The sequence below is a fragment of the Styela clava genome, chromosome 1, assembly GCF_964204865.1.
Source record: "Styela clava chromosome 1, kaStyClav1.hap1.2, whole genome shotgun sequence".
Classification (NCBI taxonomy): Eukaryota; Metazoa; Chordata; class Ascidiacea; order Stolidobranchia; family Styelidae; genus Styela; species Styela clava.
The window spans coordinates 12,387,617-12,459,705 of NC_135250.1; the positions used below are offsets into that span (position 1 = coordinate 12,387,617).

Below are 72,089 nucleotides of genomic sequence, written 5' to 3' on the forward strand. Positions count from 1 at the left end.
TTGCGGCGTCTGCAAAATTTCTGGACATCATTTTGACGACGCCTATTTCTTTCGCCGATGCAGAGCGAACATTCAGCACGCTGAAGCGTATTAAAACGTATCTCAGAAACACAATGAAGCAAGATAGATTAAATTCCTTGGCTGTTTTATCCATTCACAGAGACGTTATTTCTGGGATGCATGACTTTAATCAGCGCGTTATTGAGCATTTTGCTTCCAAGAAACCGCGGCGTGTTGCATATATGTTCAAGCAGTAGAAGTCTAGCAGCATATATATCAGGGATGGCGAACCACTGACCCGCGGGTCACAAAGTGACCCACCGCGTTTTATTCGTGACCCAGCAAGGCACGAATAAAATAAAAATAAAATACTAACATATCTGCGATTATAATTGATAAAACCGGCCTTAAATTAATCTAACAATAAGTAAACTATTATAATGTAGGCTACCGTCAGTTGGGCAGTCAGGGCTGCGATTGCTCAAATTTAAATTGTTAATTCCTGGCCTGTATGGTAATTTTCAAAATCCCTAATCTTAGACGCATGTCTGCACCGCTGTGTACCTTTATTCGGCGCTCCGGGAGGATGTGTACCAAGATGACGCATAACCGGAAACCTAACCTGATACATATACCATGTTCAGGTTGTGCGTCATCTTGGTACACATACTTTGGGAGCATCCTTTATTCAGCTATTGGCTCAGACATCGTTTATGACATAAGAATGCAATTGATATTCGTATCTCGCAACGTCTTGTCTCTTCAGGAAGTGCATTTGCAGACTGTTTTAGGGGTTATGCGAGAACAATGACGTTAAACAATGTCATTTGCGAGAACTAGAAGCTACTTTGCATTTTATTAGTTTCTCGCCTACAATGCCGTTTAGAAAACAAAATTTTTCAGACTTGAAATAAAAACCTAGGAATAACAATGGGGCAGTGTAAAAGTGCCTTAATGTGGTATAAAGCTGATCGAAAAGTATAACACTATCAGAGTGAAATTCCCTCTAAACTCTTTGAAGGGAATTCACCGTAAATAATTTGCGCATCATCCTAAACGTATTTGGTAATTCATATGCGTGTTTACGTACTCTAATTTCATAAAATCGAGTGCCATAAAAATCCCTGATAGAAGACATGCTAATAAGATATGTTTCAAAAGTTTCTTATTGATACAAACATTGATCAAATATCTGTGACCCACTATCTTCTGTTCCGCGATGAAAATATAATTTTTTGACCCATTCTCTGAAAAAGGTTCGCCATCCCTGATATATATCTATGAGTGAGCGACGCATGTCCTTATCTTTGCATTAACTTTCCTTTCTTCATGGTAACGTTTTAAACCTTATTTTAGGTTTTGTCTGCTTTCCCGAAGTTTCTGTTAATATGTCATTGTATTTATCTGGGTAAATATTGCCTTTCCTTTTGAAAGAGGTTTCAAAATAAACTATGTCTATATTTATTAATCCCTTGACTTGGACCGGTTTTAAAGACACTTTCTTATCGTTAAAAATTGCTGTTACCGATGGAATGGTTTTTATACTCACAAAATGATGGGAGAACTTACAGCGCTCATCCTGTCCCCGTAGATGGGGGTGACTTGGTCCCGCAGTAGCTTGCCCCGGTTGTCAAAATGACCACGCGCCGCTACTGGCTTCAGCCAATACTTCCTTGCAGTATATTGCACCGTGGACATACTTACACGTCAGCAATTACTTTACCTCCTTCTATTCATCTTCACCATCAGACTATATTTGAAATAATAAAAGAACGATACTCAAATAGATGGACACGATAGCCGGTGCTCCTTAAGTATGCGTAACAAGATGGCGGACACCGGAACGTAGTATATGTACCACGTTGGGGTTAGGCCATAATATCAGGTACAAATACTACGAGAGTATCTTGGCTAGTCCCCTAACTTGAAATAAAACAAAATGAGGAAAATTGGAATAAAATTATGGCCTAACCCTAACCTGATACACATAATTCGTCCCGGTGCCCGCCATATTGGTTTACATACTTCGGGAGTATCGAAGTCGAATACTTAGTCATATATTAGGTGCAAACGTTATGTGGTCGCCGAGTTCGCCATATTTCATTTTACTTGTATTGTATTATTTATCGACTGACGATTTGCTTGCTCGTTTTTATTATTTTTCTCCGCGGGACCGCACTCGCTGATTTCTATTCTCTACCCAGGTTTCTACCACCACTATTTTTATGTTTCTTGGCCTGCTGTCATGCCCTCCCTTTTTTACCACGACCACCTGTATCGTGTGCTGATCCTGCCCTGGTGTATCAGAATCTAGCTTATTCAATAACGTCACGCATGACAACCCACGACTAGGCTAACTAACTCTCAAAAATTACAATACACATACTGGATTGTTTTAAAGGAAGTGTTGTTATAGCTGAATAGAAGTCGTTCATCTGAAACCATCGTTTGCGTTTGCTTTACACTTTTACAGTATTCGTGGAAATAAAATGATATCTCATTTTAGCTCTTGATCATTTTAGTTTTTTCGATAAAAATGCGTAATTGCGAAAAGATGCGTAAGATAATTTGAGAAGTGAATCCGCGAACCAAATTTCTTACTTTCAGTCAGCTTTTTCATCCTTCACAAACAGATTCAAGTTATTATTTGAGTATTTTATTTCAACCGGCCAATATCGAGGTATATGTCGTTTGACTGATTCGAATCTGCCAATTAGTCTAATTCTAAACACTGAGCCCATTGAAAAATGGTCTATGGAAATTACTAAAGTGCAGATATTTCTGTGGTGCCCATTTTAATTATTGCCAGAAGCACCTGATTCTATTACTTAATGCAGTGGTTCCCAATCATTTACGGTAACACGTCCTAGCAGCCACAGCCTGTCGGTACTGGACTATATATGTTTCTTTCTTCTGACAGCAAGTCTTCATTACGTTTCATTCCGCTGCTCTTGACCTATAAATAATAGACTACAATCTAATTTACAAACGTTATTGCGATTATTTTGCAACTTTGTGATTCTTCCTAAACTATGCCAGCAAAAATTAATCAACTGAAAGTAGGCTACCGTACGATTTGGGCACAGATAGCAAACGTCAGCTTCAATAACAGATGCATCGTATGACATGGAAATTACGAGATTGCAAAAAATCTTAGCCCTCTGCTTCAGGCAAATACTTGCTTCACCTATGTTTGAATATTGTGACAAAAAACAAACATGGGGGGAAAATGTTAGAAGTCTTTCACGTTCATTATTATTCTGGTAATTGTAAATAAAATTGCAAGCTGGTTCATATTTTACACAATGCCATAAGTTTATAAATTATATATTTCCGTAGTATGTGAACTGGGTTAAGCCATACCTTCATTCAGATTTTCCTTATTTTAGTTATATTTTGAAATCGGGCTGCTTGTGTTGGCCAAGTAAAAATACTCCTTAATATGCTGCCTGCTGGGTTGGTCGTAAACTTTAGCAACCCTCAACATTACTATATCCATTTATTGGGCCCTCTACATTGCAAAAATTATTTACACGTCTATATCTACGATACTGGAATCATTTGTTTTTATCACCACACAATTTTGTTGTTTCATTCATCACATTTACTTGTCGGTATTTTATCGGCTGCAATATATTTCAATCATATTCAAAGTGGTGGAGTTTTTAATTATCGAGAAATCTGGCAGATTTTACATCAAAGGAAGTTAATAGCGCAAAATATCACCGCCCAACACGTTATAGGCTTCTTGTAGAATGTAGATCCTCATCATAAGTACTAAGTCGCTTATACCCTACATATCATATTGACACACTCTGTTGTATTGCTCAACATATATGTACAAAACTGCGTGTCGAAATTGGTTGGTATAAATTGTCACGTTTCTGGTTTAAACATGGAGATCGTCGCCAAAGTGACCCTAGAAAGAAAATTTTTTATAGAAATGATCACTTGCACAAGTGTACATGCAGAATGAGATATACTTATGGTGGTGTCTCTCTTTTGTCAAATATAAATTTTATTGGGTCTCCTCAAGCACGACTCTCTCGTCAAATTTTTATTTTATCTGATTCTTCCCAAGCACGAAAAACGAATCCCCCCTTTATGGTTTTTAACTTGCTATATTCCGTCATGCTAGTCAGCAATTTCTTTGGTGTATCTACGTTCACCCATGCATGAAGTTACAAAGTAAAACTGACTACGCTCACTCATGCATGGCATTACAAAGTAAAACTGACCATGCTCACTTATGCATGACGTTACAAAGTAAACTGACTTAGTGCACTCATGCATGACGTTAGAAGGTAAAACTGACCACGCCCACTCATGCATGACGTTAAAAATGTGAACTGACTTCGCTCACTCATACATGACGTTACAAAGTGAAACTGACTAAGCTCACTCATGCATGAATGACGTTACAAAGTAAAACTGAATACGCTCACCGATGCATGAAGTTTTATATTAAAACTGAGTATGTTACAAGGTAAAACTGACTACGCTCACTCATGCATGATGTTAGAAAGTATAACTGACTATGCTCACCCACGCATGAAGCTACAAAGTACGCTCACCCCATGCATGAAGTTCCAAAGTAAAACTGACTACTCTCACTCATGCATGAAGTTACAAAATGCGTGAAGTTACAAAGTAAAACCGACTATTCTCACTCATGCATGAAGTTACAAAGTAAAACTGACCACGCTCACCCATGCATGAAGTTACCAAGTAAAACTGACTATGCTCACTCATGCATGAAGTTACAAAGTAAAACTGAATATGCTCACTCATGCATGAAGTTCCAAAGTAAAACTGACTACGCTCTCCCATGCACGAAGTTACAAAGTAAAACTGACTACGTTCTCCCATGCATGAAGTTCCAAAGTAAAACTGACTACGCCCTCCCAAGCATGAAGTTACAAAGTAAAACTGACTATGCTCACTCATGCATGAAGTTACAAAGTGAAACTGACTATGCTCACTCATGCATGAAGTTTCTAAGTAAAACTGATTCGCTGACCCATGCATGAAGTTACTAAGTAAAACTGACTATGCTCACCCATGCATGAAGTTACTAAGTAAAACTGACTATGCTCACCCATGCATGAAGTTACAAAGTAAAACTGACTATGCTCACTCATGCATGAATTTACAGAGTAAAACTGACTATGCTCTCTCATGCAGGAGGTTACTGAGTAAAACTGATTCGCTGACCCATGCATAAAGTTTCAAAGTAAAATGACTATATTCTCAATCATGCATGAAGTTACAAAGTAAAAAAGGACTATGCTCACTCATGCATGAAGTTACAAAGTAAAACTGACTATGCTCACTCATGCATGAAGTTACAAAGTAAAACTGACTACGCTCGCCCATGCAAGAAGTTACAAAGTAAAACTGACTACGCTCACCCATGCATGAAGTTACAAAGTAAAACTGCCTATGCTCACCCATGCATAAAGTTACAAAGTAAAACTGACTATGCTCACTCATGCATGAAGTTACAAAGTAAAACTGACTACGCTCGCCCATGCAAGAAGTTACAAAGTAAAACTGTCTACGCTCACTCATGCATGAAGTTACAAAGTAAACTGACTTGCTCACTTATGCATGAAGTTACAAAGTAAAACTAATTGAACCTAATACGCTTACTTACTCATGCATGACGTTACAAAGTAAAACTGACTACGCTGACTCACGCATGTCGCTATAAAGTAAAACTGACTATGCTCACTCATGCATGAAGTTACAAAGTAGAACCGACTACGCTCACCCATGCATGAAGTTCCAAAGTAAAACTAACTACGCCCTCCCATGCATGACGTTACAAAGTAAACCTGACTATGCTCACTCATGCATGAAGTTACAAAGTGAAACTGACTATGCTCACTCATGCATGAAGTTACTAAGTAAAACTGACTATGCTCACCCATGCATGAAGTTACAAAGTAAAACTGACAATGCTCACTCATGCATGAAGTTACAAAGTAGAACCGGCTACGCTCACCCATGAATGACATAACATTGTAAAACTGACTACGCTCAGCTATTCATGACGTTACAAAGTAAAAATGACTATGCTCACCCATGCACTCATGCATGACGTTACAAAGTAAAACTGACTACGCTCACTATATGTTACAAAGTAAAATTGACGGAATCTGACTACATTCATCTATGCATGAAGTGATGTTCACTCATGCATGAAGTTACATAGTAAAACTCTCACCCATTCATGAAGTTGCAAAACTGCTATGCATGAAGTTGCAAAGTAAAACTAACTATGCTCACCCACGTTTCAAAGTAACACCGACTATGCTCACCACCCATGCATGAAGTTGCAAAGTAAAATTCACCCATTTTCTTGGAGACCTTTCAATGCATTTCTTTTTGTAGTCTTTCGGGAACCCTCATCAATTGCGAACTTATAATATTTGTCTAATACAGACAATTGCTGGGTAGATTTATATAATTCAATAGCCCGACTAGATCTGCCATTTCGATACGGAATAGAAAACAGTCAAAATCGGTATTTTATCAAACAGATCTATTTTTTCATTTATTATATATATGCAAAATACAACTAAAATATTGCAAAGTAAGTGCAGTAGTCACATATTTAATGAAATAATAAGTAATATATATTCATTGCAAATAGTAACATTGTATTTTTTAATAATTAAAATAAAAATGTATTTTCTAAATTGTCAAAATAAAATACCGATCTTCCATGTGGACCCAAGAGGTGTCGGTTTTTCCACTCGTTAGGACTTGTTGATGGGGTCCTATCGCGCTCCAGAAAAATCTGAAACGCCCTATGCCCATATTTAAATTCCAAACGAATTAACTAATTTGGGAAACAAAACTTTACCAATATTTAAAAAACCCAGTCATTAATGCATTATATTATACCTTATCATGATTGTCTTCACAGATATTGTTCGGCTTCTTCTATTTCTTGGTAAGTAATCTTCTGAAAAAAATATCATTTAATAAAATATTCAATAAAATCGGATTTATAAATAAAGTTCACCTAATTGAACTTCTTATCATAAAAAATATCTAAGCCTAAAAAAATTAGTAAAAATATTTACATGTAATTTGTAGATTTTCCTTGTATCCGTCTTTTCTTAATTTTTCCAGTCCCTTCATAGTTCTGTGCCTGAGAAGCTAGAATACCATTAAAAATATCTAAACCTAATAAAAACTCTATTATTCCTAATGGCGGGAATGGGTCTAAATCTATCTATACCAAATAAAATATTGAAAACAAAACAAAAAACATGGCAAGCCCTGTTAATACTTTTCTTCTTCTGTCGGTGTCACAATATCTTGTTTCCTGTTGAAAATATCTCTAAAATAGAAGAGAAAATAAAGATTATGACAAATAAGATAGGCAAATATGGATACAGCATATTATCAAAAAAAGCTTTATTAATAAATATTCAATAATAATAATAACATATTTACCGGTATTTTAGATTTGTCTCAGGTTCCGTCTTTTTTTAATTTCTTCAGTGCCTTCAACATTCTGTGCCTGAGAAGCTAAGATAATATTAACAATATCTAAGCCTAATAAAATTGGTAAAAATATTTACATGTATTTTGTAGATTTTCCTTGTATCCGTCTTTTCTTAATTTTTCCAGTCCCTTCATAGTTCTGTGCCTGAGAAGCTAGAATAACATTGAAATATCTAAGCCTAATAAAAACCCTATTTTTCCTAATGGCGGGAATGGGTCTAAATCTATCTATAACAAATAAAATGTTTATAGTGAAAAAGCCATGGCGATCCATGTTAATACTTTTCTTCTTTTGTCGGTGTCACAATATCTTGTTTCCTGTTGAAAATATCTCTAAAATAGAAGAGAAAATAATGATTATGACAAATAAGATAGAAAAATATAGATACAGCATATTATCAAAAAAAGCTTTATTAATAAAAATTCAATAATAATAATAACATATTTACCGGTATTTTAGATTTGTCTCTGGTTCCGTCTTTTTTCAATTTCTTCAGTGCCTTCAAAATTCTGTGCCTGAGAAGCTAAGATAATATTAACAATGTCTAAGCCTAATAAAATTAGTAAAAATAATTGCATGTAATTTGCAGATTTTCCTTGTATCCGTCTTTTCTTAATTTTTCCAGTCCCTTCATAGTTCTGTGCCTGAGAAGCTAGAATACCATTAAAAATATCTAAGCCTAATAAAAACTCTATTATTCCTAATGGCGGGAATGGGTCTAAATCTATCTATACCAAATAAAATATTGAAAACAAAACAAAAAACATGGCAAGCCCTGTTAATACTTTTCTTCTTCTGTCGGTGTCACAATATCTTGTTTCCTGTTGAAAATATATCTAAAATAGAAGAGAAAATAATGTTTATGACAAATTAGATAGGCAAGTATGGATACAGCATATTATCAAAAAAATCTTCATTAATAAATATTCAATAATAATAATAACATATTTACCGGTATTTTAGATTTGTCTCTGGTTCCGTCTTTTTCCAATTTCTTCAGTGCCTTCAAAATTCTGTGCCTGAGAAGCAAAGATAATATTAACAATATCTAAGCCTAATAAAATTAGTAAAAATAATTACATGTAATTTGTAGATTTTCCTTGTATCCGTCTTTTCTTAATTTTTCCAGTCCCTTCATAGTTTTGTGCCTGAGAAGCTAGAATAACATTAATAATATCTAAGCCTAATAAAAACCCTATTTTTCCTAATGGCGGGAATGGGTCTAAATCTATCTATAACAAATAAAATGTTTATAGTAAAAAAGCCATGGCGATCCCTGTTAATACTTTTCTTTTTTTGTCGTTGTCACAATATCTTGTTTCCTGTTGAAAATATCTCTAAAATAGAAGAGAAAATAATGATTATGACAAATAAGATAGGCAAATATGGATACAGCATATTACTAAAAAAGCTTTAATAATAAATATTCAATATTAATAATAATAATAATAACATATTTACCGATATTTTAGATTTGTCTCAGGTTCCGTCTTTTTTCAATTTCTTCAGTGCCTTCAAAATTCTGGGCCTGAGAAGCTAAGATAATATTAACAATATCTTAAGCCTAATAAAATTAGTAAAAATATTTACATGTAATTTGTAGATTTTCCTTGTATCCGTCTTTTCTTAATTTTTCCAGTCCCTTCATAGTTCTGTGCCTGAGAAGCTAGAATACCATTAAAAATATCTAAGCCTAATAAAAACTCTATTATTCCTAATGGCGGGAATGGGTCTAAATCTATCTATACCAAATAAAATATTGAAAACAGAACAAAAAACATGGCAAGCCTTGTTAATACTTTTCTTCTTCTGTCGGTGTCACAATATCTTGTTTCCTGTTGAAAATATAACTAAAATAGAAGAGAAAATAATGATTATGACAAATAAGATAGGCAAGTATGGATACAGCATATTATCAAAAAAAGCTTTATTAATAAATATTCAATAATAATAATAACATATTTACCGGTATTTTAGATTTGTCTCTGGTTCCGTCTTTTTCCAATTTCTTCAGTGCCTTCAAACTTCTGTGCCTGAGAAGCTAAGATAATATTAACAATATCTAAGCCTAATAAAATTAGTAAAAATAATTACATGTAATTTGTAGATTTTCCTTGTATCCGTCTTTTCTTAATTTTTCCAGTCCCTTCATAGTTCTGTGCCTGACAAGCTAGAATAACATTAATAATATCTAAGCCTAATATAAACCCTATTTTTCCTAATGGCGGGAATGGGTCTAAATCTATCTATAACAAATAAAATGTTTATAGTAAAAAAAGCCATGGCGATCCCTGTTAATACTTTTCTTTTTTTTGTCGTTGTCACAATATCTTGTTTCCTGTTGAAAATATCTCTAAAATAGAAGAGAAAATAATGATTATGACAAATAAGGTAGGCAAATATGGATACAGCATATTACTAAAAAAGCTTTAATAATAAATATCCAATATTAATAATAATAATAATAACATATTTACCGGTATTTTAGATTTGTCTCAGGTTCCGTCTTTTTTCAATTTCTTCAGTGCCTTCAAAATTCTGTGCCTGAGAAGCTAAGATAATATCAACAATATCTAAGCCTACTGAAATTAGTAAAAATATTTACATGTAATTTGTAGATTTTCCTTGTATCCGTCTTTTCTTAATTTTTCCAGTCCCTTCATAGTTCTGTGCCTGAGAAGCTAGAATACCATTAAAAATATCTAAGCCTAATAAAAACTCTATTATTCCTAATGGCGGGAATGGGTCTAAATCTATCTATACCAAATAAAATATTGAAAACAAAACAAAAAACATGGCAAGCCTTGTTAATACTTTTCTTCTTCTGTCGGTGTCACAATATCTTGTTTCCTGTTGAAAATATCTCTAAAATAGAAGAGAAAATAATGATTATGACAAATAAGATAGGCAAATATGGATACAGCATATTATCAAAAAAAGCTTTATTAAAAATATTTAATAATAACAATAACATATTTACCGGTATTTTAGATTTGTCTCTGGTTCCGTTTTTTTTCAATTTCTTCAGTGCCTTCAAAATTCTGTGCCTGGGAAACTAAGATAATATTAACAATATCTAAGCCTAATAAAATTGGTAAAAAATATTTACATGTAATTTGTAGATTTTCCTTGTATCCGTCTTTTCTTAATTTTTCCAGTCCCTTCATAGTTCTGTGCCTGAGAAGCTAGAATAACATTAAAAATATCTAAGCCTAATAAAAACCCTATTTATCCTAATGGCGGGAATGGGTCTAAATCTATCTATAACAAATAAAATGTTAACAGTGGAAAAACCATGGCGATCCTGTTAATACTTTTCTTCTTTTGTCGGTGTCACAATATCTTGTTTCCTGTTGAAAATATCTCTAAAATAGAAGAGAAAATAATGATTATGACAAAGAAGATAGGCAAATATGGATACAGCATATTATCAATCAATAATAATAATACCATATTTACCGGTATTTTAGATTTGTCTCTGGTTCCGTCTTTTTTCAATTTTTTCAGTGCCTCCAAAATTCTGTGCCTGAGAAGCTAAGATAATATTAACAATATCTAAGCCTAATAAAATTAGTAAAAATATTTACATGTAATTTGTAGATTTTCCTTGTATCCGTCTTTTCTTAATTTTTCCAGTCCCTTCATAGTTCTGTGCCTGAGAAGCTAGAATACCATTAAAAATATCTAAGCCTAATAAAAACTCTATTATTCCTAATGGCGGGAATGGGTCTAAATCTATCTATACCAAATAAAATATTGAAAACAAAACAAAAAACATGGCAAGCCTTGTTAATACTTTTCTTCTTCTGTCGGTGTCACAATATCTTGATTCCTGTTGAAAATATCTCTAAAATAGAAGAGAAAATAATGATTAGGACAAATAAGATAGGCAAATATGGATACAGCATATTATCAAAAAAAGCTTTATTAATAAATATTCAATAATAACAATACCATATTTACCGGTATTTTAGATTTGTCTCTGGTTCCGTATTTTTTCAATTTCTTCAGTGCCCTCAAAGTTCTGTGCCTGAGAAGCTAAGATAATATTAACAATATCTAAGCCTAATAAAATTGGTAAAAATATTTACATATAATTTGTAGATTTTCCTTGTATCCGTCTTTTCTTAATTTTTCCAGTCCCTTCATAGTTCTGTGCCTGAGAAGCTAGAATAACATTAAAAATATCTACGCCTAATAAAAACCCTATTTTCCCTAATGGCTGGAATGGGTCTAAATCTATCTATAACAAATAAAATGTTAATAGTAAAAAAAGCCATGGCGATCCCTGTTAATACTTTTCTTTTTTTGTCGTTGTCACAATATCTTGTTTCCTGTTGAAAATATCTCTAAAATAGAAGAGAAAATAATGATTATGACAAATAAGATAGGCAAATATGGATACAGCATATTACTAAAAAAGCTTTAATATTAAATATTCAATATTAATAATAATAATAATAACATATTTACCGGTATTTTAGATTTGTCTCAGGTTCCGTCTTTTTTCAATTTCCTCAGTGCCTTCAAAATTCTGTGCCTGAGAAGCTAAGATAATATTAACAATATCTAAGCCTAATAAAATTAGTAAAAATATTTACATGTAATTTGTAGATTTTCCTTGTATCCGTCTTTTCTTAATTTTTCCAGTCCCTTCAGAGTTCTGTGCCTGAGAAGCTAGAATACCATTAAAAATATCTAAGCCTAATAAAAACTCTATTATTCGTAATGGCGGGAATGGGTCTAAATCTATCTATACCGAATAAAATATTGAAAACAAAACAAAAAACATGGCAAGCCTTGTTAATACTTTTCTTCTTCTGTCGGTGTCACAATATCTTGTTTCCTGTTAAAAATATATATCTCTAAAATAGAAGAGAAAATAATGATTATGACAAATAAGATAGGCAAATATGGATACAGCATATTATCAAAAAAAGCTTTAATAATAAATATTCAATAATAACAATAACATATTTACCGGTATTTTAGATTTGTCTCTGGTTCCGTTTTTTTTTCAATTTCTTCAGTGCCTTCAAAATTCTGTGCCTGAGAAGCTAAGATAATATTAACAATATCTAAGCCTAATAAAATTGGTAAAAAATATTTACATGTAATTTGTAGATTTTCCTTGTATCCGTCTTTTCTTAATTTTTCCAGTTCCTTCATAGTTCTGTGCCTGAGAAGCTAGAATAACATTAAAAATATCTAAGCCTAATAAAAACCCTATTTTTCCTAATGGCGGGAATGGGTCTAAATCTATCTATAACAAATAAAATGTTAACAGTGAAAAAGCCATGGCGATCCTGTTAATACTTTTCTTCTTTTGTCGGTGTCACAATATCTTGTTTCCTGTTGAAAATATCTCTAAAATAGAAGAGAAAATAATGATTATGACAAAGAAGATAGGCAAATATGGATACAGCATATTACCAAAAAAAGCTTTATTAATAAATATTCAATAATAATAATAACATATTTACCGGTATTTTAGATTTGTCTCTGGTTCCGTCTTTTTTCAATTTTTTGAGTGCCTCCAAAATTCTGTGCCTGAGAAGCTAAGATATTATTAACAATATCTAAGCCTAATAAAATTAGTAAAAATATTTACATGTAATTTGTAGATTGTCCTTGTATCCGTCTTTTCTTAATTTTTCCAGTCCCTTCATAGTTCTGTGCCTGAGAAGCTAGAATACCATTAAAAATATCTAAGCCTAATAAAAACTCTATTATTCCTAATGGCGGGAATGGGTCTAAACCTATCTATACCAAATAAAATATTGAAAACAAAACAAAAAACATGGCAAGCCTTGTTAATACTTTTCTTCTTCTGTCGGTGTCACAATATCTTGTTTCTTGTTGAAAATATCTCTAAACTAGAAGAGAAAATAATGATTATGACAAATAAGATAGGCAAATATGGATACAGCATATTACTAAAAAAGCTTTAATATTAAATATTCAATATTAATAATAATAATAATAACATATTTACCGGTATTTTAGATTTGTCTCAGGTTCCGTCTTTTTTCAATTTCTTCAGTGCCTTCAAAATTCTGTGCCTGAGAAGCTAAGATAGTATTAACAATATCTAAGCCTAATAAAATTAGTAAAAATATTTACATGTAATTTGTAGATTTTCCTTGTATCCGTCTTTTCTTAATTTTTCCAGTCCCTTCATAGTTCTGTGCCTGAGAAGCTAGAATACCATTAAAAATATCTAAGCCTAATAAAAACTCTATTATTCGTAATGGCGGGAATGGGTCTAAATCTATCTATACCAAATAAAATATTGAAAACAAAACAAAAAACATGGCAAGCCTTGTTAATACTTTTCTTCTTCTGTCGGTGTCACAATATCTTGTTTCCTGTTAAAAATATCTCTAAAATAGAAGAGAAAATAATGATTATGACAAATAAGATAGGCAAATATGGATACAGCATATTATCAAAAAAAGCTTTATTAATGAATATTCAATAATAACAATAACATATTTACCGGTATTTTAGATTTGTCTCTGGTTCCGTTTTTTATTAATTTCTTCAGTGCCTTCAAAATTCTGTGCCTGAGAAGCTAAGATAATATTAACAATATCTAAGCCTAATAAAATTGGTAAAAAATATTTACATGTAATTTGTAGATTTTCCTTGTATCCGTCTTTTCTTAATTTTTCCAGTTCCTTCATAGTTCTGTGCCTGAGAAGCTAGAATAACATTAAAAAAATATCTAAGCCTAATAAAAACCCTATTTTTCCTAATGGCGGGAATGGGTCTAAATCTATCTATAACAAATAAAATGTTAACAGTGAAAAAGCCATGGCGATCCTGTTAATACTTTTCTTCTTTTGTCGGTGTCACAATATCTTGTTTCCTGTTGAAAATATCTCTAAAATAGAAGAGAAAATAATGATTATGACAAAGAAGATAGGCAAATATGGATACAGCATATTACCAAAAAAAAGCTTTATTAATAAATATTCAATAATAATAATAACATATTTACCGGTATTTTAGATTTGTCTCTGGTTCCGTCTTTTTTCAATTTTTTCAGTGCCTCCAAAATTCTGTGCCTGAGAAGCTAAGATAATATTAACAATATCTAAGCCTAATAAAATTAGTAAAAATATTTACATGTAATTTGTAGATTTTCCTTGTATCCGTCTTTTCTTAATTTTTCCAGTCCCTTCATAGTTCTGTGCCTGAGAAGCTAGAATACCATTAAAAATATCTAAGACTAATAAAAACTCTATTATTCCTAATGGCGGGAATGGGTCTAAATCTATCTATACCAAATAAAATATTGAAAACAAAACAAAAAACATGGCAAGCCTTGTTAATACTTTTCTTCTTCTGTCGGTGTCACAATATCTTGTTTCCTGTTGAAAATATCTCTAAAATAGAAGAGAAAATAATGATTATGACAAATAAGATAGGCAAATATGGATACAGCATATTATCAAAAAAAGCTTTATTAATAAATATTCAATAATAACAATAACATATTTACCGGTATTTTAGATTTGTCTCTGGTTCCGTTTTTTTTCAATTTCTTCAGTGCCTTCAAAATTCTGTGCCTGAGAAGCTAAGATAATATTAACAATATCTAAGCCTAATAAAATTAGTAAAAATAACTACATGTAATTTGTAGATTTTTCTTGTATCCGTCTCTTCTTAATTTTTCCAGTCCCTCCATAGTTCTGTTCCTGAGAAGCTAGAATAACATTAAAAATATCTAAGCCTAATAAAAACTCTATTATTCGTAATGGCGGGAATGGGTCTAAATCTATCTATACCAAATAAAATATTGAAAACAAAAAAAAAACATGGCAAGCCTTGTTAATACTTTTCTTCTTCTGTCGGTGTCACAATATCTTGTTTCCTGTTAAAAATATCTCTAAAATAGAAGAGAAAATAATGATTATGACAAAGAAGATAGGCAAATATGGATACAGCATATTATCAAAAAAAGCTTTATTAATAAATATTCAATAATAACAATAACATATTTACCGGTATTTTAGATTTGTCTCTGGTTCCGTTTTTTTTTCAATTTCTTCAGTGCCTTCAAAATTCTGTGCCTGAGAAGCTAAGATAATATTAACAATATCTAAGCCTAATAAAATTGGTAAAAAATATTTACATGTAATTTGTAGATTTTCCTTGTATCCGTCTTTTCTTAATTTTTCCAGTTCCTTCATAGTTCTGTGCCTGAGAAGCTAGAATAACATTAAAAAAATATCTAAGCCTAATAAAAACCCTATTTTTCCTAATGGCGGGAATGGGTCTAAATCTATCTATAACAAATAAAATGTTAACAGTGAAAAAGCCATGGCGATCCTGTTAATACTTTTCTTCTTTTGTCGGTGTCACAATATCTTGTTTCCTGTTGAAAATATCTCTAAAATAGAAGAGAAAATAATGATTATGACAAAGAAGATAGGCAAATATGGATACAGCATATTACCAAAAAAAAGCTTTATTAATAAATATTCAATAATAATAATAACATATTTACCGGTATTTTAGATTTGTCTCTGGTTCCGTCTTTTTTCAATTTTTTCAGTGCCTCCAAAATTCTGTGCCTGAGAAGCTAAGATAATATTAACAATATCTAAGCCTAATAAAATTAGTAAAAATATTTACATGTAATTTGTAGATTTTCCTTGTATCCGTCTTTTCTTAATTTTTCCAGTCCCTTCATAGTTCTGTGCCTGAGAAGCTAGAATACCATTAAAAATATCTAAGACTAATAAAAACTCTATTATTCCTAATGGCGGGAATGGGTCTAAATCTATCTATACCAAATAAAATATTGAAAACAAAACAAAAAACATGGCAAGCCTTGTTAATACTTTTCTTCTTCTGTCGGTGTCACAATATCTTGTTTCCTGTTGAAAATATCTCTAAAATAGAAGAGAAAATAATGATTATGACAAATAAGATAGGCAAATATGGATACAGCATATTATCAAAAAAAAGCTTTATTAATAAATATTCAATAATAACAATAACATATTTACCGGTATTTTAGATTTGTCTCTGGTTCCGTTTTTTTTCAATTTCTTCAGTGCCTTCAAAATTCTGTGCCTGAGAAGCTAAGATAATATTAACAATATCTAAGCCTAATAAAATTAGTAAAAATAACTACATGTAATTTGTAGATTTTCCTTGTATCCGTCTCTTCTTAATTTTTCCAGTCCCTCCATAGTTCTGTTCCTGAGAAGCTAGAATAACATTAAAAATATCTAAGCCTAATAAAAACTCTATTATTCGTAATGGCGGGAATGGGTCTAAATCTATCTATACCAAATAAAATATTGAAAACAAAAAAAAAACATGGCAAGCCTTGTTAATACTTTTCTTCTTCTGTCGGTGTCACAATATCTTGTTTCCTGTTAAAAATATCTCTAAAATAGAAGAGAAAATAATGATTATGACAAAGAAGATAGGCAAATATGGATACAGCATATTATCAAAAAAAGCTTTATTAATAAATATTCAATAATAACAATAACATATTTACCGGTATTTTAGATTTGTCTCTGGTTCCGTTTTTTTTTCAATTTCTTCAGTGCCTTCAAAATTCTGTGCCTGAGAAGCTAAGATAATATTAACAATATCTAAGCCTAATAAAATTGGTAAAAAATATTTACATGTAATTTGTAGATTTTCCTTGTATCCGTCTTTTCTTAATTTTTCCAGTTCCTTCATAGTTCTGTGCCTGAGAAGCTAGAATAACATTAAAAATATCTAAGCCTAATAAAAACTCTATTATTCGTAATGGCGGGAATGGGTCTAAATCTATCTATACCAAATAAAATATTGAAAACAAAAAAAAAACATGGCAAGCCTTGTTAATACTTTTCTTCTTCTGTCGGTGTCACAATATCTTGTTTCCTGTTAAAAATATCTCTAAAATAGAAGAGAAAATAATGATTATGACAAAGAAGATAGGCAAATATGGATACAGCATATTATCAAAAAAAGCTTTATTAATAAATATTCAATAATAACAATAACATATTTACCGGTATTTTAGATTTGTCTCTGGTTCCGTTTTTTTTTCAATTTCTTCAGTGCCTTCAAAATTCTGTGCCTGAGAAGCTAAGATAATATTAACAATATCTAAGCCTAATAAAATTGGTAAAAAATATTTACATGTAATTTGTAGATTTTCCTTGTATCCGTCTTTTCTTAATTTTTCCAGTCCCTTCATAGTTCTGTGCCTGAGAAGCTAGAATAACATTAAAAATATCTAAGCCTAATAAAAACTCTATTATTCGTAATGGCGGGAATGGGTCTAAATCTATCTATACCAAATAAAATATTGAAAACAAAACAAAAAACATGGCAAGCCTTGTTAATACTTTTCTTCTTCTGTCGGTGTCACAATATCTTGTTTCCTGTTAAAAATATCTCTAAAATAGAAGAGAAAATAATGATTATGACAAATAAGATAGGCAAATATGGATACAGCATATTATCAAAAAAAGCTTTATTAATGAATATTCAATAATAACAATAACATATTTACCGGTATTTTAGATTTGTCTCTGGTTCCGTTTTTTTTCAATTTCTTCAGTGCCTTCAAAATTCTGTGCCTGAGAAGCTAAGATAATATTAACAATATCTAAGCCTAATAAAATTGGTAAAAAATATTTACATGTAATTTGTAGATTTTCCTTGTATCCGTCTTTTCTTAATTTTTCCAGTTCCTTCATAGTTCTGTGCCTGAGAAGCTAGAATAACATTAAAAAAAAATCTCAGCCTAATAAAAACCCTATTTTTCCTAATGGCGGGAATGGGTCTAAATCTATCTATAACAAATAAAATGTTAACAGTGGAAAAGCCATGGCGATCCTGTTAATACTTTTCTTCTTTTGTCGGTGTCACAATATCTTGTTTCCTGTTGAAAATATCTCTAAAATAGAAGAGAAAATAATGATTATGACAAAGAAGATAGGCAAATATGGATACAGCATATTACCAAAAAAAAGCTTTATTAATAAATATTCAATAATAATAATAACATATTTACCGGTATTTTAGATTTGTCTCTGGTTCCGTCTTTTTTCAATTTTTTCAGTGCCTCCAAAATTCTGTGCCTGAGAAGCTAAGATAATATTAACAATATCTAAGCCTAATAAAATTAGTAAAAATATTTACATGTAATTTGTAGATTTTCCTTGTATCCGTCTTTTCTTAATTTTTCCAGTCCCTTCATAGTTCTGTGCCTGAGAAGCTAGAATACCATTAAAAATATCTAAGCCTAATAAAAACTCTATTATTCCTAATGGCGGGAATGGGTCTAAATCTATCTATACCAAATAAAATATTGAAAACAAAACAAAAAACATGGCAAGCCTTGGTAATACTTTTCTTCTTCTGTCGGTGTCACAATATCTTGTTTCCTGTTGAAAATATCTCTAAAATAGAAGAGAAAATAATGATTATGACAAATAAGATAGGCAAATATGGATACAGCATATTATCAAAAAAAGCTTTATTAATAAATATTCAATAATAACAATAACATATTTACCGGTATTTTAGATTTGTCTCTGGTTCCGTTTTTTTTCAATTTCTTCAGTGCCTTCAAAATTCTGTGCCTGAGAAGCTAAGATAATATTAACAATATCTAAGCCTAATAAAATTAGTAAAAATAACTACATGTAATTTGTAGATTTTCCTTGTATCCGTCTCTTCTTAATTTTTCCAGTCCCTCCATAGTTCTGTTCCTGAGAAGCTAGAATAACATTAAAAATATCTAAGCCTAATAAAAACTCTATTATTCGTAATGGCGGGAATGGGTCTAAATCTATCTATACCAAATAAAATATTGAAAACAAAACAAAAAACATGGCAAGCCTTGTTAATACTTTTCTTCTTCTGTCGGTGTCACAATATCTTGTTTCCTGTTAAAAATATCTCTAAAATAGAAGAGAAAATAATGATTATGACAAAGAAGATAGGCAAATATGGATACAGCATATTATCAAAAAAAGCTTTATTAATAAATATTCAATAATAACAATAACATATTTACCGGTATTTTAGATTTGTCTCTGGTTCCGTTTTTTTTTCAATTTCTTCAGTGCCTTCAAAATTCTGTGCCTGAGAAGCTAAGATAATATTAACAATATATAAGCCTAATAAAATTGGTAAAAAATATTTACATGTAATTTGTAGATTTTCCTTGTATCCGTCTTTTCTTAATTTTTCCAGTTCCTTCATAGTTCTGTGCCTGAGAAGCTAGAATAACATTAAAAATATCTAAGCCTAATAAAAACCCTATTTTTCCTAATGGCGGGAATGGGTCTAAATCTATCTATAACAAATAAAATGTTAACAGTGAAAAAGCCATGGCGATCCTGTTAATACTTTTCTTCTTTTGTCGGTGTCACAATATCTTATATCTCTAAAATAGAAAAGAAAATAATGATTATGACAAAGAAGATAGGCAAATATGGATACAGCATATTACCAAAAAAAGCTTTATTAATAAATATTCAATAATAGTAATAACATATTTACCGGTATTTTAGATTTGTCTCTGGTTCCGTCTTTTTTCAATTTTTTCAGTGCCTCCAAAATTCTGTGCCTGAGAAGCTAAGATAATATTAACAATATCTAAGCCTAATAAAATTAGTAAAAATATTTACATGTAATTTGTAGATTTTCTTTGTTTCCGTCTTTTCTTAATTTTTCCAGTCCCTTCATAGTTCTGTGCCTGAGAAGCTAGAATACCATTAAAAATATCTAAGCCTAATAAAAACTCTATTATTCCTAATGGCGGGAATGGGTCTAAATCTATCTATACCAAATAAAATATTGAAAACAAAACAAAAAACATGGCAAGCCTTGTTAATACTTTTCTTCTTCTGTCGGTGTCACAATATCTTGTTTCCTGTTGAAAATATCTCTAAAATAGAAGAGAAAATAATGATTATGACAAATAAGATAGGCAAATATGGATACAGCATATTATCAAAAAAAGCTTTATTAATAAATATTCAATAATAACAATAACATATTTACCGGTATTTTAGATTTGTCTCTGGTTCCGTTTTTTTTCAATTTTTTCAGTGCCTTCAAAATTCTGTGCCTGAGAAGCTAAGATAATATTAACAATATCTAAGCCTAATAAAATTAGTAAAAATAACTACATGTAATTTGTAGATTTTCCTTGTATCCGTCTCTTCTTAATTTTTCCAGTCCCTTCATAGTTCTGTTCCCGAGAAGCTAGAATAACATTAAAAATATCTAAGCCTAATAAAAACCCTATTTTTCCTAATGGCGGGAATGGGCCTAAATATCTATAACAAATAAAACGTTTATAGTAAAAAAGCCATGGCGATCCCTGTTAATACTTTTCTTCTTTTGTCGGTGTCACAATATCTTGTTTCTTGTTGAAAATATCTCTAAAATAGAAGAGAAAATAATGATTATGACAAATAAGATAGGCAAATATGGATACAGCATATTACTAAAAAATCTTTACTAATAAATATTATATAATAATAATAATAATAACATATTTTACCGGTATTTTAGATTTGTCTCAGGTTCCGTCTTTTTTCAATTTCTTCAGTGCCTCCAAAATTCTGTGCCTGAGAAGCTAAGATAATATTAACAATATCTAAGCCTAATAAAATTGGTAAAAATATTTACATGTAATTTGTAGATTTTCCTTGTATCCGTCTTTTCTTAATTTTTCCAGTCCCTTCATAGTTCTGTGCCTAAGAAGCTAGAATAACATTAAAAATATCTAAACCTAATAAAAACCCTATTTTTCCTAATGGCGGGAATGGGTCTAAATCTATCTATAACAAATAATATGTTAATAGTGAAAAAGCCCTGGCGATCCCTGTTAATACTTTTCTTCTTTTGTCGGTGTCACAATATCTTGTTTCCTGTTGAAAATATCTCTAAAATAGAAGAGAAAATAATGATTATGACAAATAAGATAGGCAAATATGGATACAGCATATTATCGAAAAAAGCTTTATTAATATATATTCAATAATAATATTAACATATTTACCGGTATTTTAGATTTGTCTCTGGTTTCGTCTTTTTTCAATTTCTTCAGTGCCTTCGAAATTCTGTGCCTGAGAAGCTAAGATAATATTAACAATATCTAAGCCTAATAAAATTAGTAAAAATATTTACATGTAATTTGTAGATTTTCCTTGGATCCGTCCTCTCTTAGTTTTTCCAGTCCCTTCATAGTTCTGTGCCTGAGAAGCTAGAATAACATTAAAAATATTCAAGCCTAAAAAAACCCTATTTTTCCTAATGGCGGGAATGGGTCTAAATCTATCTATAACAAATAAAATGTTTATAGTAAAAAAGCCGTGGGAGTCCTGTTAATACTTTTCTTCTTTTGTCGGTGTCACAATATCTTGTTTCCTGTTGAAAATATCTCTAAAATAGAAGAGAAAATAATGATTTTGACAAATAAGATAGGCAAATATGGATACAGCATATTATCAAAAAAGCTTTATTAATAATTATTCAATAATAATAATAACATATTTACCGGTATTTTAGATTTGTCTCTGGTTCCGTCTTTTTCAATTTCTTCAGTGCCTTCAAAATTCTGTGCCTGAGAAGCTAAGATAATATTAACAATATTTAAGCCTAATAAAATTAGTAAAGATATTTACATGTAATTTGTATATTTTCCTTGTATCCGTCTTTTTCTAATTTTTCCAGGTCCCTTCATAGTTCTGTGCCTGAGAAGCTAGAATAACATTAAAAATATCTAAGCCTAATAAAAACCCTATTTTTCCTAATGGCGGGAATGGGTCTAAATCTATCTATAACGAAACAAATATTAAAAAAAAAGCCATGGCAATCCCTGTCAATACTTTTCTTTTGTCTTCACGATATCTTGTTTTCCTGTTAAAAAATATCTAAAAACACTATAGAAAATAATGATTATAACAAATAAGATAGCCAAACATGGAAGTAGCATTTTTTCAAAAAAAAGCTTGTTAAAAAATGTTCAATATCAGTGAAAAACAATAATATAAATAATAAATCAGTAATATACAATAACAGTAATAAAAATATAAGTATAACGTAAAACGAAAGAAATATTTTAATTTTTTCATACCAGGACATCAAATAAACGATTGCATTACAGGGTGTTAAAATACAAATAACAATTGTATTTAGTTTTCTGAGCTATTATTCAATTCATTAATGAATATATAATCAAGAATTTGTTTGCAATTATTCAAATTACATAAATAGTTCTTCACGGGTCGAGCCATGTTGAACTTCCGCTTATAATCCTTTTACAGTGTGTATGGCATTTTTGTGTAGTTTTAAACAACAGTCTTATTTGATATAAATACATTCGTGTGTACTGCCCAGTGCATTTGTTTGCGACCACATATTGGTAATCAGTGCACATGCATACGATCTCAAAGTACGTACGACAATGGGATACAGTTTCAAACCAACAGTCAATTTTTCTATATCAAAGTCTTGTGTGTGGACTCGGTGGCTAGCACATCTTAGTTATCTTCAATAAAACTCTTCTTCCTATTTGAATAATTGAGTTTCATTTTCTTTTGAAAAACAGAAAGAGTCGTCAAGTTTCATAATTGAGTAATCCTGTAAAAATATATATACATTTAGTTATTATGCCTTTTTATAGTAGAGGAAGTAAATTATGAGAAACTTATTACGTATGGTGAGGCTCTACAAGGCGCCTATAACGTGTTGGGCGGTGACGCTGCGCGTCATCAACTCCCTCAGACTTATAACCTTCTAGTTTCACAATATTAACAACTCCACAACTTTGAATATGATTGTAGTCCATTACTGGCAATGAAATATCCAATCTACATGAACAATGTACGAGAGACGAATAATATGTGATGAAATACGACAAATAGTGTGGTGATAAAAATGATTATTGTAGAGGTCGAAACGCATATTGTAGATGTATAGGGTTGCTAAAGTTCACGTCCAACCTAAGTATGTCGACAACATACTTAATTTCAAACAATAGCAACATTAATAATTTATGTAATATGAATGAACCTATTTAACCAAAATATAAAACAAGCAAACAATCCGTTTATTACGGCAATTAAATTAACACTACTTAAACCACAAACTTCTAATGCGAGCATTAACTCTTAAATAGCCGACTTGCAATGATCCGAAATACCGAATTAATAATAAACAAACAAGAATATGAGAAGACAAGACGATACAAGATTTTGTTTACGTCAACATGCTTATTTTCATCCCACGAACAGGAGATTAAATTGCCTTAAAGGGAGTAGTCTATGAACGGTCATTCACCAAAAGTACAATGGCCGATAACTTTCAAAATAACCTCGGATCAAACATATATACGGAATAAAACAATTAAACTTTGTCTGTAGCTGAGGAAATGAATCTTACTATTAGTATGTGTAACCAATTACATGCTATTGTGGCATAATAAGGGATGCTATTCGATATCATACGAGTTTTTAATGTTTGCAGTAAAAGAGTACATTGTTTTACAACATATCATTTGATACAATAACGCATGGGATGGATGTCTATTTTAAACATAACATTAACGTCCATTACATTATACTAGAGATTCCAACAAGAGAGATGTACCGATACCACTTGTCGCCGATACCGATCCGACAACAACGATAAAACGCCGATATCAATATTTTAAAGCATAAATTGCCGACATTTACATTCTATGTAATTATTATTTCAAGTGTGCAGTCCAAACTAGTTGAAGTAACAGTTTACAAGCATTATTCATGCCACACAATTTTTCAGATTGAAAGAGACATATTTCAGATAATAAGAAATTAATATTTGAATCCTGATACGTTTTTTGGTTTAAATACATTGCACACTGACGCTAATAATATCGGTGTTCGGTTAGAAAACTCATCGGGTTTGGCTACTGTGGGAGGTAAAATATATAAATGTTTACTCACTCTATCTAACTGATACATCGAGTTGCGTGCGCAGAATTTTATGCCATTATAACGTCGTATTTTGTATTTTAAAATCTAAAAATTTCCATTTGATATATTTCCTCATAATTTCCATGTAATGTTAAAAATGTCACTATAAAAAATGAGCTGCAAAAATAGCCAAATTAGTTGGGCTGATAAATGGCTAAAATCAGGTCATAATCCTATTCCCGTTTCTATTCGCGCGGTTGGGAAACAGCATTGCTCATACTTAACGAGGCTAATACCGTGAAAAGCAAAAAATAATTTTCATATCAGTATTTCGAGCTACTTTTTAAAAACATTCTGGAATTGATCAAAAAGTTACTTATCGTGGAAATATCAGTCTACATTTAGCCGATATCAATACGAATACCGATACCAAATATTATCACCGATGCCCGATACCTTTTACCGAAAGCCTTTTAATTTAGTTTTGACCAGCACTGACTGTATAACGACATTGGTGTTTGTTTTAAGCAGAAGGTAGAACACTCATTTAGCCACTCCAACCCGAAATTGAAATTAATGAAAAGCCAATATACCTCAATTAATAATGAAATAAAACAAGTAAACAATACACGATAGTAATATGAACATTCGTTAAAAAATTAATATTCAAGCCAAACGATATTATTGCAAAATGAACCTAGCAATTTTTAGCTGCCCTCAGTTAATATTTGGACGTGTTTCAACTTAAAATTATTCTAATTTGAATCGAGCATTAAAATTGGAACCAAGTTGAAGTAATAAAAACGAGACTATCAGAAGACGACCCGTAAGTTACAATTACGTTATATTTTCATGGCATCGTGATTCCAGGACAAGTTCATAGATGACCTCTTATTAGGGGGAAAAGGAGAACAAACGATAAGCAAGAGACTCGAGTAGAAAATGCGTGTAAACATTCACAATAAATGGTCTTTTTAAAACCAAGAGAAAAAAAACTGTAAAATCAATAACGATCTTGACAACAACAAAAAATGAATAAGTCTGAAACGCAAGGAGCTACAGAAAAAAATGTGGAATGGACAGACATTTTTCTTCTTTACATGTATTCCATATTTTCCTCTGCATGAAAGCAAGTAGAATCCGCATTTTTATTTTTTCAAATGCTCAAAGTAGTATAATTTTGTCACAATTACAACCAACAAGGCTCATTTACGCAACGAGCGTATTTTTATTTATTTTTTGGCGCTTCAAATTTCATTAATGTGATAAGAAATGCATAAAAGCAAAGCATTTTTTTTTGTCTTTCCAAACACAGTTTAGCGCCCGAGCACATTCTGTCTCATAATCATTATTTTATCTCGGCTTTAAATTATGAATTAGTTTCCTTTTGTGTATATTTTTCAGTGCACGCACAAGTTTAACCAGTGCTAGGCATTTGTAGCAGAGGCATTATCCAGCATATTGGGTGAATATAAGCGCCTTCAGTTAACAGTTAGTTGGACGTGTTTTAACCTAAAATTAATCTAACACTATCCATCATTGAAATTAGAAACAAGTTAAAGTAATGAAAACGCGGCTATTTGAAGAACTGTATGGTAATTTGACATTACAGTGGCATGCCCTTGGTATACCCAAACAAGTTTTTAAATGTCCACTTATTAGCAGATAATCAGCTAAAATAGAAGAACAAACGATTAAGCGAGGGCTTAATTAATATGACTCGGCATGTGTGCAGTCTAAATTGGATATTTTCTGGCCTGCCAGCCTGTTTGGAACTGTTTTCTATGCGCTCAAATATATGAATATCTAGTGTAAGCGTCAAATATGCAACATTGCAGCCTTCAACAGATTTAGCAACCAATCAATCACAAGAAATCACATTTCTTTGCTACATTAGATACCCGACAGACGGACTGCACCTTTTGAAAAGGAGTCAGAAACATCAACCGTTGGAATATCAAGCGCACAAACCCAGGATAAACAGATCGAGAAATAATCAAACACAACAATTTGATAACAATCAAAAACTATATGAATGTATGTATTATTATTCCTGTATTATAATTTGAACACCCCAGCTGTTTGATTTACATTTTTTACCACCAAAACTATGTCGTGTCTGACATTAAAACTTAACGGTTCTAATGAATTTACTAATGGAGACAAAATCCAAAAAACTTTCGCTTTCAACTAATATGTTTTCAGTCAAATATTTGCACCAATAAATTGGGCTTTTTTATGAATCTGTTGTTGTGCATGGCTTTCAAACATCTGATCAAGCGTTTTTGTTATGGCGGAGATATAGTGTGGGGAATCGTGTATAAATAAAACATGGTATTAGGAACAAGAATTATGCAGTTCATTTTCTTGTTGTTCAACATTGTTCTGCAAAAGTACTCGCAAGCTCTAATGAAAAACAAACTGATCAGTATCAATACGACAAAATCAGAAAATTCTAGAAAAATAAAGAAAAGTCCTCATGTTGCGTGTTTTTAAATCTACCAATTTATTACGCTTTATCAGAGAATTAGAAGTGACCATTTCATTTCTTTCTTAAATTCGTGGAAACGTTCAGCGCTTTTTTGTTGATACGTTTGCTTGCATTTCTCCAATATTTTATAGCTTAACATTATTACTTTCCATCTTTACTGTTTTACTTAAGTAAGAACAATAAACATCATTGGGCATTTTCCAATGTATTTTTGTACGTCTAAGACATCCATGCGACAATGACTTAGAAATAAATTATTATTTGACAGAATTTTTTTCTATTTAAATAAAAATTCAAATTCACCAAACACAAATCTGAGTCGGGCATTTAAGTTACGACAGATTTCAATTCAATTCAATGGAAGAATTAATTTCAGAAAAAAAAAACACATCCCTGAATAACGCCGGCCACGGTGGCCACGGACAACGAGCAATCGTTTTCAGCGCGTATATAAGCGTATATAAGCACAATTATAAACAAACATTAAATGCGCTCGCTCGAAATTACTCGCGAAACATGCGCCCTTTGTTAATTGAATATTCACTTTGCTTCAAAAGCAAGGTTTGGGCTTGCCAGAACGGTGACGTAATTATTTCTTCCGTGAGAGACTTTGCTGTCGAGTCGATTTCGCTTGTATTTATCAGAGCGGTACCAAAACAAAACTTTCAAAAAAAAAAATAAATAAAAAATTTCTCTCATTTTCAACGCGACACGGCTGAGCGAAAGGCACACGCGTATCGGGAAGCGTCTAGCACAAAGCGCCCTAAAAAAAAAAAAAAAAAAGTTTTCCGATGAGATTTGGCTCAAATGGAGGGCGGGTAGATTGAGTTAAGTTAATGACAGATTTAAATTCAATCCAATGGAAGAATCAACTTAAAAAAAAAACACCCGAATGCAGATTTCAAATTTTCAATCATTCCTAACCCGAACCATATAACCCAAGCTGAACAACTATTAATTTGTTATTTTAAAGCGAGCGGGGGTGTTTTCCGAAATCTCATTTTTCCAAAGAAACATTTTCAACTGTGGTAATATACTTAAATATTTAATATACAGTGCAAACGAAATTGAGAATGAAACACAATAGCGGGGGAAAATTTGAATATTTCATTAAATCGAGCACTAATATAAAAAACTTGATTCAACAAAAAGTTGTGGTGGCTCAATTTGATTAATTTCAAAAAAATACTTAATAATTTTGATCTAATTTCGGCTGGGGGGTAAAAATTTGAATGTACCAATAATTTTTCGAACTATGTCATTATGTGAACTATATGAACTATTTCAAGTTTTGGGTTTATGAATGACGGAAAATGTAATTTGATAAATTAGATATGAATTGGATATATTGGAATTGGATATATTAACAAAGCAGAAAAATTTATTGCATACCGGCTAAAACTGCACACCTGCCCGTGAACGTAGTGGCGTAGCCCGGGGGTGGTTTTGCGGGTCGACCCCCCCCCCCCCCTCTTTTAAAAAGAAAAAAAAATATTTTTCTGTATCATAGATGGCAATCTTCCGTACCTTGAAACGCTTTTTAGACTCCAAAGACTGCTGAAACACGCGTATTCTAGCGTTCGATCGGACTCGCTAGCTGTTTCGATCTAACTTGGCGAAAAAAAATCAGAACTCCCCGCCCCCCTTGAAATTTTCTGGCTACGCCCCTGCCACCGCATTACATAACTTTACAAAATTATATAAATAAAATTGGGAGAAATATTTTGGACATCTTGTGAGGATAATTCGAATAATTGCAGATCTTCCTGAATAGCGGAATTTAACATGATATATCAGTTTCTACCTGACAAAATATGAATTGAAAGATTATAAGATTACATACTTGCTCTTTACTCTTTAGACTAGATATAGGCTTCAATCTCACTCCGTGGTGCACCAGACTATTAACAATGTCGATTTCGTTTGATGCAATGACTCTTTCAAGCAGTGTTTTAGAAAACTGAAAATAAATATATAGTTTCATTATCAAGTTTTGGATTTATAAATCACAAAAAATGCTGTTTGGCATAGGTAAACCAAAGATAAACTGTGATATTCGAAGATGGTAAATTTTACAAAACTGATAAATTTCGGAAGAATATTTAATTATTTCGATCTAATTTCGCTTGAGGGTTAAAATTTCAATGTACCAATAATTTTTCGAACTATGTCATTATGTGAACTATGTCAAGTTTTGGGTTTATGAATGACAGAAAATATAATTCGATATGAATTGGATATATATTTCAACAAATCTATTTGTACCTGTCTGTTTCTGCACTCGCGAAATGGCAACATAAAAAAGAATAATACTACGTAACGCTGTGTGATTTTTTTAAATTCCAGTTAACCCTAACCTTTTCGAGCCTGTCGAATCCCTGCGCTATCCTGAAAGCTCTCGCCAAACCCCATTGTATCGAACAGTTGATATTAGGAGCCCAATCCAAACTTCATAAAAGCCCAATTTCGTGCAAGGGTATAAAACATGAAAAGTTTCATCTTGAAAATCCTAGGTTTTCGATAACAACCCAAGATGTTACAAAGTCATAGGCAGAAAGCATCTAAGGGCACTATCATATAAGCACAAACACCAAAGCGCGCGACATCCCTGGAGATGACGGGTTCACTAAAACTTACAACTGCGCAACGCTATACAAACAGCAACGCTAATTTATTACACACTAACACAAATATATTTCTGTAACGTTTCGTCTGACCAAAATCAGACTTCCTCAGACAAGCAGTTTACAACAATGACAAGAAAAGAGCAATCATGCAGTTTAAATATGGCGATAAATAAATTTGTTTGAAATTAATTGTGACCAAACAATGAAAAAACAATTATTGATATTCAGAAACAGATTGCGAAATAAAAAAATGCGATCGGTTCTCAGCATGGAATAATTGTTCCGCGGCGTGCTTGATTTCACAATAAGTTTTACTAGAACATTTAGTAATGTGTTCTACGTTTCCCAAACTTTTTCGGCCACGGAACTTTTACACTTTTTATCTCGCCTCGCGAAACAAAAATGAAAGAGTAAAATTGATAAAGGAAAACGGTCTAATGTAGTGGTTCCCAATGGATAATATTTTGGACATCTTGTGCGATAATTGAAATATTTGCAGCTCTTCCTGACTAGCGGGATTGAACATGATATATATATCAGTTTATACGTGACAAAATATGAATTGAAAGATTATAAGATTACATATATACTTGCTCTTTACTCTTTAGACCAGTGAATCTCAAACTTTTTTAGTCCCAGAGCCGCATTTCAAACCTCAAAGTTATGAAGAGCCGCACACAAACAACACAAGGTAAAATAGCAACAAACCTTATTAAGCGCGTATTTAAATACCAAGTCATCGTAACAACTAGGGCTGGGCAAAATATTCAAATAATAAAATATTCGAATGGCATTTTACTATTCGAATATCCGTTACCACGTGACCTGCGCCGCTCTGCTTGGACGCCGAACTCGCGGGTCTCCAACTCAATCGTGAATTGTGCGAGATTTCCCAACGGCGCTCGCTATCAGAAAAAAAAAGACAAATTTGAAAAGTCGTTGTCTTTGCGTTATGGTGTTATATGCTTATATTTGCACTTGACTTATCGTTCCAATTCCATATTTTGCAAAAAAACCTACCGACCGTTCCGTAAATTTAGAAACGTCAAACCAGATTAGGTATTTGAAATAAATTTAAAAATTTAAAATTTAAAAATTTAGAACTCCGCATGATTGGTGACATGTCATTAGCCATTTCTTGCATTACCGAAAATAAAGTTGATTAAAATTAAATGTTAAAATGACTTGGGTGGGGGTGTTGCTTTGTTGAAAAAAAGTTAAAACTTGAAGGAATTAGCGCCTAACCCCTTATTAGGCACAAAGGACTAGAAATGCCTTTATTGCCAATTTATTTAATCGCTATTTTAAATCAGCATTCAGGATTCACGCAATCGTAAATTTGCTACGTTTATCTATCTAAACCTAATACTAAAATAACACGAACACCATAGAAAAGCATGAGAAACTCAATTATCATTTTAATAAATATCTGCATCTCGGTTACTGATCACTTTAATAAACAGGCACGGTTGATTTACAAGCGATGATAAGGAAGATCATATCCAAGGCAGAGGATGAAACTCAGAATAAAATTAATTTGGTTTTGAAATCAGTCCTTAAATGTATTCAACAGCTGTCGCTGATGTGAACGCAAGGGTATACTAGAAATATGAAACTTCGATATATGGCGACCCCTTATTCTTGCAAAAACGAGAAAAGGAGGTAATATAGAATACCAACTTTAGGGTATCGCTGCCGAAACGATCGTGGTGACAAAGACAATCAGCGATTATGATGGAATTAAACCATTAACCACTAAAAAGAGCTTTATTTCAGACTTTTCAATGTTTCTATTAATTTCCAAATGGAGTATCGACCCCCGACGTTATGATCGCTTTTTTGTATGAAGAAATATTCATTATTCGACCATTCGGTATTGGTTAAAAATATTCAAATTATTCGATTCGAAAAATATTCGATTTTGCCCACCCTTGACTAACAGCCATTTAATTTGGCTTTGATTCCTAATAAGTTTGACAAAGCGGGTCGTAATCGTGGAGGATTCAAGGTGCAGTAGCTTGAGATGATCGTCAAATATTTCGGCACTATTTTCGATTACTGGAACAAAGTTAAAAATGCTCTAGAAATTAGAATAATCATTATGTAATTTGATTTATACATAATATTCGGAAATGCGACAGAAACTGAAAATTCACGAAAGCAAGCCAATGATTACAGCCATGTCTAAAATCTTTCCAAGTGAAAAGTGTACGAGTGGCCGCGAAAACGCTTACTGTTGCGTCACTATTTTATCTTGTAGATTAGTCAACGCTACGCGAATTAAACACGGGGAATCCCTTCGACTAACCAATAGACTTCCGCATTTTAATTTCAAGTCAATGATTGGTTTTCAATGAAAAATTTTCTTTGAAAGTAATTCATTTTTAAAACATTAACAAGAGCCGCAGGAAAGGTTGTTGAGAGCCGCATGCGGCTCTCAAACCCTAGTTTGAGAATCACTGCTTTAGACTATATAGGCGTCAATCTCACTCCGTGATTCACCAGATTATTAACAATGTCGATTCTGTTTGATGCAATGACTCTTTCAAGCAGTGTTTTAGAAAACTGAAAATAAATATATAGTTTCATTATCAAGTTTGGGATTTATAAATCACAAAAAGTGCTGTTTGGCAGAGGTAAAGCAAAGGTAAACTTATATTAAAAATACATAAAACAAAAATCAATCCAATGTTATGTTCATGTGTATACCGAGTCCATCTAACTTTAGGTGAAACTAAATTTCGTTGACCTAAGACACTATCAAGTTATTTAAATCACAAAAAATGCTATTTAACAGAAATACAGAAAAGAGATTTGGTTAAAGACATAGTCTTTTAAACTATGTCCTTATCAATCTTTGGAGTTGTAATTAACAGGGACACAGAGTAGCTAAGCTAATACTAGAAGTTTAAAAAAATAAAAATATTAATTTTTCGTTTAAATAAAATTATTTGCTGATTTGCTGCGTTACAGTATCGCCACTGGAAACGATATTTTATTTTGGGGCTTGCATGGCGTAGTTAACCAATGCCAAATCGTATAGAATTCACATTGATACACTCGGTTGGAATTACTTATTAGCCAGAAAAAAACGATAGTTGTCCGAATCATGATATTATACAGTATTTAGACTAGAGGATTTTCCAAAATAAATTCCATTTGACAGACAAACCAAAGCTGAGCTTATACTCAATATAATAAAAATAATACTCTGTCAGCAGGTTTCCCGAAAAAATTGCAGATATTATTTATTGATAGATATACAAGTAATTTACACGAGACGCGAGATATTCCAAACTTGAACGGCTTAAAATGTTTGTGTACCACAGGCATTGTGCGTTATATTTACCTAATATTGAGGTCCTCTAAATTAGCCACAGGGATTGTAGACATTCTACATTCATTATAAGAACATAACATATTAATACTCGAAATAAACTATGAAGAAATAGGGAATATATTTCTAGATTTGAAAACTTATGGACATGAGGGGCATGGGTTCTAGGAACACTACCAATGAAGGTACTGGTTATAAGGTATTTGCGGCTATAGTATATCAGAGGAAATTTAATTTTAGGACACGAATTTTGGGAGAGGGGATTGACAACTACATTAATACCCTCTGGTGAAAACGGGTTCCAAGATTAATAAAAAAAATGGTATATGGTATGCACTATGCAGAATGATAAGGACATGTTAGCTTTGGTACCTCATGATAAACGATTTTAGAGTCGTAATATTTGCAATAATAAAGCGTCATACATATTACATACACGCATGAATATAAGATATGAATACTCGCACTTAATAACAGCGCATTAGGAATATTGCCAGCTTCGAACACTTATCAACCTACTTCAAACACTTGAATCAATGTGAATCGTATGGTTACTTGGACTACCAAGGATTGTCAGCTTCGAACACTTATCAATATGAACCGTATGGTTACTTGGACTAACAAGAATTGCCAGATTCGAACACATATCAGTATGAACCGTATGGTTACTTGAACTACCAAGGAATGCCAGCTTCGAACACCTATCAATATGAATCGTATGGTTACTTGGACTACCAAGGATTGTCAGCTTCGAACACTTATCAATATGAATTGTATGGTTACTGGTAGTACCGAGGATTGCCAGCTTCGAACACATATCAACATGAAACGTATGGGTATTGGCTACTAGGATTACCAAGGGAAGTATAAGTCGGGTGTGTAGGATTTACGGCTACATTTGTGCAATTGGCTTAATTTATATATTATCCTTATTGAAAATTTCAGTTTGGGACACAAATTACATGGTTAACCAGTACCGAAGGTAGTAATATTCACGGTTATATTAATGTACTTGATTAAACTCACTCCAATATTACCAGTATTGAAAATTTATTGCGATTCTGGATTGGAACATAAATGACATGGTTATTAACTGTTTACTACCAGGTGGTATAAACCAGTGATTCCCAGAGTGGGCGGTTATAATTATATTATAACTTGATAATTTAGTGAACAGTTAATCGTTCAGTTCGAACAGTTAACGATCCTACAATTTAAATATAATTAGACGAATGGGAACAAGCTGCACTGGGCAGGGTTCCAACAGCGCAGAAAATATTTAATTCAAATGGAGCTCCATGAAATGCAATGAAATGAGGAAATAAAATCCATATGTTATATTTGAGAAATGCATCGATACGTGATTTTTATAAAGATGTATCTTTTTAATTAAAATCTCTCATAATTTGACAACCCATGCAAAAAAGGCAGAAGTCAGAAACCTGGATTCTTTCATTTACGAACTAGTTTGTAACAATGATACAAGTGCTATCAAAAAAAAAATTGCTATTCAATTAGTAAACGGGTTGAGTTGAGATTGTGGCTGACGAAAATGTCACCAAAAATTAAAGAAAAAAATACTCTCTGGAACAGTGATTTTTCAACCTTTTTTGTACCGCGGAACACTTTTTTCAATTTAAAATTGTGGCGGAACTCCAAACGAGATTTTTGAAAATAAACTATATTATGCAATTAACTGACGGCGATCATTTCGGCATGAAAATAAAAAACCGAAATCAATAATATAGCTTGTCAACTTTAGCTGGGAAAGACGTGACACATTCCGATTCAGAGCTACAAATAAATGTTTTTGCAAGTTTGCTCATGAATACTATGATTACGGTAGCTAGAAACAGAAATGGTATTTTATTGTGATATTTAGGTCTGTTTCGATGATTTTCAAATATTTTATTCTGTAATTGTGGAGAGACAAACACGCAGCTCTTTCTCAACAGCTCTCAATCTCTCGCGTTTTTTTTTATACGCAACAGGAGTTCAGAAAGAAGGTCGGAGGTCGATTTGGAAATTATTGGAAACAATGAAAATTGGCAGCAAAGCGATTTTTACTGTTTAATTTCGTCATTATCGCTACTTTTTTGCCCCTCTGAACGTTTTCATATTACCACCTTTGTTGTTCTTGTGCGCACGTATTAACTCTTGCCGATCGGCGGAGATCGAAGTTTCAAATTTTTGTAGAATTATATGCGTTCACATCGGCGACAGATGTTAATAACATTAAGGAGCGCTTTTAAATTCCAATTTTATTCTAACTTTTATCTTTTGCGCTGGCTTGGATCTAACTCATCGCCGTTGGCAAATTAAACGTCCCAGTTTTAAGCGAATAATATTATCGCACACATTTATTGAGACGGTAATTGAGTTTCTTATGGTCCATACTGGTGTTAGTGTTATTTCCGGAATAAATCAATTAGATACTGTGATAAGATAAATCTGTGATTACGTGAATCCTGAATGTTGATTTAAAAGCTGAAATAAAGGCTTTTCTACGTGGTCACTAGGCGAGATGACGATGAAGAGCACTTCTTTAACGATATCTTACATGCGCGACCAGATGCAAAAAAATTGCTTGGTGCTGAATTGCCCAATTGCTTTTGTGCTGATTAGAATTAATCACCTCGAGTTTTAACGTTTTCTTTTCCAACAAAACAACACCGCGACCATTATCATAGGTAAAATCGTTACCGAGAAATTCACAATTTCATTTACGGAATTTGCTAATTCAACACTACACTTGACGATTTTGATGATGCCACGCCCTAATTATTACAGCAAGAAAAGCTTCAAAATGCAACGAATGTAATCTACTCCGATGATGACTCCATCCATAGTCGAGTATAATGATCACATTTTTGAAACATTATTTGGTCAAGAATGGAATGGATCACTAAAAAAAGGGAAGAAGATAAAGTCCATTAAAAGGGAATATGGCCTGTCATTTCTTATCTGGTTACAAGTTTTTTATACCGACTTTCCAAAACTCTGACTCGCCGTTTTCAAATCGACGCTATTTATATTATTCAAATGACGTCATAATACCTCGAAAAAGCAATTTTTCGCGGAACACCTGGATGTCTCTCGCGGAACACCAGTTGAAAATCACTGCTCTGGAAGACCAATAAGCTAAAATATCTCGTTGAAAAAAACACTATAAACTATGATTTACCTTGTTTATTTGTTATCTGACCTCAAATGTTTTTGTAAACTGGGTGGGTATATATTACTGCGAATAAAAAGTTTAGGAACCACTGATATAGACCATGATAATTTACAGATACATTTCTGCGCTTAGTCTGATTCTTTTTTTAGTATGATACTATTTTGTGGAAAAAAACAAGTGAATTCTACGCAGAATAATCAGAACCATGTTATCAATAACGTAATACCCGTATAAATAAAACGTAAGAAATATAGACAAACCCGTGTATTTATTCTATTGCATCATTTATATAGATGTATACACATAATAACCTAACATATTAGTACCTGCAATCAACGATATAGCAATAGGAAATATATTTCTAGATTCAGACAGTTATGAACATGAACGAAGTATTACCAATAGGATTTACGGCTATATTGATACGTTACAGCAGTGGTTTTCAAAGTGGGCGTCGTAATTTTTTTTTTTGCGGAATCTCTTTTGCGGCGCGTAGAAAAAGTAATAATACAAGCGTGAAAATGATACTAAACAAGAAAAGGCTAAAAACGCAAGTATGACGTAGGCTACATTGACTTTGGATCGTTCAAGTAGTAAAGCTCCGTGATTTTTGTTGCAACTGGGAATGCGATGATGCCGTTTGGGCTTATTAGATAACATGTTTCACTGGCCAAAATCTTGCTTCAACAATACATTGCTGCTTTTCTTCGCCGTTTTTGAACGGAATCGATGTAAAAAGAAATTTGGATTTTCTTCAACAAGGATTATCCTTCATTGGTAAAAAAAAAGCGTTGCGCACTCTGATCCCTTTTGCGACTTCGTATTCATGCGAATCAGGTTTTGCGACCATGGTCGTAATACGCACAAAATATCGATCTCGAGTGAGAGAGAAATGCGTGCGGCTCTCACAAATCTTACCAAGAACCAGTTGTAAAAAGACGCAAGTATTCCCATCCCATTAAATGCAATTTCACTGACCTTGGTTTAGTTTTCTTTGATCGTTTAAAAAAAACTCATTGCAAAAAAGGTCCTTTATTGGAAGGTATTAATACGGTTTCCACGAAGAGTCGCAACTTGAGCATATTTTTTGGAGGGTGTCACAATACGAAGAAGTTTGAGAACCACTGCGTTACAGTATCGCCACTGGAAACAATATTTTAGTTCGGGGCTTGCATGGCGTGGTTAACCAGTGGCAAATGGTATAGAATTCACATTGATACACTCGGTTGGAATTACTTATATAACATCGTTATTGGAAAGCTAAAGTAATTCTAGCTTGGAACACGAATGACACGGTTAACTGGTTACTACCATGGTCATAGACCATTATACTTTCAAATTACATATATAAGATTAGCCAGATTGGCCCATAAAATTAAATCAATAATTCTATGCAAGATAATAATGACTATGCTATCAATAAAAGAAGGCAATATACATATAAATATGACACTGGATATATACACATCCTTGTATCCACAAAACTCAGTGTGTACTCAATTTAATTCATTATAAAAAGAAATGAGTTTCAATGTTTTAGAATTAATGATTTCCTTTTTATATTATTATTGATACAATGCTGTTCTAGCAGTTAGGTAGACGTTTTCGAGGGAGGATTCAAGGAGAAATCGATAAAGAAGTACTGGTACTTATATCTTGAGTAGAAATTTTTTTTCATAAGTATAGTATAGCTATGAAAATATTTTTACGAATTGTGGTAATTACAATGTAACTCTTGTTATGAAAATGCTCGCCACACCTCAAAAATACCTAGCTAGCAATAAGCTACATATAACAAATATTATGTTTCATTCAAAAATATCTTGAAAATACGGGGATGGAATGTAAATATCCAAAAAATGCACGAATAAGTCCAACAAACAAAAAATAGATTCAATTAGCTACATGCCCCCTCAAAATTGTCTAAACCCCTTTTGCAAAGCGCGCCCCACCCTTTGAGAACCATTGCCCCAGTGAATAATTGCTGATACCATTAAATTTCATGCCAACGATACTAAGAAATGAACACCGGTCCGGTTCTAAAGACTTTGCCATATAAAATTATTAGCGCGCATTGGTGCCTAAACTAACAGTATTACTGCAAACACAAGGGAAAAAGTTCCTTCTCAACAATGACAAAAATTTGACAAAATTTGGAACAAAGTAATGCAAGTTTTATTCCGAATATTGGGCGGTAATATGACAAAAACACGTTTTTTTATTGCTAAAATTCATTCTTGTCTTATTCGCTTATTAGCTAGAAAAAAAATGATAGTTGTCCGAATCATGATATTATAAAGTATTTGGGGGGTTTTCCAAAAAAAATTCCATCTGACAGACAATTTCCATTTACGTATCCATATCAAGTTTTTGGCCATTCGGAAGCGTTGCCACAAAATCTTAATATGGTGAGCTGGAGTGAATATTTAATTATTAGATGCAAACAGCTAATTTTCAAAGAGATGCTAAAATTGTACAATATTCTGCCTAAAACTCAGCTATTAAACATGTAAAACGATACTTCAAACACTTCTACGAAAATTTCTTCCCTGGTCTATTAAGGCATAGGTTCTCAAAGTGCTCCGTGGGAGAAACTTTGGCGCTCCGATTACTTAATAAAATACTGACTTGTCCTATTTTGTGACTGTCCAAAGAAGTAATAACACTAATAAAATTTGACATCAGTAGTGTCGAAATATGACAACGAGCGCAAATTCAAATGTGACATTATATATAAGTAAGATCGCAGAGGATAAAAAGTTATCTCTCGAGTAGAATATTCAATTCATAGCCGGTGCGAGCATTCAAATTATCTTGTCACAGTAATTTATTTGTGTTCTTCGTTACTCGAATTTTAGTCGGGAAAACTTTTACGATTATTTAATAAATGAAAAATCACTATTTGAAAATTGCACGAAATACGTCCCAAACTGCCAACTATAAGTAGACCGGAATCGTATTTTGAAGTTAATCAAATTTGATTTGTCTTTTCGGCACTCAAAATTATTTTAAAAATATCGACAAAATACGAACGATTGTAATTTAAAATATTGCAAAAAAAAATGTTCGATATATTTTGCATTAATTATCTTATATATCGTCACATACAGAGAAAAAGTCGTATTTGGCACCATCGGTAGTTTCAAAATAGACAAAAGGTACATCGCGCGACAATTTACTGTGTTTCCATTTCAGTTCTTATATGGTATACATTTTAAAGAAATCCTAACATAACACAAATTTACAATGTCTGAAAAGCGTTTTCAATCTGCTGTGAGACTGCTAGAACAAAACTTATGGTGATATCTTCCGTTTTAGATTTTAGTTTTAATATTTTATAATGCCGGTTTTCAATTAGGAAATTGGGTTGCAAATTCACCTGGTATTAAGCCTATTAAAATGTTTAGCATTTAAATTAAGTAAAGTAATTTTAACTTATTTAGGAATAGTAATAGATGCCAATTTTAAAATTGATTGTGGGGATCCGTGAATAGTGGTGATGAATGTAAATTAGAAAGATTCAAAAGATTTTAATAACATACTTGCTCTTTAGACTCGAGGCAGCCACCTCTCTCAGTGATGCATAATCGGACGAATAACTCCGCATGTCTTTAGATATAATGATGAATTGTCTTTCCCTCTTTCAAGAAGTGTTTCAGAAAGCTGAAATTTATTTGAGATAATGAAATGTAGGTAAATTTTTTATGATATTGATTTGAATTATATATAGATGTTCGAACTACGTCATTATTAAGTTTTGGGTTTATAAGTTACAGAAAATGTAATTTGACAGGAGCACAGAGAAACTATGCTTATACTTTAGAGTTTAGATACATAAAAATGAAAATATTAATTTTCAGTTCATTGACAAATTATTCACAGATTTCCCCCTAAATTATAAATATTACTTTGGAATGATTTGTCAGCGTATAATATTGCAACACATCATATAAAATATATTTATATTCATGAAGAGCACGTTGAAAATACGGCTACATATTCAAGAAATGAAAATATCAAAAATAAGGCGGGAAAGATAAAATCTAACAAGTTTTTCCTTTACGCCCCTCAAAAAATCAATAAATATTACTTATTTTGAAGTTAGGTAGACGTTTTCGAGGGAGGATTCAAGGAGAAATCGATAAAGAAGTACTGGTACTTATATCTTGAGTAGAATTTTTTTTTCATAAGTATAGTATAGCTAGGAAAATATTTTTACGAATTGTGGTAACTACAATGTAACTCTTGTTATGAAAATGCTCGCCACACCTCAAAAATACCTAGCTAGCAATAAGCTACATATAACAAATATTATGTTTCATTCAAAAATATCTTGAAAATACGAGGATGGAATGTAAATATCCAAAAAATGCACGAATAAGTCCAACAAACAAAAAATAGATTTAATTAGCTACATGCCCCCTCAAAATTGTCTACGCCCCTTTTGCGAAGCGCGCCCCACCCTTTGAGAACCATTGCCCCAGTGAATAATTGCTGATACCATTAAATTTCATGCCAACGATACTAAGAAATGAACACCGGTCCGGTTCTAAAGACTTTGCCATATAAAATTATTAGCGCGCATTGGTGCCTAAACTAACAGTATTACTGCAAACACAAGGGAAAAAGTTCCTTCTCAACAATGACAAAAATTTGACAAAATTTGGAACAAAGTAATGCAAGTTTTATTCCGAATATTGGGCGGTAATATGACAAAAACACGTTTTTTTATTGCGAAAATTCATTCTTGTCTTATTCGCTTATTAGCCAGAAAAAAACGATAGTTGTCTGAATCATGATATTATAAAGTAATTGGGGGGTTTTCCAAAAAAAATTCCATTTGACAGACAATTTCCATTTACGTATCCATATCAAGTTTTTGGCCATTCGGAAGCGTTGCCACAAAATCTTAATATGGTGAGCCGGAGTGAATATTTAATTATTAGATGCAAACAGCTAATTTTCAAAGAGATGCTAAAATTGTACAATATTCTGCCTAAAACTCAGCTATTAAACATGTAAAACGATACTTCAAACACTTTTACGAAAATTTCTTCCCTGGTCTATTAAGGCATAGGTTCTCAAAGTGCTCCGTGGGAGAAACTTTGGCGCTCCGATTACTTAATAAAATACTGACTTGTCCTATTTTGTGACTGTCCAAAGAAGTAATAACACTAATAAAATTTGACATCAGTAGTGTCGAAATATGACAACGAGCGCAAATTCAAATGTGACATTATATATAAGTAAGATCGCAGAGGATAAAAAGTTATCTCTCGAGTAAAATATTCAATTCATAGCCGGTGCGAGCATTCAAAATATCTTGTCATAGTAATTTATTTGTGTTCTTCGTTACTCGAATTTTAGTCGGGAAAACTTTTACGATTATTTAATAAATGAAAAATCACTATTTGAAAATTGCACGAAATACGTCCCAAACTGCCAACTATAAGTAGACCGGAATCGTATTTTGAAGTTAATCAAATTTGATTTGTCTTTTCGGCACTCAAAATTATTTTAAAGATATCGACAAAATACGAACGATTGTAATTTAAAATATTGCAAAAAAAAAAATGTTCGATATATTTTGCATTAATTATCTTATATATCGTCACATACAGAGAAAAAGTCGTATTTGGCACCATCGGTAGTTTCAAAATAGACAAAAGGTACATCGCGCGAACAATTTACTGTGTTTCCATTTCAGTTCCTATATGGTATACATTTTAAAGAAATCCTAACATAACACAAATTTACAATGTCTGAAAAGCGTTTTCAATCTGCTGTGAGACTGCTAGAACAAAACTTATGGTGATATCTTCCGTTTTAGATTTTAGTTTTAATATTTTATAATGCCGGTTTTCAATTAAGAAATTTGGTTGCAAATTCACCTGGTATTAAGCCTATTAAAATGTTTAGCATTTAAATTAAGTAAAGTAATTTTAACTTATTTAGGAATAGTAATAGATGCCAATTTTAAAATTGATTGTGGGGATCCGTGAATAGGGGTGATGAATGTAAATTAGAAAGATTCAAAAGATTTTAATAACATACTTGCTCTTTAGACTCGAGGCAGCCACCTCTCTCAGTGATGCATAATCGGACGAATAACTCCGCATGTCTTTAGATATAATGATGAATTGTCTTTCCCTCTTTCAAGAAGTGTTTCAGAAAGCTGAAATTTATTTGAGATAATGAAATGTAGGTAAATTTTGTATGATATTGATTTGAATTATATATAGATGTTCGAACTACGTCATTATTAAGTTTTGGGTTTATAAGTTACAGAAAATGTAATTTGACAGGAGCACAGAGAAACTAGATACATTAGATACATAAAAATGAAAATATTAATTTTCAGTTCATTGACAAATTATTCACAGATTTCCCCCTAAATTATAAATATTACTTTGGAATGATTTGTCAGCGTATAATATTGCAACACAGAAGGGCACGTTGAAAATACGGCTACATATTCAAGAAATGAAAATATCAAAAATAAGGCGGGAAAGATAAAATCTAACAAGTTTTTCCTTTACGCCCCTCAAAAAATCAATAAATATCACTTATTTTGAAGTTAGGTAGACGTTTTCGAGGGAGGATTCAAGGAGAAATTGATAAAGAAGTACTGGTACTTATATCTTGAGTAGAATTTTTTTTCATAAGTATAGTATAGCTATGAAAATATTTTTACGAATTGTGGTAATTACAATGTAACTCTTGTTATGAAAATGCTCGCCACACCTCAAAAATACCTAGCTAGCAATAAGCTATAACAAATATTATGTTTCATTCAAAAATATCTTGAAAATACGGGGATGGAATGTAAATATCCAAAAAATGCACGAATAAGTTCAACAAACAAAAAATAGATTTAATTAGCTACATGCCCCCTCAAAATTGTCTACGCCCCTTTTGCAAAGCGCGCCCCACCCTTTGAGAACCATTGCCCCAGTGAATAATTGCTGATACCATTAAATTTCATGCCAACGATACTAAGAAATGAACACCGGTCCGGTTCTAAAGACTTTGCCATATAAAATTATTAGCGCGCATTGGTGCCTAAACTAACAGTATTACTGCAAACACAAGGGAAAAAGTTCCTTCTCAACAATGACGAAAATTTGACAAAATTTGGAACAAAGTAATGCAAGTTTTATTCCGAATATTGGGCGGTAATATGACAAAAACACGTTTTTTTATTGCGAAAATTCATTCTTGTCTTATTCGCTTATTAGCCAGAAAAAAAAACGATAGTTGTCCGAATCATGATACTATAAAGTATTTGGGGTGTTTTCCAAAAAAAATTCCATTTGACAGACAATTTCCATTTACGTATTCATATCAAGTTTTTGGCCATTCGGAAGCGTTGCCACAAAATCTTACTATGGTGAGCTGGAGTGAATATTTAATTATTAGATGCAAACAGCTAATTTTCAAAGAGATGCTAAAATTGTACAATATTCTGCCTAAAACTCAGCTATTAAACATGTAAAACGATACTTCAAACACTTTTACGAAAATTTCTTCCCTGGTCTATAAGGCATAGGTTCTCAAAGTGCTTCGTGGGAGAAACTTTGGCGCTCCGATTACTTAATAAAATACTGACTTGTCCTATTTTGTGACTGTCCAAAGAAGTAATAACACTAATAAAATTTGACATCAGTAGTGTCGAAATATGACAACGAGCGCAAATTCAAATGTGACATTATATATAAGTAAGATCGCAGAGGATAAAAAGTTATCTCTCGAGTAAAATATTCAATTCATAGCCGGTGCGAGCATTCAAAATATCTTGTCATAGTAATTTATTTGTGTTCTTCGTTACTCGAATTTTAGTCGGGAAAACTTTTACGATTATTTAATAAATGAAAAATCACTATTTGAAAATTGCACGAAATACGTCCCAAACTGCCAACTATAAGTAGACCGGAATCGTATTTTGAAGTTAATCAAATTTGATTTGTCTTTTCGGCACTCAAAATTATTTTAAAGATATCGACAAAATACGAACGATTGTAATTTAAAATATTGCAAAAAAAAAATGTTCGATATATTTTGCATTAATTATCTTATATATCGTCACATACAGAGAAAAAGTCGTATTTGGCACCATCGGTAGTTTCAAAATAGACAAAAGGTACATCGCGCGAACAATTTACTGTGTTTCCATTTCAGTTCCTATATGGTATACATTTTAAAGAAATCCTAACATAACACAAATTTACAATGTCTGAAAAGCGTTTTCAATCTGCTGTGAGACTGCTAGAACAAAACTTATGGTGATATCTTCCGTTTTAGATTTTAGTTATAATATTTTATAATGCCGGTTTTCAATTAAGAAATTGGGTTGCAAATTCACCTGGTATTAAACTCTTTCAGAACGGAGATAATGAGCCTAATTAGCTGCAATCGGCCGGATAAATTCCAAAATATTCAAACACCCACAAAATCCGTAACATCTACCCCATAAACTTAGTGAAAATATCCCCGACGAGCGCAGAAAATCATTATCTACAATAATCCACCCTCGAGATGGCGACCGAGCGCGTGAGACGTCTTTGGGTAGAGCTCAAACTCAACGTGATTTTGTAAAATAAAAAGTTAGTTTTCGCGGCTTCAAAATATGGCGCTCTTACAAATTTACTTGTGCAATATTGGATGGGCGCATATGGTTAATATTTGGTTAGTTTGTAGTTCATGATTGATTCTGCAGAGGAAAACTCGCAGAAACAAATTATTTTGAACCGTTTTGGAGAAATTACTGCTTGAACAGGGGCAGAAAACGATTTTTTGGCTTTGAGAAGCAAAAACCGCAGTATTTATCTGAAATTCTCAAGACGCCAATATTCAAGTTACAGCTGTGAAAATTCGTCCATTTGAAGATATAAACTAATACTTTTCAAAGAAAGTTTCATAAAAATTCTAGTTTCGACCATTCATGAGATATTGATTGTTCAACATGGGGGTGTCGATGCTTTTTGCCGCCAATGAGAAGCTATGTTATTTCATATTTATGATACTGTTGCGGCCGATAAACAACAATGTCTACCGCATTGCACAACACGTCGTAAGCATATTTCTTCAACATTGCACAACACGAAGTAAACTACACCCAGCTGTGCGTTTTTCAAGATAATCACGAAGTGTTCTATTTCTTTATTATCACAAAGAGAGCAGCGTTTATTTACCGCATTGCACAACACGTCGTAAGCGTATTTCTTCAACATTGCACAACACGAAGTAAACTACACCCAGCTGTGCGTTTTTCAAGATTTCAAGATAATCAAAAAGTGTTCTATTTCTTTATTATCACAGAGAGAGCAGCGTTTATCTACCGCATTGCACAACACGTCGTAAACATATTTCTTCAACATTGCACAACACGAAGTAAACTACACTCAGCTGTGCGTTTTTCAAGATAATCACAAAGTGTTCCCCAATGGTATAATTTTGACGTAATCATTACGTCATACTCTCAAAATTAAATATGGTATTTTCTACAATATGCCACCATAACTAATATGTAATAGTATCAGTCATTCACATCTAAATTATAATCACAATTGCCTTTAATCTGATAGTCATAGGTCGAAGGGAACACAAAAATTCGACATCGCATGTTCACCCATGCCTGGGCCAAGTGTAACTGAAGGAATTGTCGGCAATTTCGTGTCGGTCAACTAAGCATACCACATTTATTCATATATCACCCCAACTCGTTGATAAATCACACATTCCGCGAATGAAATAGGAATAATACAATCTTGGTATTCATATAAATACATTCCCGTCCGACGCGACAGACTTAAAATGTATTCATATGAATCCCGCCGCTCTCTAAGAGTTTTAAGCCTATTAAAATGTTTAGCATTTAAATTAAGTAAAGTAATTTTAACTTATTTAGGAATAGTAATAGATACCAATTTTAAAATTGATTGTGGGGATCCGTGAACAGTGGTGATGAATGTAAATTAGAAAGATTCAAAAGATTTTATTAACATACTTGCTCTTTAGACTCGAGGCAGCCACCTCTCTCAGTGATGCATAATCGGACGAATAACTCCGCATGTCTTTAGATATAATGATGAATTGTCTTTCCCTCTTTCAAGAAGTGTTTCAGAAAGCTGAAATTTATTTGAGATAATGAAATGTAGGTAAATTTTGTATAATATTGATTTGAATTATATATAGATGTTCGAACTACGTCATTATTAAGTTTTGGGTTAATAAGTTACAGAAAATGTAATTTGACAGGAGCACAGAGAAACTATGCTTATACTTTAGAGTTTAGATACATAAAAATGAAAATATTAATTTTCAGTTCATTGACAAATTATTCACAGATTTCCCCCTAAATTATAAATATTACTTTGGAATGATTTGTCAGCGTATAATATTGCAACACATCATATAAAATATATTTATATTCATGAAGAGCACGTTGAAAATACGGCTACATATTCAAGAAATGAAAATATCAAAAATAAGGCGGGAAAGATAAAATCTAACAAGTTTTTCCTCTACGCCCCTCAAAAAATCAATAAATATTACTTATTTTGAAGTTAGGTAGACGTTTTCGAGGGAGGATTCAAGGAGAAAACGATAAAGAAGTACTGGTACTTATATCTTGAGTAGAATTTTTTTTTCATAAGTATAGTATAGCTATGAAAATATTTTTACGAATTGTGGTAATTACAATGTAACTCTTGTTATGAAAATGCTCGCCACACCTCAAAAATACCTAGCTAGCAATAAGCTACATATAACACATATTATGTTTCATTCAAAAATATCTTGAAAATACGGGGATGGAATGTAAATATCCAAAAAATGCACGAATAAGTCCAACAAACAAAAAATAGATTTAATTAGCTACATGCCCCCTCAAAATTGTCTACGCCCCTTTTGCAAAGCGCGCCCCACTCTTTGAGAACCATTGCCCCAGTGAATAATTGCTGATACCATTAAATTTCATGCCAACGATACTAAGAAATGAACACCGGTCCGGTTCTAAAGACTTTGCCATATAAAATTATTAGCGCGCATTGGTGCCTAAACTAACAGTATTACTGCAAACACAAGGGAAAAAGTTTCTTCTCAACAATGACGAAAATTTGACAAAATTTGGAACAAATTAATGCAAGTTTTATTCCGAATATTGGGCGGTAATATGACAAAAACACGGTTTTTTATTGCTAAAATTCATTCTTGTCTTATTCGCTTATTAGCCAGAAAAAAAACTATAGTTGTCCGAATCATGATATTATAAAGTATTTGGGGGGTTTTCCAAAAAAAATTCCATTTGACAGACAATTTCCATTTACGTATCCATATCAAGTTTTTGGCCATTCGGAAGCGTTGCCACAAAATCTTAATATGGTGAGCTGGAGTGAATATTTAATTATTAGATGCAAACAGCTAATTTTCAAAGAGATGCTAAAATTGTACAATATTCTGCCTAAAACTCAGCTATTAAACATGTAAAACGATACTTCAAACACTTTTACGAAAATTTCTTCCCTGGTCTATTAAGGCATAGGTTCTCAAAGTGCTCCGTGGGAGAAACTTTGGCGCTCCGATTACTTAATAAAATACTGACTTGTCCAATTTTGTGATTGTCCAAAGAAGTAATAACACTAATAAAATTTGACATCAGTAGTGTCGAAATATGACAACGAGCGCAAATTCAAATGTGACATTATATATAAGTAAGATCGCAGAGGATAAAAAGTTATCTCTCGAGTAAAATATTCAATTCATAGCCGGTGCGAGCATTCAAAATATCTTGTCATAGTAATTTATTTGTGTTCTTCGTTACTCGAATTTTATTCGGGAAAAATTTTACGATTATTTAATAAATGAAAAATCACTATTTGAAAATTGTACGAAATACGTCCCAAACTGCCAACTATAAGTAGACCGGAATCGTATTTTGAAGTTAATCAAATTTGATTTGTCTTTTCGGCACTCAAAATTATTTTAAAGATATCGACAAAATACGAACGATTGTAATTAAAAATATTGCAAAAAAAAAATGTTCGATATATTTTGCATTAATTATCTTATATATCGTCACATACAGAGAAAAAGTCGTATTTGGCACCATCGGTAGTTTCAAAATAGACAAAAGGTACATCGCGCGAACAATTTACTGTGTTTCCATTTCAGTTCCTATATGGTATACATTTTAAAGAAATCCTAACATAACACAAATTTACAATGTCTGAAAAGCGTTTTCAATCTGCTGTGAGACTGCTAGAACAAAACTTATGGTGATATCTTCCGTTTTAGATTCTAGTTTTAATATTTTGTAATGCCGGTTTTCAATTAAGAAATTGGGTTGCAAATTCACCTGGTATTAAGCCTATTAAAATGTTTAGCATTTAAATTAAGTAAAGTAATTTTAACTTATTTAGGAATAGTAATAGATACCAATTTTAAAATTGATTGTGGGGATCCGTGAATAGTGGTGATGAATGTAAATTAGAAAGATTCAAAAGATTTTAATAACATACTTGCTCTTTAGACTCGAGGCAGCCACCTCTCTCAGTGATGCATAATCGGACGAATAACTCCGCATGTCTTTAGATATAATGATGAATTGTCTTTCCCTCTTTCAAGAAGTGTTTCAGAAAGCTGAAATTTATTTGAGATAATGAAATGTAGGTAAATTTTGTATGATATTGATTTGAATTATATATAGATGTTCGAACTACGTCATTATTAAGTTTTGGGTTTATAAGTTACAGAAAATGTAATTTGACAGGAGCACAGAGAAACTATGCTTATACTTTAGAGTTTAGATACATAAAAATGAAAATATTAATTTTCAGTTCATTGACAAATTATTCACAGATTTCCCCCTAAATTATAAATATTACTTTGGAATGATTTGTCAGCGTATAATATTGCAACACATCATATAAAATATATTTATATTCATGAAGAGCACGTTGAAAATACGACTACATATTCAAGAAATGAAAATATCAAAAATAAGGCGGGAAAGATAAAATCTAACAAGTTTTCCCTTTACGCCCCTCAAAAAATCAATAAATATTACTTATTTTGAAGTTAGGTAGACGTTTTCGAGGGAGGATTCAAGGAGAAATCGATAAAGAAGTACTGGTACTTATATCTTGAGTAGAAATTTTTTTTCATAAGTATAGTATAGCTATGAAAATATTTTTACGAATTGTGGTAATTACAATGTAACTCTTGTTATGAAAATGCTCGTCACACCTCAAAAATACCTAGCTAGCAATAAGCTACATATGACAAATATTATGTTTCATTCAAAAATATCTTGAAAATACGGGGATGGAATGTAAATATCCAAAAAATGCACGAATAAGTCCAACAAACAAAAAATAGATTTAATTAGCTACATGCCCCCTCAAAATTGTCTACGCCCCTTTTGCAAAGCGCGCCCCACCCTTTGAGAACCATTGCCACAGTGAATAATTGCTGATACCATTAAATTTCATGCCATCGATACTAAGAAATGAACACCGGTCCGGTTCTAAAGACTTTGTCATATAAAATTATTAGCGCGCATTGGTGCCTAAACTAACAGTATTACTGCAAACACAAGGGAAAAAGTTCCTTCCCAACAATGACGAAAATTTGACAAAATTTGGAACAAAGTAATGCAAGTTTTATTCCGAATATTGGGCGGTAATATGACAAAAACACGTTTTTTTATTGCTAAAATTCATTCTTGTCTTATTCGCTTATTAGCCAGAAAAAAAAAAAACGATAGTTGTCCGAATCATGATATTATAAAGTATTTGGGGGGTTTTCCAAAAAAAATTCCATTTGACAGACAATTTCCATTTACGTATCCATATCAAGTTTTTGGCCATTCGGAAGCGTTGCCACAAAATCTTAATATGGTGAGCTGGAGTGAATATTTAATTATAAGATGCAAACAGCTAATTTTCAAAGAGATGCTAAAATTGTACAATATTCTGCCTAAAACTCAGCAATTAAACATGTAAAACGATACTTCAAACACTTTTACGAAAATTTCTTCCCTGGTCTATTAAGGCATAGGTTCTCAAAGTGCTCCGTGGGAGAAACTTTGGCGCTCCGATTACTTAATAAAATACTGACTTGTCCTATTTTGTGACTGTCCAAAGAAGTAATAACACTAATAAAATTTGACATCAGTAGTGTCGAAATATGACAACGAGCGCAAATTCAAATGTGACATTATATATAAGTAAGATCGCAGAGGATAAAAAGTTATCTCTCGAGTAAAATATTCAATTCATAGCCGGTGCGAGCATTCAAAATATCTTGTCATAGTAATTTATTTGTGTTCTTCGTTACTCGAATTTTAGTCGGGAAAACTTTTACGATTATTTAATAAATGAAAAATCACTATTTGAAAATTGCACGAAATACGTCCCAAACTGCCAACTATAAGTAGACCGGAATCGTATTTTGAAGTTAATCAAATTTGATTTGTCTTTTCGGCACTTAAAATTATTTTAAAGATATCGACAAAATACGAACGATTGTAATTTAAAATATTGCAAAAAAAAAATGTTCGATATATTTTGCATTAATTATCTTATATATCGTCACATACAGAGAAAAAGTCGTATTTGGCACCATCGGTAGTTTCAAAATAGACAAAAGGTACATCGCGCGAACAATTTACTGTGTTTCCATTTCAGTTCCTATATGGTATACATTTTAAAAAAATCCGAACATAACACAAATTTACAATGTCTGAAAAGCGTTTTCAATCTGCTGTGAGACTGCTAGAACAAAACTTATGGTGATATCTTCCGTTTTAGATTTTAGTTTTAATATTTTATAATGCCGGTTTTCAATTAAGAAATTGGGTTGCAAATTCACCTGGTATTAAGCCTATTAAAATGTTTAGCATTTAAATTAAGTAAAGTAATTTTAACTATTTAGGAATAGTAATAGATACCAATTTTAAAATTGATTGTGGGGATCCGTGAATAGTGGTGATGAATGTAAATTAGAAAGATTCAAAAGATTTTAATAACATACTTGCTCTTTAGACTCGAGGCAGCCACCTCTCTCAGTGATGCATAATCGGACGAATAACCCCGCATGTCTTTAGATATAATGATGAATTGTCTTTCCCTCTTTCAAGAAGTGTTTCAGAAAGCTGAAATTTATTTGAGATAATGAAATGTAGGTAAATTTTTTATGATATTGATTTGAATTATATATAGATGTTCGAACTACGTCATTATTAAGTTTTGGGTTTATAAGTTACAGAAAATGTAATTTGACAGGAGCACAGAGAAACTATGCTTATACTTTAGAGTTTAGATACATAAAAATGAAAATATTAATTTTCAGTTCATTGACAAATTATTCACAGATTTCCCCCTAAATTATAAATATTACTTTGGAATGATTTGTCAGCGTATAATATTGCAACACATCATATAAAATATATTTATATTCATGAAGAGCACGTTGAAAATACGGCTACATATTCAAGAAATGAAAATATCAAAAATAAGGCGGGAAAGATAAAATCTAACAAGTTTTTCCTTTACGCCCCTCAAAAATCAATAAATATTACTTATTTTGAATGATCTGTCAGTGTGCTATGTTGTATCTCATTATCTAAATCCTAAATAGTTAATAGTTTATTAGTGTGTTATATTTTACCTTCAAGTTCTCTATAGTCTTTCCCTCACAGCAACTTCCTGAAAATATAGGTCAATTAATAACTTCAGCCACAGACATTGTAGACATATATATATATATATAAGAACAGGACAGATTATTACTACGGAATAAACGATAAGGAAATAAGAATTATATTTCCAGATTCGAAAACTTATGAACATGGGACGGTATGATTACTGAGACTACTAGCAACGGATATATAGGCTGACTATAGTAGATTTACAATTTGGTGGGATCTCATGTATATAGTGATCTTTAAACTGGTTATCGAGCAGCGACACCCAAGTTTCTAATATCTAATTGAAAAAGTAAGAATTCCAGAGATTTGAAACTACTATATCTTATATTGACGGTGTGTGCCGTATAAACGATCCAACTAACACCATTCAGTAGAGATTATAAACGAGAGTTTATATGAATTAAGCTCTTCACACGTGATTAGGCATAACACGACGTGACCTGCACCAACAATAGGGAAAATATGACATATATTTCCATGTCTCTATATTTAAACAGTCATGAAAATATGAATACTTAGCACTTTTACCAAGGGGATATGGACCAAAAAAAGTTTACACTTGGTTGAATATAATTTACACAGTATCGTTTTTGAAAATTTTAGTTCTTTAAGGTGTAAGATTAACGCCTATCTTAATACACTTAGTATGACTCACTCTTATAATATCATTATTGGAAATTTGGGGCGATTTCAGTTTGAAGTATAGTTGGGAACATCAGTGACATGGTTATCAACTGTTTACTACCAGAGCGTGCAGGTCACGATGAGCTACAGTTAAATTTAAAAAATTAGTCTTGATTACCATTACCATTTGTGGCAAAAACGCTCATCAGATTAATAAAAAAGGCCAGGACTACGATTTCAACAAATTAGGCATATTAGTGTATATAGGCACCCTATGATAAACAACAAGGTAAACAATAAGTTTTAATATTTGCATGGTTATTAAGTTGGGGTTGTGTTTTAACCGAATTGCACTCAACGAGGCATAGTTCAAATCCTTTCAGTATCTCTGCAGATATACACTGCTTGATTAACTTGTAGTATCACTTTAAAAAAATTCACTGTTTGTAGTAATCACAACGTGACGCCCTATTGCGATGAAACGCCTTTTATTTATGCTGACCCAATGAACTTTACCTAAACTGACATTACAAGATAGTAATTGGTCTTTCGGTTTGGACGATTAAACGAAACAACAGCAGATGGGACAACACAGCAGTTAGCCCCTGAACGTGCAGCGCTATACTGACTACGCCATTAATCACCGGATACTGCTACAGTTAATTTGTAGTACAGAATAGTTAATTTCGCGATTATACTCAAAATATTAAAAGTAATAATTTGTCTGTCGATTTCCCAAAAAAAAAAAATACGACATATTATTTATTTATAGACATGTAAATTGAAAGATTTCAAATGATATGATCACATACTTGCTCTTCAGACTTGATAGGCCTCCATCTCACTCAGTGATGAAAATCTGACACTTGACGAATTTCTTTTGGTGCAATGATAAATTGTTCTGTCGACTTTCAAGCAGTGTTTTAAAACGCTGAAAATCAATATATAGATCGTGATTTCGTGTAAGCCAATTCTAAATTTGAATTAAACTAAATTTCGTTGAGCCAACTATGCCATTTTCAGGTAGTTAATTCCCACAAATGTTATTTGACAGAGACACTACAAAGCTATGCTTATGCTAAAGATACAAAAAACCAACTACCAACTATGTAATTCAATTGAGGTCATTTTCAACTATGTCGCTGATTTCACCAAAATTACATCCTTCAGTTAAAATGATATGTTAGTGTATCATATTGTACCTCATTTTGTATTGTTAAAGTGAGACTCTTTTTTGAATATTTTCTTCTAAAAATATACGTAAGTTTTAATAAAATACGTAACAGGTAAATTTCGACATTTAATTTCATAAAATTTAAAATTTAGAAAATTTAGACGAATAGACGAATAAAATTTATTCAGCGATTGACATTAAATTTCAAATATAAACTCTATAACATATCAGGTGTAGTCTTCAAACTGCACAAATTGCAAATATTACAATAACAATAAAATACTCAATGAATTTATTTAACTCTTCCATGGAGTATATGACTAAGTAATTACCTCTGATCAGTAATTTGTAGCATTATCACATTGTTCACGGTAGAGATCGCAAACTGGGGATCGCTATCCAGCAGGGAAGCGCGCAACGAATTTTAGGGGTCGCAAAGAGTACACCAATTTGATACAAGATACTATATTTATAGTACTTTTTTGGACTTCTGCTTCGAAATACAATTAAACTTGTGAAAATATAAATCTTACAATTCTGAGAGAAAGCACATGATCAGATAAGTGGCATAACAATGCCGACTCTGATCGCAAGACCAGAGACGCGGTGCGCTCGCATCGAATTTTTTAGCATTTTGAACAAAAACAGTGGTATACCGGAATCAATAGGCGTCGGAAGTCAAATAAAATGATCAAATAATATTTACTTGTAATATTCCTCGTCCGTTAGTTCGTGTCTTTGAATCTTTAACCTTCAATATTTCTTCATCTGAAAAAAGTTAAGATATTAATAAGTAAACTGTCGCAGAAATGTAGCTAGCATAATCAATGGACAGTGGGACTGAATTTATCGGATCTTTTGCACAAAGCTCCCGCCACGTTTTAAAATGACATATTAGTAATTATCCATTTGGGGTTAGGAATGATTTAAAAATTTGAATTTCCAGTGCAATCTGCATTCCTAACTTAAACTGGATAATTACTAATTCTCTTATTTTGAACGTTGATAGTGTCTTTGTACAAAGATCCAATCCATACACAATAATATATTAAAGTAAAAAGGCTATGGCGAATCTCTATTAAACCATGGATTTTGCGCTGCATTTGCGAAAGTTTTGAAAGTAATGCATTACATTCATGTTAAGGGTACCATGTTGAATGCAGCTTACGTAGTTACGTAGATCAATGTGTTACGTTTAAGTTTCTTCATGATAAGCTCATGTATTGTCATATAGGTTTTAAGTTTGGCCTATTTGTGAGAGAACGATGGAACCCGCTGTTAGTGAGTTGGATGCAGAAGAGAATCATCCATCAATCTAGACTTCTGTATTAGTTAATAAGTCCAATTCGTATAGGCCCGAAAACCTCTAAGTTACCACTTATACAATAGTAAAATGAAAGCAATATAATAGCAATGAAAACAATGGGTATAAAGAACATTTAGCTCACCTGAATATTGTTTCGAACTCGCTGTCCTAACCCAACAGTCAGCCTATCCATACACCCTACACAAAATCAAATCTTATCCTATCACGAACATTTGTGACTGACTGAAAGCGATGTCGCTTGTGGCTTCCCGCGCAAAAATATCTGACGAAAAAAGCTATCTGATTGTTGGTAATCAAATGTTTTTACCTGATTACTTTAATTACTCCAGGTTGTCGTTATGAGCCGATCACGCTTCTGACGCATGATCTCAAAGTTGCAGAATGCAAATGGCGGTTGGATTTGCTTTATTCATAGTATAATACCTAGTTCACAGTAATATTCTCAGGATCTTTTGTAACAAGCCCCGCCCCAAAACAACACCCCGCCAACGCTCGAATTAAATAAAAATAGTACTTATTCAGTTAAGGTGAGGGATGCAGATTCAGCCGGAAATTCAAATTTTCGAATCGTTCTAACCCAAAACCCTAACTGCATAATTACTCATTTTTTTTTTAAAAACTTGACAGGGGTGTTTAGCTTAGATCACACATTTTTGCATCATTGACGGGAGCGTAGTACAAAGAATCCAGCAATTCCATTACATTTGTCTGTTTACATTTGTCGAGTAAACGCGCACGTGAATGCCATCAAAAATGTAACCGTCCTACAACTCAATGAGCGTTATATCAATGCATTCTCTGCATTGGCGTACAAATCTTAGCTCATTAACTGGCGCAGCCAAGAATACTTTTAAGTTTTCTTACTATAACGTGCGGGCGATGTCGTTAAAAAGGAGGTCATAATGTGACGTTGTTTCGATGCCTACTATGTAGTAATTTCTTCGCCCAAACCAAACGGCGGAGACATAACATCAGCAACAGGATTAATCACGGTTCTATGTGAAGTAAATAATTGACTGCTCAAGACAAGAGCATACCGACGACAACAACTGATGATATATAGATCAACTATTCAGGACCCTTCAAATATTTGGTGTTATGGAGCTCGTGAAGAGGTGGACTGTTATTGACGTAGCCCCACAATAAGAACGTAACAAAAACAAATTGTTACTTAGCGATCAATATTGATGGGTGAATTGAAATTACTCTATTTAGTACCTCGGATGTATTTGCTGCTGCCTAAATTTTATTAATGCCATTTTGAGTAGACGAATAGATCGCGGAGACCTTAGGTCCGTTTGAAGCACTTTGAGTCTGTCTCTAGATTAGACCTCTTGGTAAAGAACGATCATGATACAGGTATGTAAGGCCGTAAAGAACAATCCTGAGATTTCAACACCCAGGGGAAGGATATACACGTATTATAATGTATTTAGTATCTATGTCAGCCAGTGCACTGCAGCTGACTACGTTTGCGTTGAGTGGCGCATCGTGCTAAGCCCTAGCAATGCGCTTGATTTCTAACCTAAGACTACCCCGCTTAGATTCGCAGGTTCAAATCCCGTAGGGGATAATTTAGTACCAGAGGATTGCTGGCGGCTTCCTCCCGCCACTCCTACCCCAAGCCACAGAACACTTGCACTTTTTAGGTCGCTTCGCGGAACACCAAAAATGAAATTGATAAAGAAAAATGATGCAATGCAGCGAGTTGCTAAATGCGCCGCGAATACCTAAAATATGATTGGATATTTTTGTTTTGTTTTTTAATTTAAATGCTGGGTATATAAATTAATAAATTATTTCACCTTTCTATGTCGATTACTTTTCATTACGTAGTGTGTGCCTTTAATGTTACGTAACAATGGAGTACTTTTATTTATCTGCTCAATCTATTATTATTTATCCACTGAATCGAGTTTGGCAAACATAAGTAATTTTTTCCGCATTTTAAATTGTAACCAGGCAGAGGTGGAGGAAGAAAAGTTGACCTTTTACAATTATCCTTTAGGCATACATGTTTACCTACAGCAAAACCAAAGCTGTAAACTTGATATTGAACTTGACAATCAAAAAGCTAGGTCGACGGTTAACGAAAATGCCACCACCCGCAAAAAGTTTGTCAGCTTTAGGCCGACGGTGACGCGATATTCAACAGTCGTTAGTTGGGCGACAACTTTACGATGACGTGATTGACATGGCGACCAATTTAGCCCTAAACGAACGCCATATAAAAAAGATGTTTTATTGTAGGCTTTCCCACTACCGGAGGAAAAAATCTCATTATGTATAATTTTTGCAGCCATAGATTAAACATTTACATAAAGTCATCAGCTCCACGAAACTACGGCTCAACGTCTCAACTTCATAACTTTTGCCGCGAGTAGGGCTAGCCTAAATTTTACTGGTTGGCAAAATTGGCCCGACTTCGCTCAGTTGGATGATTCGTGTCAACCATAACATCGACTGATGGATTTCATTAATCATCTTGCACAATTTCATTGATCATTTGAAGGCTTTTTCCCAACTTTCCAAGCTAAGGAAGAACGCAAGAGAATCGATTCCGGCTCATTACAAGTTGAAGCAGTGAGGAAAGCTTACTTGCGCTTTTATGGGTTTTGCTTTGGGTAGGATCTTCATATAAGCGCGACTGGACTGAGGTCTGAACTCTGGATCTCCAGTTGGATAATGTATATTTAATACACTGACTTGTAAAGATCCATTTGTACACTCAGTGTCCAATGAAAGGATGAGCTGAAAAAGCCTAACTTGGTAACATCACGCGCACTCACTCAGAAATACAGGAGACCGATATCTGAGCAAAGTTACAGGCCAACACACTAAACTGCCAAGAAAGACTATAAAAATACATGATATACTCGACATAGTTGAGCACATGTTGGAAGTACAGTAAGTTGGTCTCGCGCAATCCAACTCGTAATCCATTTATATTCGCCAATATTATAAAACTTACGACACTTGCATAAATATAATTTTGTGTCTCCAGTATTAGATTTTCTATATGTAGCCTACTATTCAAACAACTGAACTATCGCACTATTGGATTCCTCGGGTCCCTTAAATGTTCCACTGGGATTATGCTTCACCAAAAAAAAAAAAAAATTTCAAAACCACTGGGTTGCATCAATAAATGATTCCATGTTTGATAACTTAACTAACTGGACAGCATAACCGATTTTTAATCGCATAACCCACACGAACTGGTAACCTGGCAAAAGGGCGTGGTACTGAGGTTTGATTACGCAGTCATTTCGGCTTTCATCACCCCCACCGATTGTGTGTGGAAATGCTTTTTATTAAATTCTATATATTTTTTTTTTAAAACTTCATCGCTTTTGGCAGAATCCAAAAATCAAAAATACCTTAGAAGAGTGAGTAATTTGATACATAACATTATCACATTGCACCAAAACTTGTAGGGTCACATTTTCGCCAGTACAGCCATAGACCACTTATAACACTATCACCCTTGTGTGGTACATACCATATATGTGCACACCCTTTAAACTTGACCATTTCCCCGTTTTATAGTATATATGTGGTATCATCACTCAATGGTATTGTACTTACATCCAAATTCTTAATCTTATTACTATATTTACATGCAGTGTGTTTCATGTTGTGTTGTGTCTGTATTTATATAGATGTTGTTTTGTTATACAAACTCCTTTGTACACACAGTTTTGGATACTCCACCCTTACCTCTGTTACCAAACCCACCCACCCTCCTTGCACAACTGTCTGTATAAAGAACCATATTATACGTATCTGATGTACCGTAATATAATTCATACATATCAAAAAGGGGGTATGACGCACATTCGTGTTTTAGGCCAGTATGATCTTGTGCATACATACCGTATTCAGTATTTATAATTACTAATTCTTTTATATTGCTTTTACGAGACGAATAAACATACATACATACACCGGACCAATATGTGGATCCTATCCCTTTCTTACAAACTTTTAGTAATAATACACAATAAACATAATATGTTATATATTATATAACCGCACGAACAAACGCAGCATGTTAATTACCGAATTTGCCTCGACGAAAATCTGCCTATAAGTAATATTTTGACGGCGGTGTCCTCGTCAGTTACCGTAGCGCAGGGGTAGCGACTAGGTGTCGCTGAGCGTAAGTCTTTGGAGGATGAATTGATAGTAAGCCCCAAAACAGCCAAATATCAATGAATAGCTCTAGAATAGAGCAAAATAGTATTGAAAAAGACGTTCTTACCACTTTGTGTCTAACTTTAAATGACATGAAATCGTTTGTTTCAAAATTTCGGATCTTAGGGCAAAAAATAAACACACTCGCTACCACTCAAAATTAAAAAAAAAAAAGATTGCGCAAGAAATTCCAATTTTCAAATCATTCCTAACACTAACTAGATAAATACCAATTTTTAAACGATGCGGACCGTTTGCGTGTAAAGCGAACGTGATGACCACTACACTACAGAAACGCATACGCCGGTGGGTCATATTAAAATGAACAATACTCTTGGGAGACTTCTATATAGGGAAACGTATACACCCGTGGTTCGTGAAATCGACCCTGATGTCTTTCCGTAGTGTAGTGGTCATCGCGTTTGCAAACGGTCCTTCCAAAGTGAGAAACATGTTTTCCTGTTAACATTTCGCTCTATCCTAAAATCTTTGACGGATCTCGTTCATCGCCGTAAAAAATGGTGCATATTATGAACTTAGGTATCCTTTTTAAAGTATAAATTAACCCTTCGTGGTAGATTTTTACTTCCTCTTAATATCTTAAAATAATACTTTTAAGATGAAATGAATATTTGCTCGAACAATCGATAATAACCGAATGTATTTTTATCATAATTATCACACATTTAAGAAAAATGAGTTGTAATGCTGAAATGAATCAGTTGTTAAAAACATCTCAAATACAATGAGTAATTAAAGTTTAACTTCAGTGGGAAGTATTGCGGTAAACTTATAAATGAAAATAGTTGTCAAATCACCCACTTTTTTTTAATTCTAGATAAGTAATTTTATCCGTTGCTAAAACGTGGAGATAATGAAGATAGACATTTCGAATGTCAAGTTGCTCAATTTAAAGCGTAAAAGTGTGGAATCGAGTAATATATGAACCGATTAAAATGAACAGGAGACGGATTAAAATATGCAGTGGATCTTGAGAAGACTTCGAAGTTTTTTAAAAACCCAAATAACACGCATATGTAGTTACCACACACCCTGCCTCTATACACGGCTGTTGTGAATTAAGTATTTTAGGTTCGAAACCTGCTTGGTCTAGCAGTATATTCCTACCAAGCCGCAAGTTTCAGATTTTTACGTAAGAGTTACAGTTTCCGTGAAGCCTCGTTCTGAGTGGAAATACGAAACACCGTGGAAAAATGACCGCGGAGACTTATCATAACTACATTCTCATTCGTCACATATACAAATTGTTACGTTGTAAACGATCCATCCAACGTGAATCTAGACCGCTAGGGTTGATATCTAACTTTTTCTGTTTCCTCTTTCATGTCATTTATTTTGCCGTCGTATCTATTGTGCAAGGCTGGCTGCATTCTGCATTATTGGACACGTTAATGGACATAACGATCGTTTTGTTATTATGTTGTTGTTGTACTTGTTCTTTGTAACAGAAAAAAACTCTTTGATTACTGGACTAATCAATTTGAAACTAAACTTTTCGCTAGAACGCTATTACTTTTATTTATTTCAAGTATCCCGGTGTGCTGTATGGGATTCGTTTCTTCGTGTGAAATGACGTCATCACAATTTTGCCACTATGTTGCGCTATGTGCTCATAAATTTGAGCATAACTCCCTTGTTTATCGCCATTTGATTGTTCACAGCGTACTCGATTATAAATTTTTACCCACTGTCTAATGAACACAATTGCTACGACACCGTCACTCCCACCACTTCAAGGCAAACCATATGCTTATTTTGTCTCATATTCTTTTGAACGATGTATAGGACTGAAAAAAGTGCAGAAACGAAACATTTAGTGAACTTGCAAACAGCTGTGAAGATTATATCTCATGTTCGGTAAACAAAGGTTTAGAATTCGAAGTTTTATAAATATTTTCATATTCAGCAAAAGAATAATTCGAATTTTACAATTGCGGTAAATTTTGTATTCGACAAACAAACATTTCAAAATCTAAGTTTTGTGATGAAGTTTTTATTTCGTGTTGCAGTCCTAACCAATTACAATTCTTATTTCTACGCCGTGATTATCTTGTTAAAACGTGTAAAAACAATAAAAAACCGTCAAAAAGCACTAGAAACCTTGCTAAAAAGTGCAAAAATGTATCAGGTGCTCGCTCAACTTCATTTGTCTCTTGTAACTTTGCTCAGAGATCATTGTTCTATATTTTTGAGTGATGCGCGTAACTTTGCTTTCAGTAAATTTGCTTATACAAACGCACACACTTTGCTCTGATTGCATATAGAAGGAATGCACAAACTTCATGTGCGGCGAGCACCCTAATTATCATACACGAGTAGCTGACGTAAATTAACTCTTCGCTTTATTTATCTCGGGAACTGAATGCCAAGCCCTGTATTATCCCCAAGATTAACAACTGAATAAAAAAAAAATATGGCTATGTACTGATTTATATTCTTCGAGTAAAGTTGTAAATTGATGATGTTTTAGCCTTTCTTGATATAATTAGTACACTTTACCACAATTTTCACATTACTTGAATTTCGAATACAATTTATTGGAATGGTCATGAACACAAATGTACTGATTGACTCGACATGGTTTGCAATACGTTAATCCTTGTTATCAGATTTCCTATTTCCAGAGGTAAATAGTATCTTGTGCTACTATAATAGAAACCAGTCGAACTTTACATATCGTCACGCTAATAACCGAATTGCGTAAGTCATTTTTGGCGATTTTGAGTTTTTCATAAAATAGGTATTTATGTAATGCTGCGCACCTGTCTGTTAACTCAGATTTTATTTTAGGAATTTCGAAACCCATGAAAATGGAGATTTAGTATGACATGCACATTTGTGCAATTGTTTCGTCATAATGAATTATCATTGTTATCGCAGGACTATTGTGACGTCACAAAGGCAAAATATCCTCTGCAAGGAATTTTTGAGTTTTTGCATCTCGGATTCTAGCTTAGCGCGTATTAATTTGAATTTATACTACAGTATAGGAAGACGTGCACTTGTGATATTCACTGTCCGAGTCCAATTCACCTTGGTTGGCTTTTATATTGGGTGGATTGCTGTTTTATTCTTTATATTTAATCTTAGTCTTATTTCGGTGGGTGTGTAGAACGTGTTATATTGATAAAATATATATTTTTAAACATAAAAAATAATGTAATTAAAAATGATTAGCTATTTTGGGGATTAGACATTGTAGATACTTAGAATTACATTCAATTTTGGAATGTTTAGTTTTCAGGACTGGTGCATATAGAAAAGTTGCAAAATTGCGTATGTCCCCAAATCATAACCACATTTCTGCCTAAGTCACAGTGCGCCATTATGACGTCACTTAAATGCGTCATACAAATTACCTTAAATCCGGCTACGATCAAAAAATTGAACCATGGTAAATTATTGACTCTCAATGGCATAACAATATCATTAGGAAGTTTTTTACGTTTTTCTCAAAACTGCTAAAAATGACTTACGCAATTTGGTTATTAGCGTGACGATATATTATTGCGATTTTGAGAAAAGCCATAAAATGCACTGCGATTAATACTTCAGCCTTCTCCTCTTATGGAATTAGTTTGAAACGAGCACGCCAAAACCTGACAAAAATAGCACGTGGTGACTCAGTATTCTAAATTACCAAAATTATGTTGAAACCAATGCACCCATCGAAAATATTCATAACGGTCGGTTGTAAAATAGCAAATATGCAATTTATATATATGTATTCCTATTTTATTAATTTGATCAACAACACGGGGTTATTTTCGCTGTACTTGGGCAACGGTAATATTTGGGCCACATTTTGCTGTCGCCCAAATAGTTTAAACTTTATTTTCTTTAAGAGCAAAAAGTGTGAAACTTTTTATGATTCTGGTTCTTGTCAACAGTTTCTAGGCCCAGCTATCTATCTTTTTGTTTTGAGCATTAAAGATTAAGTTTTTCAAACCAATCAATTCTGTACATTCTAGCATTGCTCAATCAGAAAATTAACTAATAATACATATGATAACAATTTTTGATTTGGCAACATATTCCATATTCTTAACAACATGCTTGACTATTGCCGACTTTATTTATATTTTGCTTGAAAGCTAACAAAAAGCGGCGACGTCGTCCCATAAACTGGTACCTATCTATATCGATAAATGAATATGAAACATTCAGTACTCCAGAAGTATGTGAACCAAGATGGCGGACACCGGAACATTCTATGTGTACAACGTTAGGGTTAGGCCATAATTTCAGGAACAAATACTACGGGACTCACTTGGGTATTCCCCGACCTTGTAATAGAACTAAGGAAAATTAGAATACAATTATGGCCTAATCCTAACCTGGTACACATACTACGTACCGGTGTCCGCCATCTTGGTTCACATATTTCTGGAGCGCCAAACATTCATACCGGTACATTATTATATTTTTCCAAACCAAATCAACAAAATCTTTTTTTGCTGAAGATGCATTTTAGATCAAATAACTTTAGCGTGGTTTTCCTAATCGCAGATGTGCGGTTCAATAAATGATTGAAGAAATATGTGCTTCCTTGTACAGTATATAAGATAATTCGGGGTCATTCAAAAACATGTGGAAGGAAAGATGGTATTTGGAGAATGAAGAATTCGGTGAGGATAAAACTAGTAAATATCGCAAGAAAAATCATATGGTTGATCTGAAAAAAGAAGTTGTTCAGCAAATATCGGAAAAAAGACATATTGGCCGAATATCCACAAACCGTTGGTATGATTGGAAAGTTATTTATCAGCCAAACCCCTCTTGTGCACTATAAGAGTTTATCTATTACCATTCATGCATATAAGTGATATAGCATTGTAAGCTGGCCTCTAAGTGAGTGTTGATTCTGAGTATGCCAACAAAACTACAATCGAAATCGGTGCGAGCCTGGTAAAATATGTTGGTGATCGACAAGGAATGTCTTTTTTTAACATCTGTATCTAATTCTCAAACTCAAAATTTATGTACCTATACATGTACCTTATGCTTTATGAGGAAGTGAATAAGCGATTGGTGTGAAACTAAAAATAAATGAGAAATAAATTTACTCTTACATTCTCTCTTAAAGATACTCGCCCCTCTTTTCTAAGTTTCTGATATTGCATCTTTCAATTGGTTTTTAAATTCTTTAAAATTTCGGCACGAAACACGCGCACCAATTTTTGATCTACATATTGATTTTCCCTTGTCTTAAAAATGAAACTGGATTCTGAAACCATGCCCATTTTGGAAAATGAATATAGGTTATTTTTATTCATTTTGTAAAAATTGTTCGAAATACCTTCATAACGTTTCTGGACTTTGAATCGCTGACAACGAAATACTAGAAAAAGTTTGGTGCGTGATATATAGCGGTCATCGTGATATTTACTCTTGATTACTGTGTACTTTTACTAGGATTTTTCCGCATTGTTGTAAATACATAATATTAATTACATTAACTGGCGTAACTATTTTCCGACTATCAAATAAGCAAATCAGTTAATAGCCTATACACTGTGGACTAATTTGGACGCATCCCACTAAGATATATATATTGCCTGAAATTGAATTTCAGATTAAAAAGATCTACTTAGCTCTGAAATTTTTTCTAACGAACTGGAACTCTGGCATATTTAAAAGCTCATGTTATTCTTTTAGCGCCAGCATTCCTAATTAAACAAATGGGGTACAATTTGTTGCTGAGACTTGTGGCAACGTAGGAATTAGGACACGGGTATGTACGGAAAGTCTGAATTGCTCCTGACGATGCCGAGTTATTTCGTTTTCCACCCCCATTCCCTCTGTTCTCCCGTTTTAAATATATAATTATGCAACTTACGGTCATCAGAACACGAAATATTGCATTTATTAGGAAAAGTTTCTGGTAATGGTAAAAGTTTTCTGGAAATGGTAACTATATTTGAAAGACTATATTTTATTTCAAAGAACGGTTAATTATTCAGGTGATGGTTCGATTTAATGGTGGGAGGTACCAAAATACAACGTGTAGTTTTAACTTGCTCATATAAATACTTTCAATTGTTAATACAATAAATTATCGCAAAACAACTTAATAAATATGACGATTTCAAGACCCCCACCATCATGAATCGATATTTTCTAGTTCTTTTGCCTAAAGGTGATGTAAAGCAAGTGTAATGCACTTATTATAGTCAAATACATTTGAATACAACAAAAAAACGACATCGAACGCACAAAATTGAGATAATCGAAGAAACCCTATAGTAACTTCGATATGCGACAATTAGTTTTTTAACCCCATTTATTTGCGAATTTTAATGCGTCTCTGGAATACCAAGTGATTGATATAGACATCATTGGTTTTCATCAGTGATGGCCAAAAAAAAACGATAAAAAAATAAATTTAAAATCCAATTTTTTCGAATTTTATTGATGATAACATTTTAACTTTCTTATGCTGAAATATATCCGAATATACTAAAAATTTTAATCCAAATGCACTAGAACAAATTTTCCATTTTGGTCATATAGTCCGAGGTCATATAGGTAATTGAAACCACTCCCTTGAGATATAATTATAAAATTCCCACATAGACTGATGCAAAAAAAAATTAAGTTTGACTGAAAATTCGCTCATTTATATGGGTTTGAAGTTAAACTCACGACTTCGTAACTTTCAGCAATAAGTCGTTTAACAGATAATCCAATTTATGAAATTATGGAAATTTTGTCATGTGGTATTCAAAACTCCACTATGAACAACTTTCAAAATATCGCTATTAGATCTCTTTTCAGGTTAAACTTTGACCTCACTAAAATAGTCTATTCTATTTTTTAAATTGCAATTCCCTCGCAGAATATAATTTTGTAGACGATGAGATTTTAGTTCTGAACAATTCCGATATACTGCATTACTAATAATTACTTTTCAGCATGTGAACTGTCAATTTGTTATTTTTCCATGTGTGTCATCTATTACGAGTATAAAAATACTTGAATGAGTAGTCTCATATTTTCATGTGCATGGTCTAATATTGTCTGTTATACGTGAAACTCATTAATGATTAGGCAACCGAGAGCACTTCAGTTCGAAAGCGCAGTCGGAGTCAGATGTCGTTACGCGCGAAGAAACTTGACACGAAAGTATATTCGGGGTTTTGGGAACAAACGAACAGGGAACTAATCCGTGCCAAACTTGGCAAGAAGGTTTGTCACAGCGTCCACAAAACCCACAAAAGTGATCAGGCCAAAAGAGGATGTATTTTTTTTTGCAAATCGGGTTTTTGGGTCTAGGATGAGAGTACCCGTCAATCTAGTCACACACGAATGATTTCAATGTTTATAGGTCATTTAGCTCTGTTTCCGGGCAGAGCGTTTTGCAGACTATATTTTCAAAAATATATTCAACGGGGTGGTCAGTGGCTTACAAGCAAAGCATTTAGGGGAAGCGCGAACGTTTTTAATGATGGACTATGATTAAATAGCCAGCTCGCGGTGTCGACCATATCCAATGATGTTTCTCATTCCCGCAAATAGGCTAATAAAGTAGTCGGAATTGGGCGACGACAATTGGGCACCAACTCCACTATATTTAAAACAAACTGTATTACTTGCGTGAAATTTTGTCATACCATTTTTTATTGAAAACCGCTAAAAATAACGCTGTGAGTAGCCCATCATATGCCACAGAAAACGAGTAGCCCAGCTGCAGAAAAAAATAGCATGTGACCGCAATGCAGCAAATAGATGTATATATATATATATATATACAGTATATGGTATATTGTATTGATCCATATATTTAAACTTATATATCAACAATAAATGAAGATTCGAATGAATATAAAATTTGGACCATTGCAAACTCTAAGCCTTTGGTTCTTTCAAACCAGTATTGTTCTGAACAATGATATCAGAAATTGAATTGCCCAAATTTTGCATGTTCATTCATCATATCTCGGACCAGAGGACTATTGATTTTGGATGGATTATGTCGTATAATTAGCGAGTTATTAATTAATTAGTGATGGGACACGCGGTGTCGCTATTGAATCGGAGCAAAAGATACACGCCGCTAGAACGATAAGTCGGCGGTCTCTGATCGCTATCTCGTTTTTACAGTTAGTTTATTTGATTGGGTTTCATTTACAAATGATTTCATGTTCAACTTGTGATATTTTAAGCCTGGAATAGCATATAAATTCGGTATGTTATAATTTGTAACTCTTTCTGATTTGAAGGCTGCAAGTTATTTAATAGTAATTTGGTTTGACTTGCTAATTAAATATGTTTAACTGCGTTCATAAATGTGAGTAGGCTTTTTAAAGGCCGATTGTATATGATTATTATTTATTGCAAGTATTTTTCCGCGGCATTGAACGCCCTGTCTCGATGTCCTCACCAGACGAGGCGTCCGTCCATCTTGAGGGGCATCTCAGTTGAGGGCGGTTTTCTGGAGAAATCAGAAAAAGCACGGTTAGTTCGATCATCGCGGATTCACTTGATGGTCTGCGGTGCTCTATTTCATCTTCGATACGGAGATCGATTCGGCTCCCCACGGTGATGGTGACTGAACGATGCCTTCGTAGATGTCCCAAAGCGCTTACCACCACGGTAACGTGGTGGTAGACAAGGACGTTGTTTTCAGCGCGGCGAAAGTTATTTCGGTTTTGCGGGATTTAAAAACATTTTCCGACCTGATGAACTAACCTATGGATTTTGGAAGAGCATTGACCAAGGGGGTGAAATTCTCCCCAAGCTATCGGACATGTGCAGGCGTTCTCGGCGTATTTTAAGTTCATGGCGTTCTTCTAGGAAAATCCTTATTCTTTGGTGGGCAATATGAATGACGTCGGGATCCATCGCAATATGCCGCACGTGAAATAAAATTTATGCAGCCGTGATTGCACGTCGTCTTCAGTCTTGGGCAGCTAGGGGAAAGCCCCGAGACAGAAGGGCTTCGACGGTGTCTTCGAGCATGTTTTAATGCTTGATTCGGTCATTGCAGGAAACATTAGCATAATCTTTATGTGACGTGGCTTGACATCCGCAATGCTTTTAGGTCGGTAAGGCATGGTGCCATTCTCGAAGTCCTGCGACATTTTGTTGCACCGGGGTACATGTTGGAAACGGTTGCTGACGTTTACAGGGATAACGTGTTCACCATTCGAACTATCGATGATGACACGTCCCCTATTCCATCTGAAAGAGGAGTCCGTCAAGCGAAGCGGACATATTTCGGGTTGCCCAGGCGTTTAAAACTTTGAATTCTTCCGACTCTATGATCCGTTCGGTTGCTTGTGCTTGACTGGACGAGGTTGTGGCAAGGTTTTATCGATCCAGGAGGCGACGCACGCCCTGATAATCGACTTTCTCAATCGTGACAACTCTTCTGAGCCAGATGGGATTCAGCTGGTTTGCACCGGTTCCGTAGAACCGCCTCACGGAATTTTATGAGATCCGCGAACCGGCAAGCATTGCTGGTTGTTGTCAATGGATTTTAAGTTCATTATCAACGAGTATATATTATATACAGCAATATAGACAATCCTCAACATAATCACAAATTCCGATGCTAATTTTGACATAATGATACCATTATTTTGAAATGTTAATTAGGAAGTAAATAAAAAGAATCAGTTTATTTGCTAAAAAAAATGTGAATTTTTGTAACAGAACCAACTAAAAAATATGTCTTTTGTGATGGAATCCGCTGACAAAAAATTTGAAACCCACAACTGGGCGCATCGGCCGGTATGGGGATCTGTGGGGCCAAATGCGCCCTATGGATCGCTGTATCGGTCTTTGCTGGGTTGTCTCCTTAGAGGGGAACTTCACGATCACCACTAACAATCTCCTGATCGAGAGCGGCAAAAAGTTAACGTGAGTGCGGCACCGCTTGTCATATACCCTTTGTTTGAGACGGTGGGGCGAGCTTCGAGACCAGGGGATGACAGTTTCCTGTCATTCCTGGTTCGGTTGCTCGAACTACTTTTTCTTCACGTTTGTCTTTCTCGCTCAGTTTCAAATTTCGTGGGTTTTGGAAGCTCGATTAAATCTTCTACCGCTACGATCTGTTCGTAGACGGTTTACGGCATATGTGGAACCACGGCTGACTTGTGGTAAGTATGATTACGCAAACGAGACTCTTCCCCATGTGCTGAATCACTGTTACCCAGTCATGAATAGCCTCAAGGAGCGGCACGATCCGGTGCAGGAAGAGATCTTGTCTCACCTAACTCCAGCCAGGTTTTCTAGGTGCGATGTCGACGTAGTTTGTCGATTTGATTCGTGAGGAAATCGGGACCAATCAGGTCGTAGTACTCGTGGTGGTGTGCCCATTCGACAACGGCATGGTACCGATGTATAGTGTAAGAGATTGACGAAATTCACATTACTGTGTCCTAACGCTAGTATATTGTTACGGCAGTAACGTCACAAACGTGGAAAATTTGTTCGGATTGTCTGTCATCAGCATTATACATGTTATATACTATATATCTTAAACTATTATCGATTCGCATTATTTTTCACATTTTAAAAATGAGTAATTGATATAAGTTAAGACTTCAATATAAAATACCGAAATTTAACTCCTATTGTGGGATATTTTAATGAATTGAATTGCTGATAGGCCCCATTTTTTTCGACTTTGTTTTCTTTATTTTCCATAAACTAATATCGATACGCATTTAATCTTATTCTGAAACTACGAAAATTTCAATTCAACTACAATTGGACATTTGTGCACGCCGCGATAGTGAACTTCAAATTTAATATTTTGAAAGTGAACACTGCTCGCAAATGCTGGTTAAAATTTCGCAAACCTTAGAAGGGGTACGTAGATGCCTACCTGAATGAAGTATGCATTCCAAAAAAGTTCAGTTATCTAATACGTCCAATTATCAAAAGCACTCATCTTTCTTTTTTTTTATCTTGATGTTGCGCATTCGGTTGGGCAGGCTTTTTTTTCTTTCATCTCTCCCTGGCATATCGAACTCAAACATTTTCTAGTTCGTACGCGGTAACCTCCATATGACCTGTCACATGAGGTCCACTTAGTCCATTTTGAAGTCTTTTCGTTGCATCGGGGTAAAGGCACGATCAGGCACGATCGCCTGTCTTCCCTGGGTCCTGCGCACGAGATAGGTTGAGGTCCAACGCACGTACGATATCTCTTTTGAACAGCATTTCCATGTGGTGCGCTGCATCTCGACCAGAACCCCCATGGTCCTCAATAGGCTGCTGCTACGGAATATTGTTGTCGAACAGTTTCACGTCTTACGTAGCATAAATTTCTATCGCAACAGCCGTCTACCTTGCGATCCAGAGCAGGAAAGTTTGGGATTCTGATAATGGTATACGGGCAAGGCATCGGGTATAAGGTTTTTCTTGGACTTGGTACTGATCACGTGCTTCCACTTGGATAAGATGGTAGAAACGGCTGTTGGAAATGTCTTTGAGAACCAATAGGACCTACTGGTTGTATATTTGGAAGTGGTCGTATCATCGTATTCGATCTTATTAAAGCGTTTGGATTGCAATTCCGGAATTGCGAGTGGAGATGGGGATGAGCAGGCGCAGATGTTTGCGGCGGTATTTGACCACCTGTGATCACAGAAAGTATAATGTAGGGATTTTGCAATGGTGTTTGAGAAGGGTGAACATTGAATGATCTAGGTTGCATTGACATTCTTGGAGCACCCACTGGGGCAGCTGGGCAAGGAAATTTTCCCAGAAGGTTAACGATTTAATTAGGTATATTAGCGTGAGCATTGGATCCTCCTTGTCTTTGAGTGTATGCGTAAGGATGTATTTTTCCATATTTGAGAAAGTTTTTCTGCTGTTCTTTCCAGTTGTCGGGCCTAACTTTTCCTAACATGATTTCATACTTGAAACTGTTGACTAAGTGTCGAGGAAGCTGTGAAGATACATTATAAAGATGATATAATATAACATTAGGAGTCATTGCGGGATCCAATTGGCATCCGGATGCTAGACACTAATGATATGACGACAAAAAGTCTTCTGAATTAGCGTATGGATCCATTGAACGACACATCGGCTGACCATACAGATCGAACGGAGAGTATGGTCTATAGATGGGATGTTCGTATGAAGATCGTAACTTAATATGTGTCATACGAGGAGGATAGAAGCATCCGAACCCTGGTCTCCAACAGCCACCAATTAACCCACATTCCATCGGAAGGATATCTGAAGGGAAAAGAAGATTGATAGACACGGAGTCGGCCTAACGATCAATTGCTAAAATATTGTTGTTTTGAAGTGGTGAAAACAAGCGAGTGAATAAATCGATTTCAAATTTTCAGTACCTCAAATTGGGAAGGAAATTAATAGAGGGTATAACGTCTATGTTGTTTCAAGTTCATCCTAGTATAAAATTCCACCTAAACTTTAGCTGGTTTTTCATAATTCCTGGGCACACCTTCGTATGAAATTTTGTACAATCTTTTTGAACATTTGGTTGAAATTTTACTGACAGTTTCGTTGTTATATAAGACTAATAATTTTAAAAATTCGAAATATTCTTTACGGTCGATAGAGTATAGTCAATAATTCGAGAAAATCCATACCAGTATATATACATGCTTTTATCCTCTACGTTCATAATGGTCTCCCGGCAGCTTATGCATATACGTACGCCTTCACAAAACCTTGTCATGCTTCCGAGTCTTATTCCTCTGTTTGAAATCATTCCTATTTTTAAATGTCAATTTGTCGTATTATTTTCAACTTGACAAGCTGGATATTCATCAAGTACATCCGCTTGCTGTTGCCAACCTCCGTTTCTTTTTTGAGAGCTCTAGAAGTATATGCACCAAGATAGCGCACATCCTGAACATAGTATGTGTACCAGGTTATGGTTCAGGTTGTGCGCCATCTTGGTGCACAAACTTCGGGAGCGCCCTTTTTTGATCCTGCTTAAATATAATT

The 72,089-nt window shown here is 33.5% G+C and overlaps 2 long non-coding RNA genes across 3 annotated transcripts; both read right to left on the reverse strand.

The window, feature by feature from the left end:
* Positions 1 to 22,550: 22,550 nt before the first annotated feature.
* LOC144425644 (uncharacterized) lies at positions 22,551 to 51,248 on the reverse strand. 2 transcript variants are annotated; one of them, XR_013477572.1, is made up of 7 exons: positions 51,132 to 51,248; positions 48,617 to 48,737; positions 46,105 to 46,225; positions 42,153 to 42,273; positions 39,641 to 39,761; positions 28,800 to 28,916; positions 22,551 to 23,149 (listed from the first exon to the last, which is right to left on the reverse strand). It is a non-coding gene; the product is annotated as an uncharacterized LOC144425644 (long non-coding RNA). The 2 variants fall into 2 exon arrangements; XR_013477573.1 differs by lacking the exons at positions 22,551 to 23,149; positions 28,800 to 28,916 and adding an exon at positions 32,043 to 32,148.
* A 2,000-nt stretch (positions 51,249 to 53,248) lies between these two features.
* On the reverse strand, positions 53,249 to 55,380 carry LOC144424423 (uncharacterized). The gene is made up of 3 exons (XR_013476710.1): positions 55,054 to 55,380; positions 54,312 to 54,373; positions 53,249 to 53,362 (listed from the first exon to the last, which is right to left on the reverse strand). It is a non-coding gene; the product is annotated as an uncharacterized LOC144424423 (long non-coding RNA).
* Between the last annotated feature and the right edge of the window lie 16,709 nt (positions 55,381 to 72,089).